Source organism: Musa acuminata, chromosome BXJ2-4, assembly GCF_036884655.1.
Source record: "Musa acuminata AAA Group cultivar baxijiao chromosome BXJ2-4, Cavendish_Baxijiao_AAA, whole genome shotgun sequence".
In the NCBI taxonomy this organism is placed as follows: domain Eukaryota; kingdom Viridiplantae; phylum Streptophyta; class Magnoliopsida; order Zingiberales; family Musaceae; genus Musa; species Musa acuminata.
In genome coordinates this window covers 32,153,903-32,214,850 of record NC_088341.1, presented here as the reverse complement: position 1 = coordinate 32,214,850, position 60,948 = coordinate 32,153,903, and the positions used below count along the sequence as shown (strand labels likewise).

At 41.2% G+C, this 60,948-nt stretch overlaps 6 protein-coding genes across 15 annotated transcripts; 3 read left to right on the top strand and 3 right to left on the bottom strand.

Annotated features, from left to right (window-relative positions):
• Positions 1-282: 282 nt before the first annotated feature.
• LOC103991792 (protein indeterminate-domain 4, chloroplastic) lies at positions 283-4,852 on the bottom strand. 5 transcript variants are annotated; one of them, XM_009411436.3, is made up of 4 exons: positions 4,682-4,852; positions 4,056-4,582; positions 3,059-3,455; positions 283-1,787 (listed from the first exon to the last, which is right to left on the bottom strand). In XM_009411436.3, the coding sequence occupies exons 2-4, from the start codon at positions 4,201-4,203 to the stop codon at positions 548-550; spliced, it is 1,785 nt and encodes a 594-aa protein (XP_009409711.2). In that variant the 5' UTR covers positions 4,204-4,582; positions 4,682-4,852; the 3' UTR covers positions 283-547. The 5 variants fall into 5 exon arrangements, with proteins under 5 accessions (XP_009409711.2, XP_009409771.2, XP_018685466.2 ...); XM_009411496.3 differs by having other exon boundaries at positions 4,056-4,550; XM_018829921.2 differs by having other exon boundaries at positions 4,056-4,522.
• Positions 4,853-19,995: 15,143 nt separating this feature from the next.
• On the top strand, positions 19,996-22,909 carry LOC103991573 (transcription factor bHLH110). 3 transcript variants are annotated; one of them, XM_009411187.3, is made up of 7 exons: positions 19,996-20,486; positions 20,881-21,631; positions 21,710-21,829; positions 21,985-22,050; positions 22,136-22,201; positions 22,377-22,415; positions 22,493-22,909. In XM_009411187.3, the coding sequence occupies exons 1-7, from the start codon at positions 20,200-20,202 to the stop codon at positions 22,661-22,663; spliced, it is 1,500 nt and encodes a 499-aa protein (XP_009409462.2). In that variant the 5' UTR covers positions 19,996-20,199; the 3' UTR covers positions 22,664-22,909. The 3 variants fall into 3 exon arrangements, with proteins under 3 accessions (XP_009409462.2, XP_009409380.2, XP_018681642.2); XM_009411105.3 differs by having other exon boundaries at positions 20,000-20,486; positions 21,979-22,050; XM_018826097.2 differs by lacking the exon at positions 19,996-20,486 and adding an exon at positions 20,495-20,814 and having other exon boundaries at positions 21,979-22,050.
• A 2,482-nt stretch (positions 22,910-25,391) lies between these two features.
• LOC103991478 (ras-related protein Rab5) lies at positions 25,392-29,562 on the top strand. 2 transcript variants are annotated; one of them, XM_009410996.3, is made up of 8 exons: positions 25,392-25,571; positions 25,649-25,726; positions 25,847-26,014; positions 26,165-26,213; positions 26,295-26,368; positions 27,873-27,966; positions 28,883-28,983; positions 29,295-29,562. In XM_009410996.3, the coding sequence occupies exons 1-7, from the start codon at positions 25,533-25,535 to the stop codon at positions 28,981-28,983; spliced, it is 603 nt and encodes a 200-aa protein (XP_009409271.1). In that variant the 5' UTR covers positions 25,392-25,532; the 3' UTR covers positions 29,295-29,562. The 2 variants fall into 2 exon arrangements, with proteins under 2 accessions (XP_009409271.1, XP_064960812.1); XM_065104740.1 differs by having other exon boundaries at positions 29,206-29,562.
• A 1,839-nt stretch (positions 29,563-31,401) lies between these two features.
• LOC103991396 (organic cation/carnitine transporter 1) lies at positions 31,402-34,367 on the top strand. Its single transcript, XM_009410877.3, has 2 exons — positions 31,402-32,053; positions 32,501-34,367. The coding sequence occupies exons 1-2, from the start codon at positions 31,639-31,641 to the stop codon at positions 33,682-33,684; spliced, it is 1,599 nt and encodes a 532-aa protein (XP_009409152.2). The 5' UTR covers positions 31,402-31,638; the 3' UTR covers positions 33,685-34,367.
• Positions 34,368-37,475: 3,108 nt separating this feature from the next.
• On the bottom strand, positions 37,476-41,452 carry LOC135608744 (zinc finger CCCH domain-containing protein 32-like). The gene is made up of 3 exons (XM_065101780.1): positions 41,339-41,452; positions 39,371-39,640; positions 37,476-39,193 (listed from the first exon to the last, which is right to left on the bottom strand). The coding sequence occupies exons 1-3, from the start codon at positions 41,450-41,452 to the stop codon at positions 37,625-37,627; spliced, it is 1,953 nt and encodes a 650-aa protein (XP_064957852.1). The 3' UTR covers positions 37,476-37,624.
• Positions 41,453-43,852: 2,400 nt separating this feature from the next.
• LOC135610342 (remorin 4.1-like) lies at positions 43,853-50,103 on the bottom strand. 3 transcript variants are annotated; one of them, XM_065104737.1, is made up of 7 exons: positions 49,965-50,103; positions 49,539-49,665; positions 48,912-49,451; positions 45,483-45,975; positions 45,186-45,267; positions 44,600-44,883; positions 43,853-44,305 (listed from the first exon to the last, which is right to left on the bottom strand). In XM_065104737.1, the coding sequence occupies exons 1-6, from the start codon at positions 50,001-50,003 to the stop codon at positions 44,680-44,682; spliced, it is 1,485 nt and encodes a 494-aa protein (XP_064960809.1). In that variant the 5' UTR covers positions 50,004-50,103; the 3' UTR covers positions 43,853-44,305; positions 44,600-44,679. The 3 variants fall into 3 exon arrangements, with proteins under 3 accessions (XP_064960809.1, XP_064960810.1, XP_064960811.1); XM_065104738.1 differs by lacking the exon at positions 49,965-50,103 and adding an exon at positions 49,753-49,958; XM_065104739.1 differs by lacking the exon at positions 49,965-50,103 and having other exon boundaries at positions 48,912-49,474; positions 49,539-49,958.
• Between the last annotated feature and the right edge of the window lie 10,845 nt (positions 50,104-60,948).

Below are 60,948 nucleotides of genomic sequence, written 5' to 3'. Positions count from 1 at the left end.
TTTCTTGTTCTCTCTCTCTGTCTCTCCTCCTCCCTACTGTGCAACGCGGTACGTGCATGCAGAGAGGACACGGGGAACGACAAGGAAACACTAAAACAGATGCCCACTGTGCGAAGAGCAGGCCAGAAACAAGTGTACGTCTCTGCTCTCTGAACACCAAGATGCATATCTACTACAGATGACAAGAAGATTTACTCGCTTCATGCCTCTTTCTCAGCAACACCCAAAGCCAACTACCAGAGGAACTTAAATAGAAAGGAGGTGTTCACTACAAGAGAAAAATGCAAGAGATATGGCACACCACAAGTTAGAAAGGAAAGAAGGTTTTCCAGCAACGCATGAGAAGTCTAGTGCTATGAAGTAAAGAGACCAGAGACATGCAACGAGGTTTGACATATCCTATCATGCTAATAGAACTTCAACATAGAATAACTCACATCTGTATTTGCACATTGTTCATCATGTTGAGTCACCTACCTACTCATTAACTTGTGCTTCTCTTCTCTTTCCTTTCGTATCTTTCCTTTTGTTTTTGTTGCCTTCCTCTCTACTGCAAGCTCCCACCGGCGAAGTATCGGCTCGAGGATCCCGACCTCATATCGGGATCCAAGGGGCTCATATTAATGCCGTGATGTTGCTCTCTCTGAGAGATCCCGGGCCCCATGCTCCTCACCATGCTACCAACCCCGAGGAAGTCCCTGGTGAGCCCGTCGGAGCCTCCAAGGTTTCCGGTGCTCGAGAGATTATACTTACCCTCGTTCATGTTACGCATGTTTCCATTGAATCTGCCAAACCCTGTGTTCTCTTGTCCATGGCGCCCCCCGGCGGTGGTGCAACTGCCCTCGAATGCTGCCATCCCCGTGGAGCTTCCAAATAGGCCATTCATGCCTCCACTGGCAAGTGAGTTCATTAGGTGCTGAATCTGAGTCTCGTTTTCCATTGGAGATCGAAATCCATCTCCAACACTGCTATGGCTGCCGCTAAAGCTGGCACTGTAGTTCGCTGTCTTACCCGGAGACGCAGAGCTACCGAAGCCTCCAAGTAAAGAAGAACCCCCGCTGGATGTTGCACCGATTTGAGCTGCCTTTTGGAGCAACGCTGTGGCTGACAGCTGCTGGGGGAGCATCACTGGTTCATTCTTAATCAAGGTGCTGTAGCGAGAAGCTATTCCTCCAGCCATGTGTTCGTCCACAAGGTTTCCGGCAAAGAGCGTCGATTGCTCAGTGCTTCTATTGGAATCGTAAATTTGATCCCCGGGCATCGGCTGGACGTTCTTATTCATGGCGTTGCTGCATGTGTTGCTGTCGTTGGAGAAGAAGCCCAGGTTGAAGAGACCGGCAGCTGCTGCAGCAGAGGACGAGGAAGAGCCAGTGGTATTGCCTTGCAGGTCAGGAAGTTGCATTAGACCGTGGAAGTTCTTACTCTGAAGCAAGGAGTGGTGCGACGGGGTGTCCCCATTGATGCCTTTGTCGGAGCCGCCGCCGCCGCCGAGGTAGAACGGGGAAGAGTAAGGAGGGGGCTGAGGTGCGCCGAAGGACAAAGGTTTGGATGGAGCGATAAGGTGTTCGAATTGAGACGAACCCACTCGGCCGAGGTGAAGGAGGTCAGTGGAGGGGCGACTTTGGTCATGCAACGACGTGATCTGTGGACTCACTTGAGCTGATCCCAAAACCATGTTGCTGTTTCCATACAAGTGGCCGCCGAGAGTGTTCAGGGCGGTCGGAAGCCTCGCACCCTCCTGCACTAGGGCGTCACAGAATGCTCGGTGGGTGATGAAACTGTCACGCCTGCTCAAGTGAGAAGAACAGATTAGTGAAGGATGCTGATTACTTTTAGCTCATTTCCTACAAGAATTTACTGAGTTCTAAGATTTGCATGTCCTAGTCAACATAAATGTTTACTTAGAGCAAGAAAATGCCTACAGTTTTCACATGATTTCATAGCCTCAGTTTTAAGTGTCCCAACTAATGAATACTCTTCAAAGATCGTATTCAACTTCAAGAGAAAGAATAGATATGACACAAGGCAGCCAAATTACTGGAGAAGCCAAGTTGCAGAACCAACCCATTGACTCTCCATAGAGAGATCTCAAAAGGGAAGAGAAGAAAGCACCCCTCTTGGACTTGAGTTAATGCAATGAGAGAGGAATTGTTTTGCAAGGAACTCGACATGACCCCTATGAACTCTTCTTGTGTCAAAACCACGAAAGCTCCCCACTAAGCCGCCCAACCAGCCTCTTATTCACCCCAGATGTGGTAGACAAACAAATTACAATCAATGAACCCCTGGTTGCAATCCCATCTGCTCTTCAACCCATTTAAAGATTTCACTTAAATGAAGTCAAATGCAACTCCAACTTCCAATTAATGACCCGAGAGAGATGGGAGGAATTGTTGCTATGTTATCATGGAGAGCGACTAACTTTAATTCTTCCAAGTTTGAAGCCTTGCTAATATCACCCCTTGAAAAGATTTGAATTAAAAGACCTGCCCATATCTGGCCAAGTAGACTAGAGAACAAAACCTGCAAGCTGACAGTATGGCATCATGTGAATAGGAGAGAGAATAAAAGGAGAACAGAAGGGTGACATTGATTCCCAGCGAGAGGAAGAAAGTAGACCTTTTCCTGAGTTGAAACTCCATGACCTTTGCGGTACCATAGACCAATTCACGTGGGAGCAGGAGCAGCTTCTTACAGCCGTTTCCCATCACGAACCACACTCTCCCTCCCTCTCTCTCTCTCTCTCTCTCTCTCTCTCTTTCTCTTGCGAACCCAATTATAACCCTAAGGAACCCTAACATCTGTACAACAAAACAAAGCTCCCAACAGAAAAGAAAGGGAAAGAAATGGGTGGAACAACAAAGAGCGCCCGCGGTCGTCACCAAAACCAAGATGACCTATCTGACACGTATCAAAATCAAGAACAGAAATCTATGATGATATAGTTTGAATGATGGCATGGTGATGAATCCATGCGACGCGTGATATCGTGGAAACGGATGTATTATCATTGAGATAAATGGATCTGATCTGATCTGATCCATTACCAGATACTAACCTCGAGAAGAGGGTGCCGCAGTCGCAGCGGTACTCCCGAGTGCCGCATATCTTGGAATGGGCCTTCAGGTCGGACTGGACGGCGTAGCGCTTGGAGCACTTGTCGCACTTCCACTTCTTCTCGCCATGCTTGCGGCAGAAGTGCTTCTTGACGCCGGTGAGGTCGCCGAGGGCGCGAGAGGGCTCGTGGTGGACGCACGTCGGCTCCGGGCACAGGTACACCCGGCGACGCACCTCCTTGGTGGTCTTCTGGCGGAGCTTCCACGGCAGGTTGTGGCCGCGGCGGTGCAGCTGCAGGTTCTGCTCCCGCTGGAACCCCTTGTTGCAGACCTCGCAGATGAAGCGGTTGGTCGCCAGCAGCGTCCTCGGAGAGAGCGCGATAACTTCCGCATCCGGATCTGCTAGAGCACGTGGATTTGGTCGTGGTTATGATTAATCAATCAGATGCATGTTGATAGAATAATGCATTACACATGCACAAGGTTTGATGAGGATCGAAGATCTACATAAATCTGAAGACACGATCACTGTTCAAAGAGGAGGAAACCATTGTTACGGATACAAGCGGAAGAGGAGGAGACCTGACAGAAAACAGCAGTTCATGTGATTTTTGAGCTGATTACAGTAAAATCAGAAAACAAAACCAGAAGGAAGCCGAGATGAGAGGAGAAGAATTCATTTCATGCAGAGTACATGGGGTAGAAAATAGATGGAAACACATGTCTGAAGCCGAAGAACCCCCAATTCGGTGAGCATAATTATGAAGAAGGAGATGTAAAGAAATAAGAAACATATATAGAGAAGAGTTGGAATCCCCAATTCACGGATCAAGCGAAAACCAGAATACTGAATTAGGGTTTCCAAGAATTTCTTTGACCAGATGAAATTTTTAGGATCCACAAGGCATCCGAAGCACAAAATTGGGAGGGGTTGGCTCATCCGCCTTTGTGAATCACATATCATGCATGATTTGTGTAACAAGCATGTTAGGTACTTGCATGGATTTCCGGGAAGACTCCGCCTCTTCTTCACCGGCGCTGCGGCTTGTGGTGGCGGTGCTGAAGAGGACTGTTGTTGCATCACCTGGGTGTGATGCTCGTCCTCTCTGACTCCAAAGAAGGGCGACGACGAAGAAGCTGATGCCATCTCAACTCATAAAACAAGCTAAAACAACAACAATTAAATCACCAGCATCAACACCCCCCCCTTTTTACTTGCTGTCGATGGTGCTCTTCCTCTTGTTTCTTCTTGCTCACCTCATGCCTTTGGTTTGGCTTCTGCCAATTTTAGCGGATAGTCCAACTCCGACCAAAACAAAAGTTCCCACTACCCAACATGCAACCATGCCCTCTCCCCCCCTCCTCTCGATCTCTGGGAGAAGAAAAGAACCAAAATTGTAAGACAAGGATATCGATCTGAAGCACCCAGCAGACAGACCTCAAGAAAACCCTCTGAATCTCTCTTGCTGGATTATCACAAAAGAACAAGGAGAGCTGGAAATCAGAACAAACAGTTGCGCTCAGTACTGGTAGAGAGGGAAGGAACAAATAAAGTTAGGGTGTCACAACAAAAGAGGTGAAGAAAGAAAAAAGAAAAGGAGAAGAAGTGTCTCCAAATCAAATACCTTCTATTACTCCTCTACATGCTGTCAGCTGCGTACAGAAGGGTGGAGGCTAACGGTGGTGGTGGTTGTGCCATATCTTTCACTTCCTTGTCATGCTTTTCCTTCTCCCTTCTTCCACACTGCTGAGGTTTCCTATCCTCTTCCCTCTTTTATTTCCTCGATCCTTTGCACCACAGAAAACGAATGCCTACAAAATGTTTAAATTCCAGAGAGAGAGAGAGAGGGGTTGATGAGTGTTGTACAGCGGATAGGGGTCCAACGCAGGCAAAGCTTGTCCTTACGTGGGCACAAGGAATCGGTCCACCGACTGCAGTTCGTAGGCCATTCCTTTCACCCATTTTGGGACCAAGACATACCCTAATCACCAATTTCACACATATATGTATTTACATATATTATTATTACCGAGAAAAATAATGTCAAGCACACATGAACAATAATTATCCTTACAAGCTTAGCTACTGCATTAATTCTTTGGTGCAGATATATCCATGGACTACTCGGATGGATTTGAAGTTACAACCTCAGTGTCCATGTGATAAATAGTCAATTATAAGATCTACATAATTCTCTCTCACAGAATGTCTCAATCATATAGAATCTTCTTTTGCTCAAATCTCTCCTATGACTTCAACCTGGAAAATGACTGAAAGGCCTTACAACATGGTGCTTAGCCTTGCTAGCAATATACAAAACGATGCAAGACTTGTTGATTCTTCGCTTGCTGAGTAGAGAATAAATAAATAAATAATATATACACATACAAGGACAACATTTCTACTACCACCACATGAAACATGGGTCTCCTTGACAGATGTCGCGAAAAAAAATAAATATATTATTTCAAGATGGAATTAAGTTTCTGATTGTGGGGTAAAAAAAAAAGGCCATGGATAAAAGATCTGATTAAAAAATCCAGAAGCTCTACAATACATAATGTAACATTAATAAACTAAGAAATAAAAGACCAATAATGTCCAAAGACTGAATGGATTGTGAATCATAGCATAATCCAGATTTTGCAGAATAAAATGCACTGAGTTTTGTGTTTGAGGTTCAAATGGAGGGATGCAAAACATCAAGAAAAATTAATCATCTTGATAAACAGAATATTGTATAAATTTTCTTTTTGTCATTTTAATCTGTCTTAATGCACAACTTATTGGAAAAAAAAATTAGCTAATTTATTGAAATTATTATTTTTTAGTTTTTTAACTGCGAGGTCGACTATAGGGAAAATTTTTATAGAATATTATTTATTCTTCCAAACATACTCCTGGATTATACCCTGCAAATCTTAGTGACTCCAATTTACTCACATGATGGATTCATTAGGCTGGATTTATATTAGGATGTAATATTTGGACTTTAAGAGGAGCTTCATCATGACTTGATAAATTCACCTGAGAATGTTATATATAATCTGGATTGGTATGACATTAATTTTCATTAGGAAGTTTTCACTTATTGCATGTAAATGAAAGATTAATGGAGTTGTTGAAACCAAAACAAGGATAAACGAAGTTACATTGGATCTCTCTCTCTCTCTCTCTCTCTCTCTTTGATGTAGATAGGAATTCCTACTCAAATTTTGATAGCATTCCTCAGGAATTATTCTTTAGTCCCACTTGTCATTTAGTAGATGTATGATAGGAGAGAGTTGGGACCTACTGATGACAGTGTGATCCAAGCCAACACCAGCCCAAAAAATCAGCAATGCCGGAGATTTGGTGAAGTCAAGTAAATGAAGTCAAACTCGGCCGTCAAGAAACCCTAATTTAACGTTGTAGCCGACTAGGATTTGGACTCTATCACCCTATAATTACTTAGAATATGATCTAGTATATACGTTCCAAATTAAACCTATTAGGCAGGAGGAATTCCGTGCAAAAGGCATTTTGTCCATTAGTATGGCATGGAGAAACATAAGTCGAGCAAAAAAAGATTAATCCACAAGACATTCATTCCAACAAAGAATTCGTAGCGACTACGTGACGAATCTGTTTCCACAGTTCACATGTATAAAGTGTAATTCTCTTGTAGTTTAGTGGGACAAGGTTTTGACATGGCAACAGTACTTCAATATCCAACTCACTAGCCATAAGATTCCCTGTTTGGTTGTCTTCTTGGTGGCATAGGTTGGATACAAAACAGGTCGTCTACGAGTAGACACTTTTTCTTTTGAGCCGTTCTACACCTAACAATTTTCAGATGATTGAAACTAATAAACCGGTGTCCTACATATCTTCCCTTTTTTCTTTAGTGGAAGATCTCATTACAATATTAGTTTTTCATGCGTAAAAGATGGATCTCTCGAAAGTCTATCATTATAATTTTTTTTAGAGAAAGAAAAGAGGAAAACAAGTTTTCTATCTTGATAGGAAGAATATTATCGATCAATCATTATTCCACGCGTAACCTCCGTATGATGTTCAGGCTTGAAGAAGGAGATAGAAATCGTCCATAATCGGTTTGTCTATATGGACAAGGGTCCAAGACAAATAATTACAAGTTGTCTTCGTCGCTATTGTTAGAGATGAGTAAGGGTTGTCTCCCTACAGAATATTTTACAAAACATTTTGTCTCTCTACGATTAAGTATAAAAGTTCATTTTTAGCATAGTTGCATGGGGTCATTATTTTTCATTGTTGATTATCACACTCATCTTTCTCGAGTTATTAACTTGAGCGTCGGAGGGATTAGATTAGGAAACATCTTATAATCACGATATTTATATATATGATATCTTGGGAGGTCAGTATTTTCACCTCGGAGACATCTCGGATAACCTTGCACATACGGATTTGAAGAGTAGAACATCGACGATATTTTTTTCATAATATATCTAAAGAGATTTTGTTTTATCTTTTTATTATATGATGTAATTTAATATATGATCGGATCATAACACCACAGTCGATTCTTTGAAGAGATAGAATTAAGTGCATACATCAGAGTCGATAAGATCTTTAAGCGAATTCTTTTGGCCGATATCTATTGGCTATACTATTATCAACTAAATACAATGCATCACATGATCTCGTTGGAAAGCCTAGGCAGCCACATTGCGTGTAAGGTTTTTGTATGACCGATCCTAGTTTGCAAGATCAGGTCAAGGGAGAACAAAAAACGCACTCGACAAGACCTTGATGGGGACTTCGATTAAACTAATTATGATGTTAATCACCTTTTCTTTGATCAGTTAATTAACTATCTTCAGCAATTAACTTCGAAAAAATGCAGTTCATAACAGTATTGATCATGTCAATTGCGTTGATCTTATTGACTGTGGTACAAAATCTTCAAGGCGAGTACATGCATTATTATCAGAAACCTAAGCATGTGTTCCATTTATCCTCAGCCGAAAGATGAGCACGGCCAGGTCAGGCAAGAGTACATTTTCCTGTTCCAACTAGCCTGTTTGCTCAACGCTGCTATCTCTTCTCTCACAGTCACTGTGATCGACAACCTTTACAGCAGTGAAGCCATGTCACTGTTCAGAACAAAATCACTGCTACCCAGTTCTGTAGGACGTATCGGTAATTGCATTTTGCATGAGGAGTGTACCATGAGAGAGGAAATGATTGGTAAGATTGCACATGCTGTCACCACGGAACGTCTCTTTCTCTGTGTTGGCAGCGGGAACATCATCAGAGCACAGAATGCGAGGCTCTACTCTGAGTGGTCCTACTGCACCTTTTTCCTCTCACCATTGGAGATGTGCCTCACGAGGAATGGGTAGATTTAGGCGTCTGCTGTAGATTTGTTAGGGGTAAGACACAGTCCCTCCTTTTCTTCTTCTACCAAATGTTTCTCTTTATCTGGAAACTCATCTCATAAAACGAATTACAATGTTTCGATAATTGTCTCGTTTATTATTATTATTTTTTTTTTTTTTTTTGTGAGTTGGTGATGGTGCAGTAGCACTTGTGGTTCTCACATGCACTGACGTGGTACTCGGTGATGTACTAAAATTTGAGATATTATATTTGCTTGACAAGTAATGGTGTTGCATAAGTGCCACGTTAAATCACTGTGTATGCATGATACGATTTCATGTAAGAAATTAACGAGCTCATCGGGATCCGGTTTCGATGACACAACCCAGTCAACTGTGAGAGCGTGCAAACTCGTAGGTAGGTAGCTGACTCTTAGTCAAACTCGGTGACAAAGACTTGAGTTAGAGGTTTGGTGTGGGAGACCAAGACCCGGAAACTCAGCAGTAATTTGTGTGGGGCGACAGAGTGATCTGATGCATGTCTTATGCTGTAAATGGAACAGATCTTTAGCTTTACACCAACCATTGGATGAGGAAACATTTGGTCGATCTATGATGTGTAGACGACGGAGAAGTCAAAGGGGGAAGAACTGTCTTGGAAATATTAGCAGACACGTACAGCTAATCCTTGTGCATGCTTTAGGGAATCAGTGCTGCTCCCATCGTGAGGAATGTGAAGTCAAAGCCACGCGTACTGGCTGAGCGTATTACACAAAGTAGAAGGTCTGAGACGCAGCACCAAAGATCCTGGGAAGAGGGAGACTCTTCCACGCCCACATAGTGCTGCTGTCCTTCGTCGATGCGTTGCATGCATGCATGATCCTTGCGGTTATACAGATCCTGGTGCTCTCTCCGGGGTTGCTCCGAGAATGGTTTCGAAGGCTTTGTCAATGCATCTTTCCTTCCTGATGATGATGATGGATTTGTTCTTCATTGATTAGTAAAAGGATCTATTGCTGGCGTGTAAATTGCATATAGAATTGGGTTGGACAAAAGTCAATTCACGAACTCCCAAGTTCTGAGTGGATTTTTCGATTCTGTATCCAACGAAACATTGAGTTGCTGATAGCTACAGTTCCAAGTACATGAAGGATGAGGGATAGGGATTTCTGCTGCCTTGGGTTGTGGGGATGCAGCAAACCTTGTTCGTAGATGTAAAAGGAGTCATTACTACCTAATCCAACTGCTAAAGCTCAACTTAGTTCAGTAATAATATACTCATTATGATTGCAAAACAATGACAGCAATTGAAAACCTGACATTTTGCAGAAACATATGACTAAAATATCCATCTGATATTATCAAGCATGTTGTTCATACAATTCATTTCCTCTGATTCAAACCAAAAAATTAGGATTTTATTAAGCTTAAATAAACCTCACCAGTAGCAAATTAAACTAAACTATTGGACTGTCAGTATATAGATAGATAGATATCATGTCTGTCATAGTTTATCCTTTAAAAATGTTTTAGTTGGATAAAACATCAAATATTTTGGTACAAGCAGCAAAGCATACATTTACTGAAACAACAAGTATCACTGCATGTGTGACGAAAGAAATGGCAGGAACTCACAGATGGGAGGATAAATGAATCGTTCAGAACAGTATAGCTAAAAAGCTTCCGGTGCTGCTTAGAAATCAGATGAGGAACGGCGAGAGAAATGTGCTCAGACAAAAGACGAGAGTTCACGGGTCTGCAATCGACTTGCGGTGTGGCCTACAGCAGTACAGTTTGCGCTGAGGAAAGATTCCCACAATTAAGTGTGAGAGTGACTTCAAGTATAGAATAGCATGGGGGCATGCATGAATGTACCTTATTGTTCGATAGGACCCTTTGATATCTGTGCTTCCAGAAACACAAATCATTCATCAATGACAGATTTAATTATGCTAACAGCTTCTTTTCATCAACCTTTCTCTACAGTCTATCTTTACATTTTTCTGCGCATCCAAAAAGTATTTGTTGATGCTTGTGCATGAATCCATGCATCCCAACATATGCTCTTTCCCAATTAATTTTGCCTACATCATCAACACATCTGCTGATTGCTAGACCTGACTGTGAACGGTAGGTGGACTCATCAGCATCAGATCGACTATAATTCATTTTGATTTATTGCCCACTGCATGTAGAATATGTCTAGTGGACTTTAAGATGGACATGTTCTATTCCGATTCAATGTATGCATGAGATTAACCTGGACTAGAGAAGTCCTTTTGGATCGATCTCAATGAGACAAAATTTCTAACATGGTCTCCTAAGATTGATATACGTAGCATGCTTGAAGTGGTAACTCTACAAGAGAATCATCAGAATTCATTAAGCCACACAAAAAATTCAATGATAATTGAATTGATTTCTTGCAAGAAAAGTTCGACATGAATTCTATTTGGATACGCACGGTACACTTTTTCGATTAAATGATCAACGAGTATACGAATCCACACATTTATCTTCTTCCTTCGTGACAAGTATGTAAGGATAGAGATGGTTTGGAAGCTTTAGGGTTGCCCTCATCAGTGCACGAGAGCTAGCCCTACGATCGTCTGGTTTCCTATATCGTTTTCTGCATGCCTTCATCCGGTTGTTCAATGTCACTTCGAAGAATAGATTCTTCTTCATGTTGTCACTGCCCTTTCTTCTCATCTGTCATACTTAGAGCAAGGCGTCAAAGAACACTGCTGGGGCGTGGAAAGTGTAGATCACATCTGGTCCCTGCAGTAGGGCCATGAAATAAACTGCAGCCAGTAGGGGCAAGTGACCAGATACCAACATGATAGGTCTTATCCATTATTATCATAACGTGCACGAGGATATAGATAAAACGAGAAAAATGCTGCCATTAATTCTTCGTACCGATCAATTATCAATTATCACTGTAGCTTACTAACGTATCAGTTGGAGGGAGAGGAAAAGTTAAAACCAAAATTAAAAAAGAGAGATCAATAAATAAATAAATATCTCAGGAAAAGTTAATAATTTTTTATTCTAACAAATTGAGGTGTCAAGTTCCACCTAAAGGAAGTTTGTCCGATTCCAAAGATGTCGAATATGTAAAACTGAATCGAGAGCGATCCCGATCAATGCTCATATGATATTTAAGTTTCATTAAAATTTTGATATTTTGAACGAGTTCTTCTATAAAATTTATAATGGACTCTATGGAGTGTCATCACTTTCAATATCCTCAATTGTTATAGGGCATGACTATGCGTTACTCGAGTCAATTTAGGATTGTAATATTGTGCAATGCGAGATTTAGGATGCACATTAATTCATCTAACTCAGTTGAGTTGTCGATGTGTCAGCCACGTGTTACCTATGTGGTGCTAAGGTGTCAGCTAGGTTGTCGATGCCATATCACCATTCAAATACAATTCCTTTTATACACCCTCTTGTATAAATTTTAAAGAATTTATATTTTTCTCTCCATCATTTTTAAGAAACTATATATACAAAGCACCTTCTCTTTATACGTAGAAAGAAATACAGAAGTACCCAAAATATTCATCATATATATTTTTTTCTCACATAAAAACTAGAGATACATATGATATTTTTAGAATAACCAAATCCTAATTTTTAGGTTTTTTTTTTTCCAAAAGAACCAAAAATTAATTTATGAAAATTATATAATTTTTCTAGTGCTAAAATATTATGCTAAGTCAAAATTTTATGTTTTTGAAACGGTGCAAAAAAAATCATATGAATATTTCAATCTTGACAAATTTATAGCTATCTTAACTTTTTATAAAAAAATATTCACAATATTTTGCAAGTTCTACAATATTATATTAATTTAAAATTCTATATTATATATATAATAATAAATAAATAATAATAATAAGAAAATTCGTCTTCTTGATTAAAATCGAAGAAGAAGAAGAACTAAACAGAAGCGAAAATTCTTTTTTGACTCGAGTAAATCCAGGTTAGGGTACGTTCAGAATCTAACTAGTTGAGAGGCAAGCATAGTCAAAAAAGTTCGCCGTGAAGAAGACTAAACTTCTCCTCAAAATATCTTGTTCTTTCTGCCCTACCCTATAGCTTGTTTGGTGTAGCCTCCAACTCGTGAGACCGACCGAGAAAGTGATGGGTGTCTGGAATCCAATGCCTCTTCCAGTCTTTCATCGCATTCTGGCCATTGATGGAGTTCACATACTGTAACTCGACGCAGAAACGAGAGAGAGAGAGAGTCCCACATCCAGAGGTTGACCTCTCCACGCCGTTCCACAAAAAGTCAAAGCTAGGCGGCTCGAAATCATAAAGAAACAAAAGGTTGGAAGCTTTGCATTATTTGGCTTTATTATTCAAGTGAAAAGTCCAATCTGTATGAGATGGCCAATTGAGGACTCCTCTGCATCACAATGCAAGGAAATACCAAAATTATACGTGTATATCTGATATCTCGAAGGTGTCACGCATGGCGATGTCTAATATTAACCGTTGTTCTCGGCTTCTCTGGGAGGGCCTGCCACCATGGAATGGGCTATTGGGCCTGTGAGCCCATGGGCTGAGGTCAGATGCTATTATTCATCCAAAAAATATACGGATTAATTAATTACTGATGATATTATTAAAGAAATAAAATAAATGAAAAATTATGTTTGATATTATTATTTTCGTACAATATTTTTTAAGAGTATTAATTACAAGGATATGTAAATCTTTTAGTAACCTAAGAAAAAGGAACATGTTTTCTTTTTTTGTGGAAAAAACTCTTGCTTTTTTATCGGATTGTAATATCTCAATTATTAATTGAAAACCTAATTGTGAATATGAAAATTATGGGGATTAAATTGTAAAAAAGATCGAAGAAGAAGAAGAAGAAGAAGAAAAGGAAAGAGAGAAGAGGGAGGCATCGGTTGTGAGAATCGAAGAAGAATAGAGGTGAAAAGAAAGAAAGAAAGAAAGAAAGGGAAAAGAAGGAAAAGGCAAAAAAAAGGAGAACAGAGAAGGAAAGAAGAAAGAAAGAGGCAATCGGAGAAGAAGAAAAGAGAAAAAGGAAGAAAAGAAGAGGGAGGAGAGGAAGGAAGGAGAAGAGGAGGAAAGGCCTCGGATGTGTGGGGAAATGAAAGAAAAAGGAGAAAAAGAAATGGAAGAAAACAAATGAAAAAAGAGAGGAAATTATTGATTATTTGATTAGATATCAAATGAATTTAGATCAAATTCATGAAAATTATATGAGATATGATTTTGATTTTTTTATAATCAGATTTATGTTTTGGATTATAGATTGATGATTAATTAGATATTTATATCGTGATAGAAGTAAGAAGGAGAAAAATGATTATGTGAAATGAATAAGGAAAGAAAATATTAAAATATGTTATATTTGTAATCAAGGTAAGTAATTGATTGACTCCGTCTAATCTAAATATTAATATAGATGTTCGAAATTGATAAATATATATGATTTTATAAATTTTATTATTTAAAAATATCAGAAAATAATTTAAATATTTATATTTAAAAAAATATAGTTTGATCTATTATTTATTATTTTATTAATATTTTTAAGTTATCTTATCAAAATGTATATTAAAATATTTATATAATATTATATTTAAAAATAAAAAAAAATAATTATTGTTTGTTTTAAATTATATATGATTGCATCATATTTTGAAATGATATGCAAAAGAAAGATATGTTAAAATTCATAGTTTTATAAGAAAGTTATGATATATTATTTTGAATAATATTACAGTTGTATGATTAGTAGTCGTATTGGAGTGTATCAACGAGGATTATATATTAAAACATATTTTAGAAACTATTTTTTTTGAGGTCTTGACATAGGATGTTTTACATATTATATGATCGTAACTATTAACCTATATTTATTATTAAAAATATTAGTTATATTTATTTATGATAAGTTAATGGTAGTCTTTGTATTTTAATATTTATGTTATGATATGTTACATTAGCTATATTTGTGATTTGATTAGTAAAATATATTTTATTTTAAAATATATCCATGCATATTTCAAAAGTATGTTTTGAATACATAAAAATTTTATTTATTTAAAAAACATTTATGATAAATTTCGTTAGTATGTGAGTCACGGTACTTATTGAGATATGATTTGCTTATATGATTATCTCTAAATTTTTTAGAGTGGAAGTACGATGAAATCAGTATTTAATTGAATTATAGATTTATTATATTGAGACCATATTGTCCATTGAGATTTCTTTGTATATATATGTTACCCTATTAGGGTGGAATGTTATAAATTCACAAGGAGTTAGTTGAATCTATTGATTATCCTACGAGTAAATTGATTATGAATTGAATTATATTATTAATATCTTGTGGGTTGATTAATTATGAATTAATGTATACAATAATTATTATATGAAAGTTATTTTGTTCGATCTTGTATTCTTATAAGAAAATTAATATGATTATAATATTATATTATCCATGGCTTTCCGCTAGGTTAAGAGCGATACCCCCATGTTCATTTTTACTTGATGGCAAAAATCAATTGGTAAATTGTCAGATCTAATCTATATATTAAGAAAAATATACAGGATTAACTACGTAAGACATAAAGCAAATGTTATACTGGAGTCAAGATCGATATTTCGTTGGGAGTTCGAGAGTTCGATAGTTCGTCGGAAGTTTGGACGTTCATCGGAAGTTTTGTCAGAATTAACCGAGAAGTCCAAGAGATTGCCAAAGAAGCTCATCGGAACTCACCAAGAAGATCATTTTATTTTTATTCGGACGAAGATTTTATTAAAATGAATTGATCAAGTATGTGATTAAAAAAGATTATTAGTTTAGATAACAAATTATCATAAATTTTTTTAAAAAAATATAAAAATTAGTTTTATGATTATAAGATAATTAGTATTTATATATATATTTGATAATTTTATGATAATTAATTATAAAAATTAATTTTTTTTAATAACATATATAATCAAATCATTTCAGTAAAAATTGGAGGGTACTCTCATCCAAATAAAAAAAAAACCCGAAAACCAATATAGAGGATACCATTCGATAAAAGCTCGATAATAATTTTTTATTAAAATATCAAAAAAGAAAATGTTGAATACAACATGTGGTGCACTGATTGCCACTACCATATGTGGCCAGTTGTGTGCATACATATTCCTTTCTCTACAAAGGAACATAAAATTCATTACTTTCACATCAATGGACAATTCCCAAATATCTTTAGTAAATTAAAGAAAGTGAAACAATTCTAGCAACTAAGGATGGGTGAAACAATATGTTCAGAAGACATATTCCAGCCATCACCGATCAACAATCGATTGGACACTCAGCACTTCATTCACATTAAAAACAATAAGATAGGCCAATGGGATAGAGAAGCATTATCAATCGAAAGATCATTCTCTATAAATTTTCTAAGCCCCAGTTTAACGCTATCCATCATGCTGTTAATATGTCTACAAGTTTTACAAGGATTGTTGAATCTAAAGTTATACCATGGTTAAAATCACCACCATATTTAGTGATTAATATTTGAACTCAAGGTATCTTCTCCTCCTTGAACAATGGAAGGGTTAGCTCTTTTAGCATTAATAGAGGAGTTGGTGATATATAAGTCTCTAATTTTAAGACCCCCACTTCCTTGGGACTAGAAACCTTATCTCAACTTATCAGATAAGATTTGCTATTATGATTGCAAAATAATTCTCCTTTATTATAGCCATTAAGGATTTTATAAGGCTTTTTGTGACACTAAGATTGCACTCTACACTTTCCATAGGGGTAGTCTTCTACCATCTAGTTGGGGAAAGCCCTCCTTCTTTTGATTATAAAAAAAAAAGAAAAATCAACTCTGGTAGGTTAGAAGAGTATATGGGCCACTACATTCTATAACATTATTTATAAACTATTATCTAAGATGATTGCTAATCTCCTTCCTAATATCATTAGTATAGACTTTAATGGAGTTTGTCTAATCTCTTTTTTAGTTATTTGATTAATGAATCCACTTTTAATTAGTTTGGGTGCTGTAGATATTAGACAAGATGGTCCAACAAATATTTCAACTTGCTTAAAGATTTAAAAGATTATAATAAAATTTATCATTTTAACTTATGTGTAAAAACTATTATATTTTTTTATTAGGGCCAATGAAAAGTTGTGTATTAGTGTGGTTAAAATTCTTGACCTCTTCTCCCATATCACTACTCTTAACATCAACAACATTAAATCTAATATTTTCTTTCCTCCTAATTGTGACCTTACTACTATCATAGAAAGAGTGGTCAATGAAATATCTAGGTACTTATTTAGTTTCTAATACATTTCTTATGAGATCATTATCGCAAATATCCTAATTGTGACCTCACTCGTAAAATTTAAGTTAGTTCAAAATCCTCTATCGCAAATCAAAAATATAGATCATTATTATTATTAATGTTATTCCTACACATGCCCTTCTGAATTTTATTATATTGAAACAAAGTTATCAAACAAATTAGTAGTGTTGCCAGATAATTTTTTAGGAAATTGTACATATTAAAATTAAATTTAGAGTAATAAAAAATGCTAAAGAGAGAATCTAATTAATGTCATTGACTGACTCTAAATGTATATATATCAAACAATGTTTTATGTGAACATTTAAAACAATGTTATATATATACGCGAGGAAGCTGTCAAACTCACTTTCTTTGAGCTTTTTGACTGAAGGATTTATAGGACAACATCCCAAAGTAGTCCACCCAAAGAGGAGCCTGCTCCGAGTGCCTTAGCATTGTTCAACTCCAAGTAGTCTACTTAAATCTTTTGACTCTCCACCAATACACTCAAGAGCATCATTCCTCTCTTCAACCAAAAGCTTCAATCCCGTTGACCAAACCATTCAGAGTCTTCCTTCACTCAACACCCATCCACCATGGTAACCTTCACACCATCGATTCCTTCACCCATAAACCGTAGTCCTCAGCCAAGAAGTTGACGCCTGCCCACTTGGTCTTCATCTGAACCCCATTCTTGTCACCCCTCGCCACCAAACTTGGGTGGGAAGTGACACACTTTCAAGAGAAGAGAGAGAGAGAGAGAGAGAGAGAGAGAGAGAAGGAAGACATTGGTGCTGTGGCTTTTAGAAAGAGGGAGAGGTATATACAACTCTACTGCCTTCAAATGATTGACAAATGAAGGGTCAACATGGATTAGATAAACCCCTCCTAAGATTGCCGGTAATTAAGTAAACAAGCTTCCCGTTTTGTGCTTTAGCTTTTGATCCAACTTGGAGACTCTCGCGTGCTTATTGCTCAAATCATCCTTTGTCTCATCCGCCTCCTCCAAAAGAAGCGGCCCCATCTTGCCCACCATCGCTGCACCTCACTGACCTCTCAACCTTTGACTAAACGACAAAAGGCCACCACTAAGTGAGATAATGGCTTCACTAATCTTTTTGGTTATTTCAGTGTTCACGAAAGAGGTTGAGTTTTCTGCAATTGTCGCAGCCATGGCATTGCTATCACTACCTTCATTATTGTGCCCTTACGTGCATGGAGGCCCATCTCATCTCCCTCACCATAGTGACATGGCGTCGTTCAAAAGTTATGCATCAATAATACCGATTAATATGATCTGTAGATATATATGAGCACCTGACAATGACATCGAGTTGAGTTGGGAATAATGCCGTCCGAGTCTCAGTATTCTTTTCTTCCTCGTGCAATGCCTTTTGTGTTTACCTAATTAAAGTTATGCCGATCTTATTCTAAACTAATTTGATTATGAGAGATATCCCTGCATGCATGCCTTTTACTTTTGAGAATTTTTATAGCACACATACGTATTTTGTTCATCCTGCGTGTAGGTATCATAGAGAAAAGAACCTCGCGAGTGCATTCCGAAAGGGAATTCTGGTGGAAATAGATGTCATATGGATTGAGGGTTAGGGTGGGGAACCACCATGAACACGATTGCACCACCTTAAGCAATCATACAAGATTAAAATTAGCATATAGATAAGCTAGAAAAATGCGGCCTTGCTAAACAAATGTGATTTCCTGTTTTTCCCATTACGGCCATGCATGGGGCATTATTGTGACATAATGTCATGTTGAACATATGTTAGCTCCTTCTTTAGAAGACCGACTAGGCTCGACGATTTGATCGCCATGTTTGTGAGAGGTTTAAGAAGAAAGATGGATGAAGCATGCGTGTTTCTCTCCAAGTTGACATAAATCAGCTAATGTGACGCTTATGTGCCTCCCATTCATGGCGATATTAGTAAGCAAAGCATGGAGTACTGCACTAATCTTCCACTAAACCTTCATCTCATAGCTTTAGGGTACTTGAATGACTACATGCTAGAACAAGAACTATACGTACTCTTGTTTCTCTTGAGGCTATGCTTTCTTGCCAAGGAGATTGGGACTGAAATGCTTCACTATAGTTAAGGATGGTCATATCGGCTGCTACGTAGAGCTACTGAGAAATATGTATCGGTCCTTTTTCTCTTCGAGTTCTCTCAGCTCTCTCTCTCTCTCTCTTTTAAGGAAACCATTTGCATCATCACGACCCAAAGAATCAAGTCCTGGAGACCGATCTCTGGTCCAAAAATGACCAATTAGCTACATTGTTCCTCTCCCTTCCTAAACACATGAGACAATTAATCTTAGTCCGCCCAACGTCGAATGAAGAATTTCCATCCTCAAGAACACTAATTCTGCACTCTTTTGTTTCAATTTCTTTTGTACATCAAAGGATCCTTTTTTTATCTTTACCACTTCATCTCTATTCTATTCACACTCATCTCTCTTTGCGTACATATCCTGCAGGAATTATTGGAAAAAAGCAACAAGGAGACCATCAATTGCATCCTTTGAATTCTAAAACTCCACCAACGCCACCAGCACCGAGCTTGTCCTTGCTGCTTTTGCCTTTATTTTGTACGCTTTAATGTTCATATGCCTCCTCAGTATCAGCAGCTGGTAACTCGAACACTCGGAGCTTAGGCAACTGAAACATTCATGTACATGTCTCATGCCATCATGCATATATGTACATACACATATACGGTCGAGAGTCATTGTGGATCAGATACAGAACATCAAGAAAGAGGGAGTCAGAATTGTTTGACGAGAGAATATTCTCTCTTTTTGCCCAAGCATCATCTTTCACTTGCGTAGGCTATAAGAACTTGTCTAGGAGGACCACGAGAATGTGGTTATCAGAACTAGAGCTGAGGAAATCGATCTTTCGCTGTCAACAGTGAAAAGGTTACAAGTACTTGGGAAGATTGTAGCCATAATTGTAATACGACCAACAGGTGATTAGTCCAAATAGGAACTCCTCGAGTCCATAGCATTTCCAAATTCTTCTCTCCGGTCAGACAACCATAAGCACCGGCTTTTGTTTCTTCTCCACCGTCTCCATTGGACTCCAATCATGGCTATAAAGAAAGGATAAATAGCTGCAATTTAGGCTGCGTGAAGAAATGCCTTCTCTTTCTCTTTGCCTGCAAGCAGAGAAGCCCTTACACCGCCCTCCTTCATTGGCCCCTTCTCCGCCATAATAATTGCACGCAACCTCAGTGGAAAGAACACAAGGATAGGCATACTTGTTTGCCCCCCAATAGATCTTCCCTTTTCACTCGCCATTCGAATGCATACGTCAGTGTCCACGGGCTGATGTCACGCCAACGGCTGGCTATGTTCTCCTTTATATCCCCTCCTCTTCCCGGCCACTTAAGCCAAACAAGCCTCCACATGCACGCGTGCCATGGCGGAAGAAGCCTTCGAGACCTCGGTTGCTAGCTCCTCCTCTGTGTCAGCCAACAGCTGGTGGGAGATCCCCGCCAACTCCGTCTCCACTCGGAGCAGCGTCAGCCAATGGCCAAGGCCGAGCCTCCGCTCCGCTTCGTCGTGTGACGAGGACAACATCTCCGTCTGCAACACCACTTCCTTCACCGACGTGTCCCCCCACTCGGGCCTCAGCATGAATTCCTCCTCCGTCGGCCTCTCAGGCGAGCCAGTGGAGAACCACCATTTGTGGAACCAGGTTCTATTGTAAGTGTTTATGGCTAGTAGCCGTCTCCATGATTGAGCTTAGTGGGCTAGAATCTGCCTACTAATAGAAAGAAAATATAGTAGGGGAAGATATAGATATTAGTTGGTGCGTGTGGTGCAGAAAGATTAAGATTCTTGTCTCAAGAGCGGATCCTATTCTTTAAGACGCACTTTAAATTGATCCCCTATTCCTTTTTCATCATTTAAATCAACGTTTCCTTCCACCTTCCTTTAACGCACATCAAATCAGTTGCTTAGTTTATTCGCAGATCTAAAAAGTTCGATCATTCATGCACTCTATGGATCCCTCGTTGTTGTTCTTTGATAGGTAACAGAAGCAATTGTGTTTCAGGATGAGTAACTGAGAGCTAAACTTGGAAATTGGATGTTTCAGAAATGTCGGGAGCGGCGGAGACATGCGCGGCAACCACGACGACGACGACGGCGAGAACCTGCTTGAAGTGATGACCTCCAAAGGCTTCACGCCGGACGAGATGTTTGAACCTGCTTGTGACTACCTCAAGAAATTGGACGGCAGCTGGGAATTCGCGAACCCACTGTCGCTGAACAGCCTCAAGAAGCAATTGGGCAACTACACCGGAAGCACAATGGTCCAGGTTGCAGGAGTGACCAAGGACATATCGGAAATGGTTAGCAACCGGTCTATTGCGCCTCCGAACCGGCAGCTCGATCGCCATGTTGCGCCATCAGCCTGCGGTTTCCCTATCACCCCACCGATGGCTCAGTATTCCACATCAAATGTCGCTCATGCCAAGCATGAGATTCTTCATTCCCCATCGTATCCCGACGGTGATATGGCAAGGGGAAGAAGTACAGGTCATATGTCATATTACGATCGCATTATCAAAGCAGAGAGCCACCACCAAGACATGGGAGCTGCTGCAACTTCTTTCCTACGCAATGGCGTTGGCTACCACCAGGTTTCGGCCGTGGGACTCGACAACAAGTTCTGTGCAGCAGGGACGAGTGAGCTTCCTTGGACAAGCACGAGAAGTTTGTCGGACCTCATCTCCTTTAGTGGCTGTCTAAACAAGCTACCGGTGGATCTACTACGACCCTCAAGGCCTTATTTGAAGGGCTCGGATTCATCTGATACCAGGAAGCATGGACATGATAGTTCCTCTGTAAGCTACACTAAAACTTCTTTTCCTGACTGACATATAGAAATGAGCCCAAACATTATTCCTTTTATTGTCTTGTAGACTAGAGGGAATGGGATGGTCTCTGGAGCAAGTGAAGGTAAGAAGAAACGATCCGAGGAGAGTTCAGAGACTGTGTCGAAGAAGTCCAAGCATGAGAACTCAGCCGTTTCATCTCTCAAGGTAAAGCGATGGAACGAAAACTTGGTGCATCTTAAAGTTTGTTTGATGGAGTGATTAGGACAGCAAATCAGCTGAAAGCAAGTAATGCATGGAATATTCTAAATCCAAAGAACAGATCTAACGCAGAATATATTGTTCTTGGGAACCAGTTGCAGGCACCGAAGGTCAGGTTGGCAGATAAAATCACTGCACTGCAACAACTTGTGTCACCTTTCGGGAAGGTAAAATTCACATGTATGAACATATTTATGCAGACACTCACACCATACCACATGAATTCATCCTCTGCCCATTCTTCCATGGCAGACTGACACAGCATCAGTGCTACTCGAGACGATTAAATGCATCGAAGTTCTTCAAGAGCAAGTACAGGTAAGCTTCCACGAAGTACATAATCACTGCAAATGATGATTGTGTTCTGTAATGGCCAGAATTTAATGTTCTTAAACGACTGTTGCCCAACTCTTAGAATCATCAGCACCATAGTGGGTTAATTCAGCATGTTTTACGCATAAATCTTATGGGGTCTCTTGATGTGTTCATGCAGTTGCTGAGTGACCCATTTATGAAGTCAAGTGCTAGCAAGGTATTCGCATCACTTAAATCTTACGGCAGAATTAAGAAAAATTTAACAGTGGCATGATTCTTATTGATTCATCTCAGGATCACAGTTCTTGGGGAGAGATGGAGAGGAAGGAGAAAGCAGAGGCGAAGCTTGACTTGAGGAGCAAAGGACTCTGCTTGGTTCCTATTTCTTGCATTCCTCAAGTCCATCGAGAAACTTGCGGACCGGACTACTGGATGCCAACGTTTCGAGCCTGTCTCTACAGATGACCACTAAATCTTCTCTGCTTCTGATGCATCATCATTTCTTGCACCGCCTAAACCCTGCTTTCAGAGAGCTATATATAGAAGAAAATATTTGCCTGTTGAGCACTAACTGTGTTGATAAGATATTGTCAAGTTCAAAGTGATGCACATTAGATTGTCTGCCATCTGCAATCTGGATTGTAAATTTGGGCTTTTTCCTGATGCAAATATAGCTCACATTTATGTGACTCAAAATAAATCAAAAGGAAGATTTTCTCGGCTCATATATGTTTACATTGCTACAACTTATTTGAAAACCACACAAAGAAACCTAACCAGAGAGAGAGAGAGATCACAGTGAGTGGACAATTCCACCTGTTTTTGTCAGGAAGTACTTATACAATTTGAAAAAGGCCATGCGACTGATCAGCGAGAATTGATTGATAACATTGTGTTTTGTTATTATTTTACGCAGTGTAGAACACATCATTCAGTTCCTGACAAAGCAGAAACTGCGGCATTACTCCCTTCAAAATCTGCTGCGAGTACTCCCATCACCTGGAAACTGATGCTGAAGGCCCCTTCGTAGTGCATGAAGCTTTTCCTGCAAACGAGGAGAAGTGCCAAGCACACCGGTTTCTGAAATAGAACTTCCGGGCCAATTCCCTCTAATAATTGTGGCCCTTCTGCTCCTCTGAACTTGAGGAAGGGAACACAGTTCGTGAAGGTGATTCCTGGAAGAGAAAATATTCTTAAATTTGCTACTACATGTCGTTCTTAAGTATCTCCTTGTCTTCTTCCATGAGCTCATCTTCTTATTTCTTTTCATGAAAATTGAAGTCAGCATATCAACTTTCCTGTATTCTCTTCGTAACAACGAAAGGTACGTATCGTAATATTGTTAGATCTAATTTTATTTGATTTTAATTCTGAAATAAATTTTTTTTCGTATTACAGATAACATGATTACAAATTTTATACTGACAATTGCTTCAAGTTAATACAGAGAACATGAGAACCAGCATTTAAGTGAAGTATTTGTATGAAACCACACAACGCCAGCACTCGACTTGGGTATTTCATCAAGTCCTACACAAATTGGAGGATCAAGATCTTATTCCTACTCAAAATTAAAGTCGAAACTTATGTTGATTGTTTGATGTGGATTTTGGACGTTGTCGTAAGGATATATCGATGATGATCGGATTCTTGCAACAAGCCGAGCCATGGCTTCCCGTCGGCGCATGGTTGTATCCATGCATCCATTTGGTCGGCGGCGTGTGGTGGTGCCATGAAGCCAAGGTCACGGTCAAGGAACCTTGCTTGGGGAAAATGGAGAGAAGGATGTTGGAAGAAATAAACAAAAAAAAGGAAGAAGAAGAGGAACCCGTGAGAGGAAGAGACGAAGAAACGTAAGAAGAAAAAGTATGTGAACAGTAAAAGCAGAGTAGAGATAAAGAAGAGGAAAGAAAAAAAGGAGGAGGCCTGAGAGGAAAGAAAAAGGAAGAAGACAGAAAGAGGAAATTAATAGGGATCGGTAGAGAAAGAGAAAGAGAAAGAGAGAAGGAAGTTAGAGAAAACAAAGGGTCTATGGTGACGGAAGTGGAACAGTAAAGAGAAAGGGAAGAGAAAGAATATATTTATATACAAAAAGATTGATCATCTTGGCAAGCCAAGCCAAGGCTTGCGTTGGTGGTCAAGAGGAGATGAGATTATGATGTTGCAACCTTGCAGCGTAGGTGGCGTGCGGGAAAGTGCCAACCATGGCATGAGGAAGATGGGGTCAGCAGATTGAGCCAAAAACACAAAAACAAGGTTGCTGTCACTCAGCCACAGATTGAGGGCGACGAAGGGAAGGAGAAATAAAAGAAAAAAAGAAAAGTGAAAGAGGAAGAAGAACAAGAAAGAGTGATTATAAATAAATAAATAAATAAATAAAGACCAGAGTCGAAATATAATGGAAAAAATAAATTAAAATATGCATCCATGATATATTAGATTTTATATGTGATTTTAATTTATATTTCTTATATGCTTTGGAAAAAGATAAACAATTTTTTGTATCATGATGTCAGTCTTAATAGTGGAAGATTAAGTATTCCAATGATTCTGTCTCACTTATTTTCGAAATAATGATACATGTGTTAGCCACTTTTGTGGTTTTGATTGATTTATGAAATATTTTATTATTCAAAAGGCATTGAATGATGATGATGATGATGATGATGATGATGATGATGATGATGATGATGATGATGACCGATGCCATAATCTATCTTAAAAAAAAAATACATCCATCAGTTTGGAACCCATTTCTCGTCGCTCCTTATGGCCGTTCAAATAATAATCGCTTTCAACACTTGACGCTTTGATTATGGAAGAGAGTTGCTCTGTCATTCGCAGGAACCCTTCCACGTATGATTAGTTTGCCAGCTGACGTGGTGGCAGTTAAAAGTTGGGTTCTATGCACAAGATATAACCCGCAACAGCGGAGAGCGACAGCATACCACTATGCGGATCCGCTGCATACCTTGATGTATAACACTCCCTGTGGCAGCACGATGATTGCTGAACATCATTGGGTCCCTGCTTTTTATGCCCACATGGCGTGTCGACGGGGTCCACCCTTTCTGCGATGGAGAGCGTCTTCTAGTTGAAAAGAAGATGAATCCTGTCGGATAGAGACAGTCGACTGACGATCTGCTTACCTGGCTGGAGTTAATACGTCACACGCGAAGGAGGCGACAGGTAATTAGTCAAACGCCGAAGCAACCGACGCCCTCCTTCTCTGTCCTCTCGCAGGTTCGTCTTCCATTCTCCATCCAAGTCTATCAGAGTCGGCAGAGACTTTCCTCGACTCAATCGGAATCTTCGTTATCCTGGAACGGAAACCATGGCGACGATCGGTAGCAATAGCATCAACGCCAAGCTCGTGAGTCGACTCTCCTATTTCCCCTTAATCTATATCGTTTTCTCCGATCGAAAACCCGGATCTATTTCCAACCCTAGGTCTTGTTGGGCGACATGGGCGCCGGGAAGTCCAGCCTCGTTCTTCGTTTCGTCAAGGGCCAGTTCCTCGAATTCCAGGTCCTCGTTGCTCCGAATTTGCCCTTTTTGCTTTTATTGTTTCCTCTTCTTCGAAGTTGATTTGGTTTTTTGAACGATTCGGGGTTGAAAGTTAGGCCGTTGTTATTGGACCGATTTCAGGAGTCCACGATCGGAGCGGCCTTTTTCTCGCAGACACTGGCGGTGAGTGACGCCACAGTGAAGCTTGAGATTTGGGACACGGCCGGGCAGGAGAGGTACCACAGCCTGGCGCCGATGTATTACAGAGGAGCAGCTGCTGCGATTATTGTGTATGATATCTCCAGAATGGTGTGTGCCGTCTTAATCCCAGTTTCATCCAGTGGCAAACTTTTATCTCATTGTGTCAGGGGACTTGGATGGTTAAAAATCTTATTTCATCCTTTACTTTCTGTTTCCTTCCTGGTTTTCTTGACTTCAATTTCTCTCTTTTGAGTTTAGGAATCATTTGAGAAGGCTAAGAAATGGGTGCAAGAGCTACAAAAACAAGGTCATTTAGAGCTCGAACAGGTTGAGCTTTGCTAGTTGATTGACTGATGATGTTCATGCTAATGTGGATACTGTACTGTAGGTTCTCCCAATCTGGTGACTGCTCTTGCGGGAAATAAATGTGACTTGGATGATAAAAGAGAGGTCCCAACTGAGGCAAGTTTGTTGCCGAGCTTAACAATTTCTTATTAAGTTGCATATGTGGACCTTATTGCGAGGATCCCTCCCTTCTTTGAATGTTGCTTGGCGGCTATTGACAGACCATTTATGATTTATATGTTGCATTGTTTGCTGAAACTATAATTTTATGTTTAAAGGAGTTGTGATTAAACAGTGTGCTTACTTCATTGCCTGATAAATAGACCTTTTGCACTTAGGTTTTTAAAGAAATCTGTGCCACCAAAGTTATAGCAGTTCTTTTTTCTACTCTCAAGCTTCACTTAGTTTACTTGTCAATTTTCTTTAACTTCTGTATCATTCTTATGGTGATTTTCAGATTGTTAAGATTAACAGGGTTGCTTGTTTTCGGTGAATAGAAAGAGATTGAATTCAAAGCTGTCATTTTATTTTAATTTTAACTGGGATCAAAATAGAGTACTTATTGGACTTGTATGTTATAACCAGAACAAGCTGTGATATATATACCAACTATTTGAGATTAGCTAGATTGACAGGTTTCCCTCATTTGTTGACCAATAGAAACTACCCCTAATTGTTTAAAAATGCAAACATTTGTTGTTTGTTGTTTTCTAGAAAAGATGTTTTATGTTAGCACTTTAGCCAGAACTGCAAGACGTGTCACATGTCCAAAGGTGCATTGCCCCAACCCAACCATCCCTGACCCTATGGTTATGGACCATGCCATCCAATTAGAATAGAGCAGATCTTCCATAAAAATTCTAGACATCCATCTCAGCATTGTGATTAAAAGAGCCCAGCCCGCTTTTAATCAAGAAGCCAGTGTGATTTGTTGATTATGCACAGTAGCACATGTGGGAAAAAAAAAAAAAACTGAATCAATTCGTTGGCAACATTAGTGAGGCTGCATCTTAATTTAGATTTAGTTTAGATTATGTGTAGCAGACGCAGGAGCTAAGATTTCAGATTCATTGCGTCTCCTAATAGTTTTCTTCCTGTCTTTCATTCACTTGCACCAAAAGTCCTCTATGTGAAGTAGAAAATGATAATATTAAGGGATTTTGCAAGTGTTCTGAACTTTGAGGTGGATGCTACCACCTGCTGTTCCAACTAAAGGCCTTTTCCAGAAAACTTCACTAGATGTAACATTGCAAACTTTAAGAGATTATAACATGCATACACTTAACTGATTCCATCAGTATAATATATGGAATAAGCAAACCATTGTGACATGCCACCCGCCTTTTCCTGTGAAATGGGCAGTATTATTATTAGCATGCTCTTCAGTAGCTGAAGTTTCCTACTATTCATATCTGTTGATTAGATTCTGGTATTCAACCATTTGCAGAGATAACATCCTCTTAATTGATGCTTTCTTATCTTACATGAACTTTAATTTGTACGTGACTGTCCATTCTTTAATTTTTTCATGGGCTTGTAGTTTGGTGATGAATGTTTTTCTTTTAAAATATATATTTTTGCAAAATAAATGCAAAACAGTCTTTTAGTCTTTTTATCGCAGGAAGCACGGACATATGCCGAAGAGAATGGACTTTTATTCATGGAAACCTCTGCTAAAACTGCCATAAATGTGAATGACATATTCTATGAAATAGGTATGATCCTTTATATTTGTTCATGTTTACTCGTAGAAAGACAAGCTTAGTAGCTCTAATTTATGATGGAGTAGTTGCCATGTTCTGAGGTGGGAATACAAATCTGATGCTTATATATGATATGTTCTCATATTCAAATTTCATTTACATAATAAATATCCTTGCATTTAGATCATTGCTTAATCTGATAAGATATTGATTCCTATTCTGGAACTGCATTTTCTTAACTATATAGCCTACAGTTGTTCTGAAGTGTGTAACGGTTGCACACATCAGATTAATGCAGGATGGCCTGCTTCTATAAATTTTCTATATGATTGTGTTCTGCATATATGATGATTAATATCAATGATTGTTTCATATTTCATTCAATATAATGACTTGATCATTTTCACCTTTCCTGACTTATTTGTTGGTAAAGTTTCTGATAAAGCAAGACCATTGAATTTTCAACAAAAAAGTTATAGTCTCCAGTGCTTGAAGTCTTATAAGCAAAATCAGTTTGATGTCAGGGCTAGTAGCTATAAATCCTTTGCTAAAATATCTTGAAATAATGTTCCTGATGAACATGACATAAAGAACTGCCCACTGAATTCTGGTCAGATGAAAGATCTGCCATCAGATTGAGTTTTTACTTTTTTTCCCGGTTGATAATATCTTTATGACCTATTTTATCTTGTGTTTTCACCGATGATGGTAGCACCTTTCTTTTGTAGCATTTTCTTGAAACTCACATGTTGTTTGGCAGTGAGACCGTCTTAGCAAATTACTATGGTCATGTACCTTCTTTTATATGGTCATTATCGATTAGATAGGTTGGTGATACAGTTGTCTGGTCTGTATTCAGTTTAAGAATGCTTTTGAAGTTTCCAACTCCCTGTAGTAAAAATAAGATGGTGACTTTTTTATGCAACAGCAAGAAGATTACCACGGGCTCAACCTGCTCAGCAGCCAGCAGGGATGGTTCTTGCAGATAGGCCAACTCAAAGATCACAGACATCAGCCTGCTGCTCTTAGGTGAGTGGATAAGTTTATATGATTTTGTTATTGTGATTTAAGCCGTGGTCTCCCTTACAAAGGCGAGGAAAAGCTGACAGTTTTGGATAGGTCTGCTACATTATTCAGTGATCTTTCAAAAACAATACTCTAGAGTAACTACAACCCGAAAAAATAAAATGCATTTTGCTATATGTTTCATAGTCCAAATGCCCAAATATAACACCAGTGGCATTTTATCAGGTTCAACTGCTGTCTGTGATTAGAATATGAAAAGGTGCTAGTTTCAACCACATGAATTCACGGTCAATTGATTGTAATCACAATTGCAGGATCAAGTCCAACAGAGGAAACTAATCGAAGAGAATTCGGTCTCTGAAGGTGCAACGAGAGATGGAAGTTGTGAACCAGTGGAGATAGATAAAAGGTGCAAGTGCTCTGTTTCATCTTCTCCCCTCCTATTCGACCTCCTGTTACTGGACCCTGTAAATTTGCCTTGTGTTCTTTCCATCAAACTCATGTTAAACATGATACTTGGTGTAATTAGAATTCTATGAAGAATATTAATAAATCTGTACTGGAACCTATTGCCTTCTCGTATCCACATGCGGATCAACAATCCACCACTCATTACATGATCAATGATCCATATGGTATCAGGTTGAATAGAGTAGAGCGAAACTATATTTTTCTCTGTAGTTGGCCCTTATAGTATTAGGATTTTTGGATTTCTAAGTCATATTTGGATTCTCACAAAGTTTGGACTTCAACAAAATCCATTGAGCCGATCCAATGTCACATCCCCGCACCACAAGATCCTATGATGAGTTGCTTGGAACCCTCAACAATCAATTTTGCCACCGAACTACTCTAATCCTCCATGTTAGGCACGAGGCTTGTCTGGTATGCAGTCGACTCCTCCTCCATCTTCTTTCTTTGACCCTATTCCCTTGGCCCAAGTCACCTCCCTCGCCACCAACTTGTCTAGCACCTCACTATGATCCTTCCCTTTCAAGAGGTCTGTCCAATTCCTTTGCACCAAGAAGCTGCTACAAGCCTAGAGGAGTCTTTCCCTGAGGATATCCTCTTGCCCCTTGGAGGCGAAGGTAAGGCCACATTTTAAAATGAGGAGAATGTTATTATTGTCATCGTGGTTGCCATTTGTTCAAAGAGGTAGTGGAGATGCGGAGAGAGAGGAAATAGTGCGAATGATCAAGTTTGACGATGACCTCATCACGAGCGAGGAGCTAATAGACGAGACGGGCTATCAACGACGTAGATGAGAATGGTGTTGTCGCCCTAGTGAAGGTGTATGAGGAAGAAATTTTAAACGCTAAGCTCAAGGCTACCGTGATAATTAATGAGGTGAAGGATGGCGTTGGGGATGCGAAGAAGGAGGCTCTTCTTAATAAGAGACGACAGGATGAATTTTTGACTTACGTATCATCCTCATATAGAGTTTTAATTTGGGTAAAACTCAATGCAGGCACAGTCATTTTCTTCCTAACTTTGGCATCAATTTCACACATGATGTGTAAAGTTAAAGAAATAAATGGTGTAATTAAAAATAAAATAAATTATAATAATTTTAAAACAGTGAAGATCCAAATGTAAGTTTTAAAAATCTAAAAATGGATACTATAAGGGACGGAAAAATATATAATTAACTTGGGAAATCAGGACCATTAAAGAAATATCTTATGTATCTCTTATCTCGGAGGTAAGTAGATACTAATGCAATTGGAAGACAACAAGGATGTGTAGTCAATTATTTCAACCTTTGTGAGATCCGTTGAAACGACACTTTTCACGTGGGTTTCTCGTGTTCACGACGCACTTAAGCGAATTGGGCAGCTCAGTGTTTGGTGGGTAAAAGAATGGCCACTCATGCTTTGTCGGTAACCTGAAAGGGCAGCCCTGAGAACAACGGGGACGTTATCACTGACAAAAGAAAGAAAGAAGACAACATGAAACTGCTGACTTGTATCAGAGGAATGCTTTGGTAAGCAGCTTTTTTGGTGAGAAGAAGCATCTCTAAATGCTTTGATGACGAGGCAAGCACCGATTTCAAAGTGCTGTCTTTATAGGCAAAATCGTATTGTTTATTAGATTTCCGATTCTGAAGAATATTCCCTTGCACCTAGAAAAGATTCCAAATATACTAGAATCTTGTCATCAGTGTATTCCAAATATATGATGTTCTCTAGGAACTGAGATGTCTGTTTTCTTCCGTACAACTTTTCTCATGGGTTGTTTTACACCGGAGAAGTTTCCTTGGGATAACAGTACGAACAGATGAGTTGTGAGTTCATCCTTTACCATTTCTTTCTGACGACAGATTCTGATGCTTACCAGACCAGCCTCTTGGTCGAGGTTGTGGAAGATGGTGGCTTTGTATCAGCAACAGACGACATCTATTTCAGCTCCTTCGACAAGCTTTGTGCAATGCAACGTCAAGACCCACTTCGAGGGGAAAAGGTGGCGAGTGTAGTTCGATCGACCTGAAAGAAACGTATGGGACGGAGAAAAGACAGCATAAGGTGGCGATAACTATGCCTTCTGTCCGTTGCTTCATGACGCAGCTCTTTCGAGTGCCTTTTAAAAGGCGTCTTGTCAGCAGCAGCAGAAGCATCATCATCATCATCATCATCATCATCATCATCATCATCATCATCCATGGACGAGTTCCAAGAACTGGTAGTCCAGTCCGGTGAGCGTGAACCGGAAGCCCGTTCGGCTCCGAGGTTGGAGCTCACCGTGGAGGAGGCCATCGAAGAGCACGTGGGGTCCCTGGGCTTCGCTCAACTGGTGCACGTCTTCCTCGTCTCCCTCGCATGGATGTTCGACGCACAGAACACACTGATCACCATATTCAGCGACGCCCAACCTGCTTGGAGATGCACACCTCCTTCTTCTTCTTCTTCGTGCTCTTCGTCGAGCTCCTCGGACGGTATGTGCGGCCTCGATCGTTGTGCCTGGGAGTGGGTCGGAGGGAACAAAACCTCCATCATAGCAGAATGGGGCCTCGTGTGCGATCGAAGGTTCAGAGCTGGGATTCCTGCATCCTTCTTCTTCCTCGGTTCACTCTTTGGTATGCCTTGTTATCAGATTACTATGGCCAAGCAATGCATAAACGCTAGATCAGGCAGGGGATCAGCTTCCTATGAACGGAGCACATAAGACTCGTTAAGCTTCATCCCTTGTGTTCAATCTATTATTGCTTCAAGAACCATTTTTGAGAGAGAATAACACTGTAGGACTAGTCCTCTATGTTATTTACAGATAAAAGTAACAATGTTATAGCCTTTTATTGTCTATTATAATGGCTTTTGTGTAAAGGGAACAACCTCCTTTATTGATTTTTGTCACTGTTCATCAAGATCGAGCAATAGATCTCTACATCTTTTAGTGACAGCCACTCGTATGAAGATTCAGAATCAGTATAACAATAATGCATGTTAATCCTTGATGTGTATTCGAGGCTTGGAACCATGAAACATGTCCTTCTTGACATGGACTCTTGCTTGTGGCTTTGTAGGATCAGCAGTTCATGGCCGACTCGCTGACTCCTACCTCGGCCGCAAGAAGACGGTCTTCCTTTCGTGCCTCTTGACCTCCATCACTGCCTTCCTCACCTCCCTCGCCCCAAACATCTGGGTGTACGCGCTCCTGCGCTTCTCTAATGGCTTTGCTCGCTCCGGGATCGGTATCTGTTGCCTCGTCCTCGCCACCGAGACCGTGGGAAGGAAGTGGAGGGGTCAAGTCGGCCAGTACGGCTTCTTCTTCTTCACCATCGGCTTCCTATCGCTTCCGCTCATCGCTTACCCGGCGAGGACCTCATGGAGGACCATTTACAAGGTCATCTCCCTTCTACCCCTCGTTTACTCCATCTTAATTATCCCCTTCGTCTCAGAGTCTCCAAGATGGCTCGCGGTCAAAGGAAGAACCGGAGAAGCGCTCGATGTCTTGACCAAGTTTGCCAAACTCAATGGAAATAAGCTACCTGGGAATTTAGCGATCTCCAATCCCATTGACACTAACGCCGGTAGCGCCACCAAACCTGAGAGTTTATGGTCATCAAGATGGGCAACACGAAGGATAGCCACGATCATGGTCACCGGCTTCGCCGTCGGGTTCGTCTACTACGGTTTTCAGCTCAACGTCGAAAATCTCAACTTCAATCTCTACTTCACCGTCGGCGTGAACGCGTTGATGGAGATCCCGGCGGTCTTTATAGGCAGCGTGTTCCTGAGCTTCGCGAACCGCCGCACCCTCTTCTCGTCCTCGGCGTTCGTGGCCGGCGTGTCGTGCATCCTCTGCATTCTGTTCACCAAGAAGCCGACGACGAGAGGAGGCAACTTCGCGCAGCTGAGCGCGGAGTCTGTTGGATTCATGGCCGCCTCGACGGTCTTCGACGTTTTGTACGTCTACTGCGTCGAGCTGTTCCCTACCAACGTGAGAAACTTGGCCGTCTCCAAGCTTCGGCAGTCGCTGATGTTGGGTGCAGCGATAGCACCTCATCTGGTGTCTTTGGGGCGATTGAGCCCATGGATTTCCTTCCTCATATTCGGTGGACTCTCCATTTTCGGTGGGCTAATGACGATTTGGCTTCCGGAGACGAGGAATGCTCCAGTATGCGAGACCTTGGAGCAACAGGAGAAACAGGAGAAGCTGAGCTCTGCACCTATCACAGAGATGGAGTTGTTGGATAGTAGCAACTGAGGGTGTCCAGAGCGATGTTTACGGTCCTGTTGTGATGATGGGGAGAAGGGGAAAACAGAGCTATGAACAAGCAGTCGTCCGCTGGCTGCGTGGATACTCCGCATGAAGATAGATTGATTTTAATAGGACAATCAATAACATAGTTAATCTTCGACAAACTTTCGTGATTCTAATCCTCGAAAGGTAAACCCGGAAACTGCACCGATACCGGGGAAGATCGAACTGTTTCCTGCAAAGGTTGGAAATCAGGATGCCAAGGAATTATATGGATAGCTTCACCACCGATAGTCCAAGGGCCCTCTGTAAGAGCTAGTAAAGCATCCTCCTCGGATGGAAACCGAAAAAGAAAATGATTCATCTCCATATCTATAACAAGAGGAGGAGAAGAGGTTTTCCGAAACTTCACCGTGAAAGCTATAACCAACTCAATAGGTGGCGATCGGCATAAGAACCGACCAACAAAGGTAAATCAGCATGGTTTGCGCCATTCAATAGGTCTCACCTTGTCAAAACACACGAAATCTTCCAAAATCGAGAATCCAAAAGGAAAGAACTAGGAACATGTTGGTCCAGCCGGCTTGGACTAATGGATTTGCGCATTGTGTTCAAATCTAACCATGGCGACACTGAGAAAAGGAACAACAGGGAGAAAAAGTAAAAATTTTTAGGTTTTTGTTAGGTGATGTTAAATTTTTATCAGTTTTGATCCAAATTTTATGTGAAAAATTCTTGCAATAAGATATACAATCTTTAACGGTATTGATATGTAGTTTATTTCTCTAAGGTACATTTATGCTATACTCACTTAGTAAGATTTAAATTTTTTATTTGATGAAATCCATTTATGGTGATGATGATATATTATTGTTGAGTCAAGAAATATATTCTTGATGATATTATGATCATCTGATTATTCCATAGAAGATTTATTGTAAATGTGTTATCATTATCAGTGATAGTGGAAGTTTAAAATGGACTATGGTCCCATGATTTTTTCTGCATTGAATTTTTCATGTAAAAAATTTGGTATCTCACTTTATGATTGATTCATTGTTCTATTATTTATGCTTCTCTGATTAATATTTACACTTGATAACAAGTTGGTATTTTGATGAGGAACCTATTTTGATATATAAAGAAGAAAAAAAATTATTTTACTATAATAGTTTTTCCATTACAAAACAGAAGTCGAACAAGCAGAAGTCATATAACGAGAAAGAACCTTAGCCCAAGTTAGAGAAAGGTTACCTTCCAAGCGAGGAGCAATAACATCAAAATCGTGATCACCAGTAATGATCGAAATCCTTATGGAGAGAGGAATCTAGACCTTTGCATTAATGCTATATGTTGAAGTAGGCGCAAAGATAATCCAAATATATTCGGATAAAATTGATTCATAGGTAGTTTTTAGATAGTTCTCATGTTCTAAATAGTTATAGACATATTTTATCTAAGTGACCTATAATTTATTTCTTGATATTAGTGGATGTTGAGTAAGCATTGATGTCTACTATGGAGTCCACCCTGCACTATATAGCAGAGCACTTAACTATTAGGTTGGATAAAAAATAATCACTTGTGTCTCACTAGTAGAATGTTCAACAAGTAGTTATGCTTCAGTGACAAAACATTTAGCCTATGTTATTACTGAAGATACTTGTCTTTTTCCTATATTATTTTTTATTTTGATCAGGCTAGTGGCAAAGATTGCAAGTAATTACGATATTCTATAATTTTAGGTGAGGACCTTTTAATGGCTCAAGAGGACTTCTCCTAAATTTTTGCTATCATTCATATTTTTTTTAGAAATATCAAGAGGCTCAAGTGGTTTGTGATAGTTAACTGGTCATATCTTGCAATCCAAAGGATTAAGGAAATGATTAAATACATCTAAGAAAGTGTCTCTCTAATAATATTTATCTATTTCCATCTCCACATTCTTTCATAAATAATTTAAACAAGATATTGCATGATAGTAAGGAATACCAATTAAGTCTCATTCCTTACCATTGCAAGTATGATAAGTAATATTAATTGTTCTTTTATATTCCCTCATCCTAGTAACTTCAAACTTATCATCTCCATTCCAAGCAGGTATTCAATTGATGAAATGTCTTATTCTCCTCAAGAATGTTATTGATGTTGGGATAAAATAACTCATTAAGTCTGATCAATGAATCTCACTGTATATGGATTATCTCGATTATCTTGATTCGAATCATCTCAAGTTTTCCAATATGACTGAATTGAAGCTTTCAAATATTATAAATCAAAAATAAAATGTGCATTCCATTTTAACATGATAATTAAAATGGTACCTCTAAAGTAACGCGTGGTGATCTAAACGTATCGTGAATCTGCACAAGAAAGAAAGAAGCTAGATCCACCTTCTCCTCTTTTCCTATATTTCATAGGACCGTTATGAGCAATGGATTAAGGACAAAGAGGAGATAAGAGAAGATTTATAATTTCTCAATAATGTTACATATCTACGTATTCGTGTTAAGTCCTTGAGATGTCATATCTTTTTATAGATGAGAGCATAGAGTTTAGGATAAATAATTAGGAGAGTCTCTCCCATTAATGTCATATCGTAATGAATCTTACTATAATTAGAGTTCTTTTTTATTGATCGATAACCATAATCCAAATCCAATCATATATATAATACATCTTACCTAATTAAATAGGACCATATAATCTAACACTTATTTCAATCTCTCGATCATGATATCCCTTTCATCACATTAGTCCTCGAGGATAATATTTTAGAAAAGAGCCTATAATAAGGATGGGCGATAAAGATCTCATTATAGATAGATTCAATAGCCTTGTAAAGTTTAATATAATATATATTTAAGAGTTTTATCTAGTTAATATTGAGTTTTGGATAGTTTGATTAGGATAGGATATAGAGTTTTAATAAATCAAACAAATATGAATATGATAAGATAAGATAATCTTATCTTAGTTTAAAATGTAATATTAGGCATGTGATATCCGGCTATCGTAGAGGTTTATAATACTAAAGAACCCAAGTCGATGATAAATAAGTCTAGGGTTTGAGTTCAAGATCTTCTTGAGAAGATCAGTATAGGTTTTTAAAAAAATTAAAAATTCATCTTATTTTTCAAATTTTAGATCTTAGACTAATAGTATTCTATTATAATCATGTTAAAAAAGATTGTTCGTCCTCCCTTAATCCATATGGTATCGGTCATAATGGTCTGATATGTATTTTTAAGATCTCTTTGATAAAGTCGAGTTGGTATAAACTATTTTCAGTTGATGAAATTAATATTTGGTGCAAATCAGTGAAGAGACTTGGATCATTCTTGAGATATTATTTTAGTAATCATATATATATATATATATATATATATATATATATATATATATATATATATATATATATATATATATATATATATATATATATATATATATATATATATATATACCTTTTCAAAATATATGAAAAGACATTGTATATGCACTATCATGATAACCAACCAAGTCATCATACTTTCATATAAAACTAGAAATTTTCAAATATACGCTCCAGTAATTTCAAATTGAAGGGAAACTCATGAAGTTTCATCAACTTTTAGAAGAGCATCAGTGATGTTTTGACTTTTGAAGGCGAACATTTGACCCCCAATGAAATTTTACCCCCCATCTTGAATAGTCAAAGGTATAAACTAAATAAACATTGAGCAATCTGTCAGTCAGCCTAATACAATCCGAGTTCACAAAAGAATCCAGTTTCCTATTGACCTCATACAGGTCAATTTTTCAGAAAATGCCCCATAAGCTTCCAATTTCCCATCTTGGGCTTCTCTAATTGAGTGCCCATATGGAAATAAGTAAAGGCTTCCTCTGTCGGCAGCACCATTACAGTCTTCCGTAGACATGTAAGACGCAGCAGCCAACCTTGTTTTCAGACCAATAGGTCTCCTACCATCTTGACAAAGTCATCTTCATCCACCTCGTATTCATTATCTTCGCCTTCAGCTGCCTCCTCATAATTAACCACTTCATCTGCACCATCAAGTAATTCCTTAGCGATCCTACCCTCTTCTTCCTCTTCATCAACCGTCGTACCCTTGGATGCTTCAGGGACATTCCCACCATCCTCGGCAGGATCCCAAACATGATCATCTGCATCTCCTTGATTATCTCCTTCCCCATTGCTTGAGATCGCACTCTTCTCAGGTGCAGCCTCTCTTTTCCTCTGGAGAATGACACTCAATGGCAGTGGGCCTTCGAAAGAGAGGGAGGACCCATATTCCTGATGATCTGCAGTTTCGCTGGAACTTAATCTTTTCTCGTCGTAGGAGGTCTGAGAAGCTTTTGCGCCTCTAAGCTCAGCAAGACTCTTTGGGCCTGGAAAATCTGAAGGGTAAGCAACATCTTTTCCCGCTGTCCGTCCACCAGATGTCCTCCTGGCACCGGAGCTTGAATCCGCATCCAACCTTGCGAAGCTTTCCTGATCATTCATCAGCATGGCTGGCGATAATCTTCTTCTTTTCCTTTCTCCGTCTGCGTCTATCGCAGACAGCCAGCCAGTAGGTCGATCTGGTGAAGATTTGGTAGGCAGAGATATTATACTTTTGGATCTTCCCCTTCCGAGAGACTGGCGATCCCACTGTGAATGCTGAGCATGAGAACTATCATCATGAACATATCGATGACTGCCACGATCATCAGGATCGCTAACCCGTCCCGAATCTTTTGGTCTTCTTACTCTCGGTAACTGATGGCGGAGATCACAAGGATCCAACTCATCATTGCTCTCCTCCCTCGGCTTGCTTTTCGTCCGCATTGATGGTCCTTCCAAAAGCTTCTCGTCCCGTCCTTGCAAGCCCCTGTGCTGATCTGTCTCCGATCTTGGAACTGGTTCATCATCTAACTCATCATAGCTCTCCTCCCTCAATTTTCCTTTCTCGAGCATTGATCTGTCCAAAGTCCACTCGAAGGAGGTCTTTTGCTGTTCCCGCCCGTGTAAGCTCCCGTACATTTCAGACTCCCTGTTCTCAGTGTGCTGATCTTTCTCCGGTTGATGATCTGACTGGGGGTCATTACATTGATCTAGAAAATCCAAAGTCCTTCCACGTTGAAGCCATGCCGCAGCACACTCGTCTACATCTCGGAAGAAATCAGAATCCTCTATACGATCATGAGAAGACTCACCCTTGAGCTCTTTATCCTTCTTAAAATACTCAAGGGCCTCCTCCATGGACTGAAACCGACACTGGCCAGCTTTGACAGCACTTACACTAGGAGTGCTTTGCTGGTCCTTGTGAAGGTCTAATGGAGTACCAACTCCATGTCTGAAAGGACATTCATCACCTTTTAAGCATTTCCCCTTCATGAAAAAATAGCAGGGAGTAGTATTCCTGTTAATATTATTAGGAGGTGGACGATCTGCAACTTGAACTGTTGTTGACGATGAAGGTTCAGCAGGCACTGCCATGGCCCTGGGATTTCCAAACAGCGATTCAAGTGGCTACAAAAACACTCAAAAATAATAATATTAGGTCTCCAACTAAACATCCGTCAATAAACCAGAATTATATCAGATCACAACAATCTGCAAGCCAAAGGTTATGATTATGTTAGTTCAAATACTTGAATGAAAACATTGGCATACCATCCAGCGAGACATTCACAAGATTATTGCCACCATAAGATAATATAAGGAAAAAGTAATTTCCATCATCGGCCTATAGAAAGAATGACTGAAGTGCTCAAAATTTCTAATGCGATCAAACAAGAAGCTGTGATGACGCATGCAATTACGTGGACTGCTAAACGTGCATTCAGTAATTAACAAGCGACTCACTCGATGACGGAAAGTACACCTTGGATTCAAGCAGTTTCCCTTTAGCCAGTACAAGCAATCCTTGGGGTTAAACCTGGCACCCTCGCTGTGACGATACTCACATTTACTTCCCTGTATAAGAAACAGCTTTAATAGATTGTTTAAAGATAATAAAAAATATTTGCGTAAAGCAAAATTTGCAGAAACCATAGATGTGCAAGTATAGCATGACAATATATATATATATATATATATGCAAAGTTGAAACAAATAATTGATGTAAGATTTAGATTGGCTTTATGAGTATAAGCTAACCTTAGCTTAAGTATTTTGAGTTAATGGTTTAGGCTAAAAGAAAAAAATAGTTATCCTATCAGGTCATCTATACTTCAAATAATATTTCAATAAAACCAAACTAGCAATGTTTTTTTAGACTCTTTTTGACACTAAAAAAACATCAAATTCTAAGTAAACTCATTCAACAATAATAGCATTTTACTAAGCTATTTTTGTCAAAAAAAATATTTTATCCAAATATTTTCTAGGATTTTAAAGCAAGCAAGCAGTATTTAGTTAAAACTGAGTTGGTTCATCTTTTAAAGCAAGCAAGCAAGCAAGCAGTATTTTAAAGCAAGCAAGCAGTATTGATTAATTTGGTTCATCTCTTCGAGGGATTGGTTTGGTTTGATCAGTCTTTCTTTTTTCAAACTTCCCTGGTTTTGGTGTGGTTCTGTGAAATGCAAGCCAGAAAACCAAACCAGAATTTTTCTTCTGAGCCAATATCATTAGTGGTTGACTGAGAATAATATTGTCTAGAATAAACTAGATTTGCATTCGGTGTTATCAATAAAATATATAATTCTAGGCCCCTTACAAGAACAGGCCTAGTGTTTGAATGAAAAAGGAAGCCTTAATCACTTGCCTCTTTTAGGAAGTTATTACTACTGGTGTGCAAACCGAACCAACCAAGTTGCAAATTCAATTCAAGTTATCCAGTTTTTAACACGAATTGGTTTGGTTTGGTTTGGTTTGGTTCAGAAGATCAATACATTACAAATGAAAACTGAACTGAAATAAGTAAGAACAAGTTAAACAAATCTAATGCTCGGACTACTAAACAGTGGAAGGAGCATACCGATCAATTATCTTGTGAAACATGCAAAACATATAATTCAATATAACTGATCAAATAGAAGCTAGGAATTTTTGTTTTGGCAAGTTCAAGCAATAGAACAAGAAATGACAACAAAAGCAGAAATAATGAACAACTAGGCTTTCTTTTACCAAGAGGTGTATGTTGATGCATCTCATCATCATTAATTACAACTTCACTCCCATTTACAACTATTTACATCAAACATTTTTATAAGCATGGCATATGCATGCATATAGTAATAGTTCATAATTGAGAATATAAAGCACATTTCAGTTCTATTCTTCAATCTAAAAGACAAAATGTAACAGACCAGAGGAACATAGCATGGCCGAAACTGCTTTACAGAAAGTTCATTTGCCTCTTGTGTCAATTGTGTTCTGATTCTTTTTACCAAACATATGTGATTCAAGAAAAAAAAAGGTAAAAGTGAAGTGATTTTTGAAATCCGGTTTAATTCTATCCACCACTTGAACCCCTTTTATTTTCACATATCAGAAACCCTACAAATTGCATATTCATTAAGAAAAAATCAAAAGAGATTTTAGCGGAAACCAAACAAATTCCGATAGAAGAAACATCCGAGAAGAAGATGCAAACCCTGAAGCACCAATCCCCCCCCCCCCCACACACACATTAAAGAAAGAACCAAGAAAACAGGAAAATGGGAAAAGCACCTTCGTGCACGTAGTCGGGGATGCGATGAAGTAGAAGCAATCAACGTTCCGTTTGAGGGACTCCGCATTCGCCGCCAGTGGGCGGCTCGGTATCCGGCCACCGCGGGACGACATTGCCCCACGGCCTTGCCTGAACCTACTCATCGGCCTCCGACCCATGAGGAACTAGGCGAGGAGAGATGGATCTTCTCTTCGCGTGACAGTCTACTTCGCGATTTGATGATGGAGCTCAAGAGATGAAGCCGAAGGAGGACAGGTATCGATTCAAGAACAGCGTTACCACGAGCGAGTGAGAGGAAGAGATGGAAGAAGAAGAAGAAGAAGAAGAAGAAGAAGAAGCCGTAGCTGAGGGGGTTTTATATTGTTACGCGAACCGCGCGCCATTTATAGACGTCAACCCATGAAATCATTTTCAAGTAATTCATTTTGGTTTGTGCTTTTTGTTTTCAAAAATATATTTGGTGTTATTAAGAAAAAAAGATTAAAAGAAGATAGTAAGAAATTTATAATTTTCCCTTAATTTTCAGAATTATAATTTATATAAGAAAAGAAAAGAAAAACGGAATGCCATTGGTGACTCCAATTTTAGTTAATTTTAAGATTACCATATATATATATATATATATATATATATATATATATATATATAAGGTGAAAGCTTTTTTCTTTTAAATTAATTTAATAAAATTTATATTTAAAACTTTTTTCAAGAATAGTGGAAGTACTTCTGGAATATACAAATTAAAATAAAAATGTACCCATATATTTTCTTTCTTGATTAAGTTTATTTGTTCCTAAACGGAATTTGAATATATATATATATATATATATATATATATATATTGCTATTGTCTTCCCGAACTTACTATTATGAATAACTGAAGCATCTCAAAAATCATTATAATGAACAGTAAAGCAATTATAATCATGGAAAGAAATGAGAATCTTTAATTTTCATTGATATTGTGTATGGAATATATAAACAAAGAAAGATTACAAGATAGGATAATTAGATGATTTTTGTCAATAAAAATAAAAATAAAATATATGTTTCAATCATGTTATGAAGGAGGAATTTGTGATTGGGAAAATCATAATTATATTTTTTTTTAACATAATTCATATAATTAAGAGAATCATGACAAGATTATTTCTCTTCCTTCTTAACATTTACTTTCTTAATATTATCATTCCTAATGTAACCTAATAAGATAGTGCTTTCATCAAATACATTTACTAACTAGGCAAATATTTCGTAAAAATATTTATAAGTTGGTCAAAAAGGAGACATAAGAGACTCATGATTTTAAAAAAGTCCATGGATGTTGTTGTTCTTGCAACCAGATTTCTATCTCCGTTGATGGCTGAATGCATAGTTCTTTGGGAAAGGCTGAGAAGAGCTTAGTAGGAAGGGTTAAGTTTTGGTGGATCCGTACTTCAAAGGTCATCAACTTGACCTTTGATCTCTCAAAACTATCATTTCATGCATATCTGACCATTTTGTTCCTTCCCAACTCGCAATGTTGTGGTTCATAGTGTGGCTAACTTTGGAAGAGTTCATAGTTCCAATTGCTACAATGCTGTGGAGACTTCTCCTCTCCCTTCTTTCCTTGCTAAAGACAAATGATCAAAACATGGCTTCAGTGTATTAGTCTCTTAAGACAGAAACAGGATTGAAATCTGTTGAACACACCATCTGCCATCTGTTGACAGAACCGAGTTCTATATTCTCCTAAACCTGTAGAGCTATCCAGAAAACCATTAAAACCTTTCCAACCCTGATTCAAATTTTAGAGTAGTCCAAATACAATTAGTGTGAATGCCAATCTGCACCAATTACAGAACAGAATAGAGTAGTACCATGAACAAGTGTACATTTTGGATTGAACTTTGGAATCTCTCTTGTTTGGAGGTGTCTCCAGTGATTTGGTGCCAATATGTGCACACAAACACCTAGGTCAACTGATGCCACTTCAGATGTGTCTTGCTGGTTATGGATATTCCTTTTGCCCATCTAAACAAGGACTTAATATCTGGCAAGACACCAGTGACAAGATTCTTACTAAAGGAAACAAATACATTAGACAGAATAGAAAAGCACATAATCATATTGTTGGGGCTAATGCGGAATTATTCTTATTCCTAATGATAAGAAATTCAAGTATGAAAAGAGTTCTTACGAAGAAAGAAGCATGTTTGATATAATCTCATGTATCATATCTCTCTTGACGAAGGAGAACGTAAAAAATAAATTTAGAAAATATTATTGTAAACCAACCAAGGATGTTCGAAGCTATTATACGTCTAGATATATGATTAATCATCATGGACATCGGTTGAAAAGAATTATCTATTTTGGATAAATCATGCACGATTTTATTCATTCAAATATATTTATTTAAAAAAATAAAAAATAAAGTTAAATACGACAAGACGTAAAAAAAAAATTTGTTTGAAAAAATCTCAATCACTGGCAATAAAATGGTCACTTGAAGTGATAATAATCTAACTTCATAAGTAACAGTGAGAAGTATCCTTGGAATTTAACCTAAGGACACAGTTTTATTTGACTGGTAATAGAATGTTATTATGTTACTTTGTATCAACACATCAGAATCCTTCTTCCTGAATTAATCATCTTATTAATTCTCAATTATCTTTAAGTGTCTAAAAGCTGCAGATTGGATGACAGAGGTATATATGTTGGAATGAGAATGGCTTGAACGACAAAATAAGCTCTTCGTTGTGACGACACTGCACCTCCACTGTATGACAGACCAGAGAGGACAGGAAGATGTGACCTGCTTCCCCCGTGTCAGTAGAACTTTCGACAGTTCGATAACACCACCCAGAAGAGATTGCTGTGATGATATCCATGAAGAAGACATTCCACTCTTGGTTTCTTTAATGGGGTCATTGCCTACTCATTCTCCATTCACATCATATTCTATAAAGATACGGGCATATCTGTGAAGAGATATGGAACATGTATCAAGGGACACCAGACTGAGCATGAAGAAATAGACAATATGAGTCTCAACCAATGCTGCAAAGGCTTGCATGGTAGATCATATAATGGACATGACTTTGAGAAAACTGTGTAAGTTCTTTCCCACTAAATAAAAGCATGATAAGAAAGGCCATAAAGAATGATGATTTGATTTCAGTTAAAAGCGGCCATGATTTAATTCAACAGATGGCATGTTAATTATATCACTTTACAATGAAGGCAAAAAAAGCAAAAAAAAAAGGGGGAATTACCTGAGACTACAGCATTGTCGAGCCGAGAAAACTTCTTCTTGTCACACTAAACTTGGATTGTTCCTTCAAACTGAGGTGCACTAGGAGCACCAACTCCAGCAGGAAAATGAAGAAGGAATTCGACCTGTTCTTCTGATGTACTCTGCTTGCTGAGCAGTTTTGGAAGCTTGCTGATTCCTTGTGACTTCGGCCGCAGCACGTTTATCTTCAGCCTTGTGTCTTACAGCTGCTAGCTGGTTCATTAACTTCTCATGTGCACAGGCCCTCATTCTTTCCACCTCTACCTGCAAATGATGGGCATCATCGTATCAGAAAACTTCAGTTGTGGGAAAAGAAAACCAGCAATAGCACGAAAGCAAATTCGGTAAACGTGCGTATTCCAAATTGAGCGAAGCCGGATTGTTGTTCTTTAGAATTATGCTTAATTTATCTTAACATAATTTCTAAGAGATGGAGGCAAACTTGAAATTATGCGAGTACCAGGACACATCTGAAGTCGGAACAAATAGCGGTTGCACCACGAGAACCTCAATTAAGATTTACAGAAATATAAAAACATATCATCTGTAGAAACAATAGAATGTACCTCAATCTTCCTCATTTCAGCTTCAATCGTAGCTTTTTGATGATTTTCCCATGCTTGGATCTTGATCTCTTCTCGTTTAAACCTGGGAATTAATTTTCTTTTAGATAAAAATAGCAAGAGAGTAAAGATAGAAATAAATACAAATGCTTAATGAGCTTTCTCGAGCAATTAAAGGAGAACAACTCTGAAGAGCAACATGAGTCTATTTGCACACATACCAATGCTTAACCAGATTCCTTAAGCAATTAAAGAAGAACAACTCTAAGGAGTAACATGAGTTTATTTGCACAATACTACCTAGCAAGATACTTGGTCTTTTCTGCTTCTTCCCAGGCTGCTGCACGCACTTCGATGACACTTTTGTCTGGCTGATCCTTCGACACAGTCATAGTTGAAATTGATGCATCAGTATCTTCTTCCTTGCTGGCCCATGCAGCTATGTTTGTCTTGCCCAATTTTTGGCCTAGCACCATTATTTCCCTCCTAGTTTTCCTTTGTAGCTCCTTTTCGGACATCTCCTTATCGTTCAAATCGTCATGGCAGTCAGCTGAGTCAGTCTGGGTTGAAACTGGAGCTCTTCTTTGTGGAGTTGCTGGCCGGGAAGAAGTTGGGCTGTAAAGTGGTGAAGTTGCTCCCGCGGGAGTTCCTGTGCGAGAAGGCTCCTGACTTGCAATAGGAGTCATTTCTGTGCCCATATCTCTCATGGATACAGACCTAACAGTTGGTGCGGGTGTCATAAATGCAGTTGCACTCTGAATAGATGTGGATGAATCATGCCAACTAAGATTCACTGCAGAAAGTCACATATAACGATGACTCCATTGTCACATGTAGGCTGAATCATTGAATAAAATGACAACATAACATGGATGGAAAATCCAATAATTGCAAGACATGCATTTACAATCGCCTAAATTATACAAGACTATGCAAGTTTTCCTATCAAGGTAAAGATCTCTTTTGAATCAAAAAATGAAAACGATTTCATTTTTGAAAATTGTAACTTTAACTTGACCTGCTATCAAGAATGTGCCACTTGGGTTTATCACTCAGTATCTTGGATTCATTTTTGCTGTGTCACTATACGGGAAACATAGGATTTTGGATCCTGAAACAATTACTTTGCACCACAACTACAAACAAGTTACATACGGAACTTGACTATGACAAGCAAAACACAAAAGAATAAGAAAATTAAAGCAGGTACTTTTTCAGAAGCTTTCTATTCTTTTACTGCAAACATGAGTAGTGGTCAAACGTGCTAAGTTGCTGAGTATTCGTCAAGATGCAAGTTGACAATGATGCAGTACTCGATAATCCATTTGGTTTGAAAGGCAGTTGATGGAAGATGCCCTCAGTCTACAATGATCACCTATTGATTCCATCTATCTAGTCCTAGAGATTCATCAAGGACGTCTTGTAAGAATGAAGATAACATATATTATTGAGTTTGCCAATTGCCAGCATTTCTTTTTCTATGTTTGCACTCTGTTAATCAGATAAACTGCCGTTTGATATGTATGATAGCAAAGAACCTGACCTACCAGCAGTTATCATGGCTACTGTGATTGTATGAAATCTTCTACGCCAGGGCACGCTATAGGATGATTTGTAAGGTAACTCATTGATTATTCAACTAGAGATGGATAACCTTTATGGAAGCAAGAGTTCATGTGGCGAAACATGGAAATTAGGGTCAAAAGCTGGCTCAAAAATAAGTCAACATGATTCATACTGTAACATTGTATAAATCTTGGATGGAATGCCATATCTGAAACTTCTATGACTTCATATGCTGCTAGGCACTAATTTCAATGCTGATGCTTACACATCTTATGATCTACATCAGAACAACACATAATAAGATATACCAGTTACAGCTTTATTCTATTTTTTTCCCTTGATTCCTTTTAGTGTTAAAACTTGAATCTTGACATGTTTCTAACGGCTTAGAAGAATTATAAATATTAACTGAAGAAAAGAAAAAACAATCAATTAAATATAACAAAGAACATTTCATTTACTTTACCAATAACCAACAATCAAGATTAGTATAAAGGTTCAAGACTTGAACTGGATCTGACATGAATACAGAAAAGAAAGGAAGAAATTGAAGAAATGACTCAATTTCCATTGGATATAAAAATTCACGAAAAAAAGTTAAATAGGATGATGGATTTCTGTAAATAAGGGTCACTTATAAATCAGAATGTTGGGAAGATTAAAAGTAAGAAGCTCAAAAAGGGAGTGCAGCTGAATCTGGATGCTGAGATGGATCAGTGGCATTTAGAAATAATCAAAAAGAAGCTTGCACCTACATTAAGTTACTGAAAACAATTAACAGCTCAGTTTACCTCTCCTTATGGAACTGTGCTACAATCTTTCTGTCAGACACATTCAAACAGTACTCATGAAGTGTTGACAAAGGCACTTTAGTGCAGAAATGCCAAGTTTGAGCACCATATTTTTTAAATAGCTCATGGATGGCACTGGAAGGGTGATCCTAAAGGTGGAAATGTTAGGACAACACCGAAGCCAAAACAAAAAACCAAAGCAGCAAAATTGTACATATCTTCACAAAGAACGGTGGTAAGGCTACAACATATTTCCATGATGTGGTAAAGTGTGATTTACAAGTGGTAAAAAGAAATGAAACTATCCAGTATAAGTTACGGCTAATGTTTATCATGGGGCTAGCGAAGCAAAATTCTGAAATTTAATGAGCTTTGGAAGTAAGGAACAAGACAAGGTGGCAAGATACAATGGTGGGTGTAGGATTATTGGATCAACAGTGATAAATATTTGGCCTAATGAACTCTGTTTAGATGTTCTATACTACAGCAATTAACTGTTTAATTCTGCCCTTAGAATGTTTGTTTGAAGTAGAGGATTACAAAAAGTAATGACTCAGCATTTCATGACATAATTTCCATATAATAGTTTCCAAGTGTGTGTATCATTATCTGATATTTCCATAGAATAGTTTACCAATGTACGTATCATTATCCGATAGCTATCACTAGGGCACAAAAAAGTACTTTGGTTGATATGACTAAACCGATAATCACAAAGCAAGCAAACAAGGTACAAATAAGGTGTATGATCATTGGGCCAGCAATGATAGATAAATGTGCTAACAAACACTGTTCAGATGCTCAATTCTACAGTAATTCACTATTTAATCCTGTCCTTAAAATGCCTGTTTGAACTACATGATTACAAAAAGTAATGACTTAGCATTAGACTAATAATTTCCATAGTTCACAAATGTGTGTATCATTATCGGATAGCCATCACTGGGGAATAAAAGAGGTACTCTAGTTGGCGTTACTGAACCGAGAGTTACAAGGCGAGTAAATTATTTACTGAAACACCAAAAACTTGTTCTTTGTTTCAATCTATGGCTGATCCTCCTAAGTTTTTCTCATTCTCCAAGCACACAATACCTGATTTGTTCATTGATAGTTTGCAATTAAAAGCGACAGTGCATGCGGACCAGTAGGATAATGACTTGGCAACCAAATAGGAATGCAAATGTTTCGGATGATGGTATAGAATACGATGCAACAACATAACACTATGAGACTGAATCATAAAAGGATGGAGTAGACATGATAAAGAACCTGTCAGCAGCAGAGGTAAAAGCTAACCAATCATTTTTATGAAACAGAAGCTGTAGAATGGCAAGGAAGACAAGCAAAGACGACGAGAAGAGATCGAAATTACCAGCAGAATCAACCACAGGATTCTCCACCACAACCGTAGGCTTCACCCCTAAATCCAAACGAGGATGAGGCTCTCCAACCCAATTCACGCTCTTAATCCCACTGATTTCCTTCTTCGCTTGGCTCCCGTCCACCCTCTTAGTGTCTGCTTCCTCTACGACATTCAAAACAACCTTCGCCGCAGCCTGTCGGCTGACGTATCCCGCCAAACCTCCCCTCCTCGCGTGCCCTCCACCGGCCTTACTCCCACCTCGGTTCGATGTGGGGCTCGCAATCCACTTCTGTGCATCGTCCCATTTCGACGGTGCCGGCTTCGAGAACGGCGGCACGAACGCTGCTGCAGCCGTCAACCGGTGCGGCGGCGTTCGCTCCGCCTTCTGGAACTCGAAGCCAGATGACACATTCTCCGCTTCGAAAGAGTCCTCTTCTTGTGACTTAACCCTCGGAAACCCCATCGCGTGATCTCTCGATCTGTGGCCGCTCGCCATCTCCGACGAGGTGGAGCACTCTACATCCTTGCAGCTATCCGCCGCACTGGCCCCTGCAAGATTTCACCAAAGCATTCTATTAATCGAAGCGTAAAAATCTCGTCTTTGTTCAACCAATACAAGAAAGGAGAGATCTTTACTCCCGTCATCGAACTCAGAGGGTTCGGATCTCAAAGAAGTCTTCGATTCGAGCTCCTCCTCTTCCTTCCTCCTCTTCTCCACTCCAAGCAGCATCGCCCGCAACTTCTTAGGGGAGAATCCACCGCTCTGAACCGCAAAACACCAAATTTAAACCACAAATCCAACTAAAACCATAAGAAATCCCCATCCAAGCCCCCAAGAAGTGATCTTTACGGTAGACTCCATCTCTGGTCATTTCAAGCTCGAATGATTACAAGAAAAGGCAACGAATCGGAGCGGAAGCAACACGACGGGACGAAAAGTTCCGCAGCAAAATCGATGCGGCGGGGGACCCATGTAGCAGGTTTGGTTTGGGAGTCTCAGATAGCAGTCCTTGAGCTCAGAGAGGAAAAGAGAGAAAGATAAGGCGAGTGATTAGAGATTACCCGAGGCGACAAAGGCTTGTGGATGCGTTCGTAGTCCATGGAATCAGAAATGTGGAGAGGCAGAAAAGGAAGGAAGTGTGTGTGCCACCACTGCGCGTTATAGATGTGATTCAGAACCAACTCACTATAAATAACTGGATGGGAATTGCCTTTGGGACGGGACCAATACTCGGTCGTTGGAAGTTACTGCAACGGGTGTTGCTAAGGTTTGGGATCGAGAAGCTTTAGTACTCTCTTCTTTCTTGACATCCAATGAATTCCCTCAAAATCATGTCTTGAGTATGGATTCCCATAAAAAAGAAGATTTTGGTACAAATGTAAGATAAATAGCGTGGGAAGAAATGATTCACTGCAGTAATTCTGCAGAGTTTATGCTGTCCTGTTCATCCCCTGAAGTCTCACAACACTACACGCAAAGAGAGCTCCCCTTCCTCGTGTGACGTCTGCAGAGAGACTGGTTTGCATGTACACGGCAACTACATCGGTGTTTGAAGTCTTGTCCTCCTTTTCCCAACGTGACGCCTGGCGGACGTTGACTGGCACCGGGTCGAAGGAGAATAACTTCGCTCCTTCATGACGGCTTCCATACGCAAATTGAAGGCATCAAAAGCAGCGAGAGCGCAGGGGATTACGGAGGGACGATTCAGATGACAAGACCACACGCCAAACTCCCACCTTTTGGATCCAGAGATCTCGAAAACATTCTGGCCTGGGCATGGTCATCGCGTGGGACCTCACTTGTTCTTTGTTCAACCTTGCATCCCATGTCAGGGAAGAAAAAGGAGACTTGAATAGCTTTCGAGGCAATGCATCTTCTTCTTGTTCAGCATCTTGGACCGGGATGCGATTAATGAGAGAGGATGAACATTGGCTCTTCTCGGGGATGCATTGCATGCTCTGCGACCAAATTTCTGGTGTGTTTAGCTGATTAACCTTCATGATCATTGAACTTTCTGGTGCAGCTGTGACTAAAGATCGTGAAGTATATTTTTTATTGGTTTTACTGAGAGATTGAGAACAGCAAAAGAAATTGAGAAAGACATGAGAAAAATAGCACTTTTGTCGTGCTTAATAAATGCTGAAGAAGAGTCCGAACAATCAAAGAACAAAAACATGTCGGTATTGTCAAATTGCTGCTGTTGCTACTTGCATTAGTAACTCGCAAATATATGTTTGATGGATCAGAGAGAACCTGAAAATTAGAAAAGAAAGGCAATAAATGATAGAAAACAAAGAAACAAAATTTCTCATTTCAATATATTCTAGGAATTCGGAAATCAGGTGAATTTTTAATCATAGTTATCATAATTCCTATCAAGTCTGAGGTTATTGGTGGAATTAGTAGGTCAATTGATTAGGATGGTATGTTTTATTAAAATATTTTAAAATGTAAAATAATTTAAAATCTAAAAAATAAAAAAAGGATGATTTCTCTATAAAAGACTCATATTTTGGGTATTTCTCAATTGATAATCCTATTTTATTTTATGAATAATAACAATGAGGCTCTAAATAGTAAGATCCTTTTTTTTACCCTAAACAGTACCCTTAATTGAAAAATGTCCAAACTATCTTTCAAAATTTTTTTTTATCTATTATAGTATTTTTAACATATTACAATATCGTGACCACCATAACAAAAACACTATAAAGTCTACTTAAAAATGCTGTAAATGAGTAGAATCAAAATACACTAGAAATAATTTGATATATCATAATAGGATTCAAATAAATATCTATAATAATTTAGAAATATAATCACCAAAATAGATATTAAAAATTAGATTGTTGCAGTATTTTAAAAGGAAATTATAAAGCCAATTAGAAAATACTATAAATATCCAAATGAGTAACCTCAACCAAACCCTTATGTTTTTTTAATAGTGTTTATGGTATTTTTAGTATCTTAATAAAAATATGATAAATAATATTGAAAAACACTATAAACAACTAGTCAAAAGAAAACACTGTAACTGTTAAAACTAATAAAGAAATAGATAGAAAATTTTGGTGGAAATTTTTTTCAATGATATTTTAGGTTTTTTTATATTGATTGAGAAATATCTAAAATATATTTTTTTAAAATCCAATAAAAAAATAATTGGATAATTATAAATATAAAGGAAAAAAGAAAAACTAGAAAGAGTGGTGGCCATGTTCCTTAGAAGATAAAGAGTCCTACTGCACATGACAACAAGACATTGTTGAAACATGAAGCAGCCACCACTGAGCGATCTTGATTCCATCTCCTCGGTGAGGAAGACACAGCCACGGGAAGAGGACAAAGAGCCGACGCACGTGGTTGGTCAAATCGGGAGGGCTCCGCCTCCGCCGTCCGGCCGCTTGCTTTCATGTGCTCCGGACACTGTTCACGGGGACTCCGATGGCCATGTCTGCCTTCTCTCCCAGCAGCAGCTGTGTGCAGGACGCATGTATACGCCACTCGCTCAGTCCTGTGGCCTCTGCTTCCGAGAAGGCAGATGTTGAAGTGCAAACACATTTTTGAGAACTAAACGTGTGGAAGTACTGAACGGAGGGTGGAGGTAGAGTTGGCGATGCCTCACCAACTTGTCCTCCAACCTACCAAGAACATGCCAAGAATTATTGATCGAGTATCCAGGCTTGAACATGGTGGATTCGCATGCACCCTACCGAACTGGTAGTGTGGATTGTGACCGAGAGCTCGTCGTGGTGCCACTTGATCACCACTTTGTTTGACTCCAGAAGGACTCGATGCTCTTCCAGCTTCCTGCAAGGTATTATTATTACGAGCTGCTTTCTTGGATGTTTGACCATTAGCTTCTCCACAGTAGGCTGAAGAGGGATCCCGACGTGAAGAATCTCCCCATATCCGCATGTGCTCCATAGTAATCACTCTGAGGCTGAACATAGTCTATATTTGTCCGTGAACTGACAGGAAGAAGAAGAAATTTATTTGATCTAATAATAGAGGGACTTGTAAGGAAGAAGGAAATGGAACTGAGCCAGCGTAGATGATGGCAGCTCTGAATCTGCTATGAGATTTATCATTGAAGATTTCTCCTTCTTTTTAATGGAGTGGTTTTGGCAGGAGATAATGATAGTAAATCATCTGAAAATTATAAGTCATAAATTATCGATTATATAACTTTGTTAAGTCAAAGCTATTGTTTTCTAGATTTCATTAAATCCTTATAAATTTATTTAATCTTGATATGAGACCAAATCGAGGTGTCGTCACACATAGTTTTCATTCCTAAAGCTGCTATATGCTAAAAGCAGCCATGTTCTCCTCCAACACATATGCCTCTGCTAGCTTCTGTTCATAAGCTTTGACAAACACAACATATGAGACGTCCAAACTAGTGTTCCTAACTTGCCTATGTACACAGGATTGATGTACATAATATCGTTATTTACAATGTCCTTTCTCATCGTAAGTATAATAAACAATATTTTTTCTTGATCTTGCTTCTATCCATATGTAACCACTTCTATAATTGGACTTTGATTTTTGTTTATTCTATGAGACAAATACTTGTAAATCAATTTGAGATGTTGCTGAATTTTTTTCTCTTCAATTCCTTATTCAACAATCTAGTTACTTAATTTATGATGAAATTATTGAGGGAAACCATTAGTGTCTCTCAATTTTTTGGTAATGAACTAAGAAGTAATAATACTTGCTACTCAGATATTTTTATAGAAGATAATTAGTTCGTGATACTCTGTATTTTATTCAAATGCTCAATAATAAAAGTGTCCTCTTTATATTTCAAGATCATAAGTTTTCTAATCAAGAAAAACTTGTTACCGATCATTTTTCTCTCATAGAGATTTTCAATTTTTTTTAAAGAAAATATAAATTTTTTAGTAGAAACATAATGAAAGATATTATCATTGAGTCATTATCGAATAAATCCAACTATTTGTTTGTCTAACTTCTTCCACTCATCATCTGTCATACGACATCTCCTATATGCATCAAGAGCACATTTTAGTGCTTGAAAACAAAGAGTTTGTCATATGAGGTTGAAAGCACCAAGTTGATATGTTTTCACAACCATTTCTAAGTTATCACTAGACAAGTTTGTTAGGGTAAACACCTTTTTTTCTTAGCCGTGATCCGAGGGGTCGTCTCGGCTCGTTCGGGGGTCCGAATGGCGCGGATCTCCCTGGGACGATACTCGTCTCCACCGAGGTGGACGGGTGCGGCCTCGGGCTCGGGGTGGTGCAGCGACTTCCTCCGAGCGGGGACTCCTCGCCTGCGCGTCCCGGGCGGGAGACCTAGGCTTGATACCTGCACAAAGGTCGGGTCGGCTCGACTCGACCCCTCCGACGATCAAGTTAGAGAGATGAGGGGGCGGTTGTTCGGGGAGTAAAGTCCGACCTCTTCCCTCCGGCTGGAGGACGTTTATAGGGGAGCTCGGCGTTATCGGGCGTGTCATCCTGTCGGTCGGGGCCGTACCCCTGATGGCGTCCGACATCGCCGAGGACGTTGCGTATGGGATCGGGGAATCGCAGGGTATGGGCGAGCTTCAACCGCTACCTACTTCTGTCTCGACCTGGCTCGGGACCTATACACCCTGCCTTCGGAGGCCATGCTTAACAAGGCGGGGAGGTTTCTAACACTGGTAAGCGTTTTGCTAACTTTGGGTATCCCTGTGACTGCGCGCTGACCCTTATTTTCCTGTGGCAGGGCCTCCACTATTCGACGGCGCTAATGGACCGAGTGCGCGACGCTGGCCAGGTAATCTGGGACTTCAGCGAGCGCAACTCCGAGTTGTGCCGCCAGCTAGAGGAGGTTCGGGCTGGGTCGGGCCCCGAGGCGGTAGCGGCCGCGGAAAAACGTGCGACCGATTCCGAGGAGGAGGTGGCACGCCTAAGGGCAGAGCTCGAGCGGTCGGGCGATACAGTCAAGGAGCTCCAGGAGTTCCTCCGTTTGGATCGGGCCGAGCTCCGCCTGTTGAAGTCGGAGGCGCTCGGTCTCACCAAGAGGGCGGAGAAGGCCGAGGCCGAAGCCCGCGCCGCCTCCGATGCGTTGGCCGAGGAGGTTCGCCTTCGTCCGTCGAAGGACAAGGAGGCGATTGAAGCCTACAAGAAGTCCGAGAACTTCGAGCTCGGGCTGACCCGGATGGGACGAGTATCCTACGAGTATGGATACAGAATCGCCCTGGGTCGCTTCTGCTCATGTCCTCCCGGTTCCGAGGTGGAAAAGGACCCGTTCGCCTCTCATCCCGTGGACCTGAAGGTGGACATGCTGGAGGACGTGCCATTCGACGACCGCCCGAAGACTCCAGGAGAGTAGTGAGGGTCGTTTTTGTATGTCGGGGTCGAGGTCGAGGGGGTGAAGGGTCTTTGTACGAGTTTTTGGCTTATGTATCCTCCTTTTTAATAAGATGATCTTTTCTTCTGATTTCCGTGTTTGCGTAGCGTCTACATCTTCAGACGAAATATTTCCTAAGGTTCTGTATGTTCCAAGTCCGAGGGACGGGGTCGCCCTCCATTGTCGCGAGTCGGAATGTCCCCGGTCGGGATACTCCGATGACCCGATAGGGTCCCTCCCACTTCGGGGCCAGTTTCCCCCTTACTTGGGTTGGGTGGCTGACCTCGGTTTTGCGCAGGACCAGGTCCTCTAGCTTTATCGATCGGGGTCGCACGCTTCGGTTGTAGACCCTCGCTACGGCTCTTTTGTAAGAAAGAGCTTTCTGATGTGCGTTGGCCCGTCTCTCCTCGAGCAGGTCCAGGTTGGATCGGAGCCCTTCGCCCGAGGCTTCTTCGCTGTAGTCCGTCGTCCGCGGAGTCGGGACGGCTACTTCGGATGGTAACACGGCCTCGGTCCCGAACGTGAGGCTATAGGGAGATTCCCCGGTCGGGGTCTTGGGGGTAGTGCGAAGCGCCCACAGAACGCTCGGGAGCTCGTCGATCCAAGCCGATCGGGTAGCGGATACCCTTCTCTTGAGGCCGTCGATGATGGACCGGTTGGTTACTTCAGCTAGCCCATTCGCCTGGGGGTAAGCCACCGAGCTGAACCTCAACTGAATTCTGTGCTTGGCGCAAAACTCTTGGAGTCTCCTGCCGGCAAACTGAGGTCCGTTGTCGGTGACGATGGACTGGGGCAGGCCGAACCGAGTTACGAGGTTTCTCCACACGAACCTTTCCACTTGCGACTCCGTAATGGTCGCTAGGGGCTCGGCTTCGACCCATCTGGTAAAGTAGTCCACTCCCACGATGATGTACTTCCGCTGGCCGGAGGCGGGCGGGAGAGGCCCGAGTATGTCCAGCCCCCATTGCGCGAATGGCCAAGCACAGTCGACGGGGGTGAACAGGACCGCCGGCCGTCGGGCGGTGCGAGCGTGCTCCTGGCACGAGCCGCATCGCCGCACGAAAGCTTTCGCATCCTGACGCATGGTCGGCCAGTAGTACCCCTGTCGGAGAATCTTGTGCGCCAAGGCTCGTTCGCCTATATGTTCCCCGCAGGCTCCTTCATGCATGTCGGACAGAACCGTCCGAGCTTCGTTTGGCTCTAGGCAGCGCAACAAGGGACGCGAGAAAGACCGCTTGTACAGCCGTCCTCCTTCTTCGGTGTACCATGCCTGCGTCCGACGCAAGCGTCGAGCCGCGGTCTCGTCGTCGGGTAGGGTCCCGTCCCGCTTGAAGCATAGCATCTCCTGTACCCAAGTGGTCGGCGCGCCGCCTGTGACCGTGGTGACGACATCTATGTCTCGGTGGGGGAGCTCTCCGGTCTCGGGTCGAGCCCAGGGGGCCGAGCCGGACGCCCATTTTGTCAGGGTGTCGGCTCGCTGGTTCTCGCTCCTGGGAACATTCGACAATTCAAAGTGGGCGAACTTGGTGGCAAGGCTTTTTACCTATGCCAGATATTTCGCCATAGTCGGGTCCCGGGCTTCGTATCCGCCGTTGAGCTGCCTAGCCACCAGTTGTGAGTCGGTGATGACGCGTATGTCGGTCACCCGCATTTCCAGTGCACATTGGAGCCCCGCCAGGAGAGCCTCGTATTCTGCCTCGTTGTTGGTGGCTCTGAACCCGAAGCGGACGGAGCGCTCAATCGAGCGGCCGTCCGGTGTTACCAGCACCAGCCCTGCGCCGGCGCCTCTTGCGTTGGCCGACCCGTCTACGTGGAGGGTCCACGTCTCGCGCGGTGGCTCGAGTTCTCCGCCTGTGCTCGGGGACAGTTCCGCAATGAAGTCTGCCACGGATTGGGCTTTGACGGCGGCCCGGGGTACATACTGTATGTCGTGCTCGCCGAGCTCCACTGCCCATTTGAGGAGACGTCCTGCAACGTCGAATTTAGACAGAACAAGCCGAAGCGGCTGGTCAGTTATTACCTCTATCGGGTGGGCCTGGAAGTAAGGGCGGAGCTTTCGTGCCGACAGGACGAGTGCTAGCGCCAGCTTTTCGATTGGCGGGTAGCGTTCTTCTGGCCCTTTCAGCATGTGGCTGACATAGTAGACCGGCAATTGGTCGCCGGAGTTTTCTTTAACTAGAACCGAACTGACCGCGTGCTGGGAGGCGGCGAGGTAGAGAATCAATTTCTCCCCCGGGGAGACTGAGGCGAGTCGGGGGAGGTTGGCCAGGTGTTGCTTCATCTGTTCGAAGGCCCTCTCGCATTCCGTCGTCCATCGAAAGTTCTTCGGATCCTTCAGGGCCTGGAAGAAGGAGTGGCAGCGGTCTCCCGATCGGGAGAGGAAACGTGATAAAGCGACTAGCCTCCCGTTAAGGCGCTGCAGGTCTCTGATCGTCCGAGGGGGCTGCATGTCAATGATAGCTTGGATCTTTTCGGGGTTGGCGTCAATCCCTCTCTCGTGTATGACGAATCCGAGGAACTTTCCCGAGGTCACGCCGAAGGCGCACTTGGCGAGGTTGAGGCGCAGGCCGAACCTCCGCAGAGTGTCGAATGTTTCAGCCAGGTCGGAAGGATGAGCCTCCGCCGTTTGGCTCTTTACGATCATGTCGTCGACATACACCTCCATGTTTCGTCCAATCTGGTGGGTGAACATCCTGTTCACCGCCCTCTGGTAGGTTGCCCCGGCATTCTTCAACCCGAACGGCATGACTTTGTAAAAGTATATCCCTTGCTCGGTGAGGAAGGCTGTGTGTTCTTGGTCTTCGGGTGCCATCCTGATTTGGTTGTACCCGGAGAATGCGTCCATAAACGAAAGACGGGCGTGGCCGGCCGTGGCGTCAACTAGCTGGTCGATCTTCGGTAGGGGGTAGCAATCCTTTGGGCAAGCATTATTGAGACTGGTGTAGTCAATGCACATCCGCCAGCTTCCATTAGGCTTTTTGACAAGGACTACATTGGAGAGCCACTGTGGGTACCTCGCCTCTTCTATGAAACCGGTCGCCAGAAGTCGGTTTATCTCTTCTCGGATGGCTAGTTGCCGATCCGGGGCCTGCCGCCTGTGCTTCTGTTTTACCGGGCGGGCGTCGGACGAGATGTTCAGGTGGTGCAGCGCGACTTCCGGGTGGACCCCGACTAGGTCGGTTGGGGTCCAAGCGAAGATGTCGGCGTTGGCTTGCAGAAGGCCGACGAGCTACTGTTGCTCTTGTTCGGGCAGTCCCGAGGCGATTTTGACTGTTTGGTCTGGCCTTCCTTTGATCAGTGGCAAGTCGATGGTGGATTCCTTCGGCTCGGGGCGGGGGGTCGGTTTTTTTCCCTCCCGGGGGTCTTTCAGCGGGGATTGGACCCTTGCCCTCTTGTTTAGTGACACGGCAGTCAAGTAGCAGCGCCTGGACTCCCAGGAGTTCCCCGCCACTTCCCCGACCCCATTGTGGGTCGGGAACTTGATGGTTTGGTAGTAAGTTGAGATGACGGCTCGGGTCTTGTTGAGGGTTGGCCGTCCGAGGATGGCGTTGTATGCCGTGGGGAGGTCGACCACCAGAAAGGAGGTCATCACTGTTTTTGCCTTCGGGGAGACCCCCAAAGTTAGGGGCAGGGTGATGACCCCTAGTGACGAGATTGAGGCGTCGGTGAACCCCGTGAGTGTTGAGCATACCGGCTTCATGTCCTCCTTTACTAGACCGAGCTTTTGGAAGGCGTCCCAATAAAGTATATCGGCCGAGCTTCCAGTGTCGACCATGATCCTTCTCACTTGCGCGTTGGCGATTCTGGCTGATATTACCAACGCGTCATCATGTTCGGCCAGCTCAGGTCTCCCGGTCGGGAAGGTGACTTGAGGGCCCCTTTCATGTTTGGAAGCTTCAGCTCGGGAGGCCCTGGCGTATGCCTTTCCGCCTGCCATGGAGCTTCCTCCGGATGCTGGCCCGCCGGTTATGACATCTATGTGCCGCTCGATGGGGCCCTCCGGGCGTGGTGAGAGCTCCTTGTCTGGTCGGAGGAATGAGCCGAGGTGCCCTCGGCGGATGAGCTCCTCGATTTGCCTTTTTAATTCTCGACACTCCTCGGTGTCGTGGCCGGGCTGCCGATGGAAACGGCAATATTTAGAGCGGTCCGCAAGTTCGCGTGGGCTCCTCATCGGGTAGGGGTCTTTGAGAAGGCCTTTCTCCTTAATGTGGAGAAATATCTCGGTCCGAGAGGAGTTCAGGCCCGGGGGGGGGGGACCTAGGTATCGCATCGTTGAGGCCGCCGGCCCTACGCCGGGAGGTAGCGGGCTGTTGTTGTTGGGACTGCTCTGGCTTGACCCTCTTGCGCTCGTCGCGCTTCCCGACCATCCATGCCTCAGCAGCGATGTACTGGTTCGCGCGCTGCAACATTTCAGGAACCGAAGTGGGGGGTCGCTCCACCAGAGACCAAAAGAATCGGGTAGGGCGCAGGCCCATCATGAATGCCTGCATCATCAAAGAGGGGTGAGCATCAGACAGCCCGCGGATTTGTGTGGTGAAGCGGTTCACAAAGTGAGAAAGGGGCTCATCCTCCCTCTGGTTGAGCCCGAGGAGCATTGCCACCGACGGCTTCGGCTTGGCATGAGCCAGGAAGTTAAGCTCGAAGTCCCTGGCCAACTGGTCGAAAGAGGCGATGGTTGCCGTCTTTAGATTGCTGTACCACGCTCGGGCTGGTCCTCGCAGGGTTGTCGGGAACGCCCTGCACATCAGGGCATCGGATGTCCCGTATAGCGCCATTTGGGCACGGAAAGCAGCTACGTGGTCCGCCGGATCAGTGGCGCCGTCATAGGCATCTAATGACGGGAGTCGAAAGTGCGGCGGGATTGCTTGCTCTTGAATCTCGGGGGTGAAGGGGGACCCCTGGTGTTGCTCGGCCCCCGGGTTTCCCCTGGTCCGGCGAACCTCACGCTGCACCTCGTCCAGCCGGCGGCCTACGAGGCGTAGCTGGGCCCACAGGCCCTCCGTCGAGTCTGCAAGTGGGGCCGCGGGCGTCGGATGCGCCGCCGGATCCTCCGCTCCTCGGCTCCCGGGTTGGGTCGATTGGCCAGGAGGCGAAGCGGGAGACTCGGGGAGCGGTGCGGGGTTTTGGACGGTGGCCCGTTGCCGTGGTGGAGGTAGGGTTGAGTGTGAAGACGTTGGGGGAGAGACCAGCGGGATGATGGTTTGCATCACTCCCGCGAGGGCCCGGACCTGGTGCGTGAGGTCGTAAAAGGCTTCGGGTGGCACGGGTAACGGGCCACCGGGATTGGCGATGGGTGGCGATAGACCCGGATCGTTGAACAGCCGCCAATAGCGCTCCGAGATCGCAGCGGGGCGCTCGTCCCGAACCCCCTCCTGTTGGGGATGTTCTTCCGTTGCGCCGGTCGTGTGCGACCGGATGGCTGGGGGTTCGTCAGAGTGAGCTTGTTGTTCGCTTGACATTCGGACCGGCCCTCTTTCTAGCGCCATTATGTTAGGGTAAACACCTTTTTTTCTTAGCCATGATCCGAGGGGTCATCTCGGCTCGTTCGGGGGTCCGAATGGCGCGGATCTCCCTGGGACGATACTCGTCTCCACCGAGGTGGACGGGTGCGGCCTCGGGCTCGGGGTGGTGCAGCGACTTCCTCCGAGCGGGGACTCCTCGCCTGCGCATCCCGGGCGG

Bases quoted from the DNA above. Each gene is read 5' to 3' on its own strand.
- LOC103991478 (XM_009410996.3), top strand. From the start codon at position 25,533: ATGGCGACGATCGGTAGCAATAGCATCAACGCCAAGCTC. The intron at 25,572-25,648 runs GTGAGTCGACTC...TTCCAACCCTAG, and splicing joins ATAGCATCAACGCCAAGCTC to GTCTTGTTGGGCGACATGGG. The intron at 26,214-26,294 runs GTCATTTAGAGC...ACTGTACTGTAG, and splicing joins GCAAGAGCTACAAAAACAAG to GTTCTCCCAATCTGGTGACT.
- LOC103991396 (XM_009410877.3), top strand. From the start codon at position 31,639: ATGGACGAGTTCCAAGAACTGGTAGTCCAGTCCGGTGAGCGTGAACCG. The intron at 32,054-32,500 runs GTATGCCTTGTT...GTGGCTTTGTAG, and splicing joins CTTCCTCGGTTCACTCTTTG to GATCAGCAGTTCATGGCCGA.
- LOC103991792 (XM_009411436.3), bottom strand. From the start codon at position 4,203: ATGGCATCAGCTTCTTCGTCGTCGCCCTTCTTTGGAGTCAGAGAGGAC. The intron at 3,456-4,055 runs GCAAGTACCTAA...GTGCTCTAGCAG, and splicing joins GAGTCTTCCCGGAAATCCAT to ATCCGGATGCGGAAGTTATC. The intron at 1,788-3,058 runs GTTAGTATCTGG...TCACTTGAGCAG, and splicing joins TGCGGCACCCTCTTCTCGAG to GCGTGACAGTTTCATCACCC.
- LOC135608744 (XM_065101780.1), bottom strand. From the start codon at position 41,452: ATGTCGTCCCGCGGTGGCCGGATACCGAGCCGCCCACTGGCGGCGAAT. The intron at 39,641-41,338 runs GTGCTTTTCCCA...TTTCTTATACAG, and splicing joins CCCCGACTACGTGCACGAAG to GGAAGTAAATGTGAGTATCG. The intron at 39,194-39,370 runs GTGGCAATAATC...GTGTTTTTGTAG, and splicing joins TTTCCTTATATTATCTTATG to CCACTTGAATCGCTGTTTGG.
- LOC135610342 (XM_065104737.1), bottom strand. From the start codon at position 50,003: ATGGACTACGAACGCATCCACAAGCCTTTGTCGCCTCGG. The intron at 49,452-49,538 runs GTAAAGATCTCT...GAAATCTTGCAG, and splicing joins CTCTGAGTTCGATGACGGGA to GGGCCAGTGCGGCGGATAGC. The intron at 44,884-45,185 runs GTACATTCTATT...CATCATTTGCAG, and splicing joins CTGAAATGAGGAAGATTGAG to GTAGAGGTGGAAAGAATGAG.
- LOC103991573 (XM_009411105.3), top strand. From the start codon at position 20,200: ATGGCGGAAGAAGCCTTCGAGACCTCGGTTGCTAGCTCCTCCTCTGTG. The intron at 22,202-22,376 runs GTAAGCTTCCAC...GTGTTCATGCAG, and splicing joins TTCTTCAAGAGCAAGTACAG to TTGCTGAGTGACCCATTTAT. The intron at 22,416-22,492 runs GTATTCGCATCA...GATTCATCTCAG, and splicing joins TGAAGTCAAGTGCTAGCAAG to GATCACAGTTCTTGGGGAGA.